General features: G+C 46.3%; 2 protein-coding genes across 2 annotated transcripts; one reads left to right on the plus strand and one right to left on the minus strand.

Moving 5' to 3' along the window:
* The first annotated feature begins 38221 nt into the window (after positions 1–38221).
* On the plus strand, positions 38222–41860 carry LOC123445147 (BTB/POZ and TAZ domain-containing protein 2-like). Its single transcript, XM_045122092.1, has 5 exons — positions 38222–38448; positions 38626–38777; positions 39992–40319; positions 40919–41226; positions 41309–41860. Exons 1-5 carry the CDS (start codon positions 38359–38361, stop codon positions 41472–41474), a joined length of 1044 nt encoding a protein of 347 aa, XP_044978027.1. The 5' UTR covers positions 38222–38358; the 3' UTR covers positions 41475–41860.
* A 12910-nt stretch (positions 41861–54770) lies between these two features.
* On the minus strand, positions 54771–58391 carry LOC123445148 (BTB/POZ and TAZ domain-containing protein 2-like). The gene is made up of 5 exons (XM_045122093.1): positions 58140–58391; positions 57792–57943; positions 56286–56613; positions 55379–55686; positions 54771–55276 (listed from the first exon to the last, which is right to left on the minus strand). Exons 1-5 carry the CDS (start codon positions 58248–58250, stop codon positions 55123–55125), a joined length of 1053 nt encoding a protein of 350 aa, XP_044978028.1. The 5' UTR covers positions 58251–58391; the 3' UTR covers positions 54771–55122.
* Positions 58392–72089: the final 13698 nt, after the last annotated feature.

The raw sequence follows: 72089 nt of genomic DNA on the forward strand, positions 1-72089 counted from the left end.
CCCCCAGGGTCTACTTCACACCATATTTTCAGCCTTACACTTTTTACTTCATTGCACTTTCCACCTTCAGATCTCACTTTGCAAACAATCTTGAAGGGATTGACAACCCCTTTGAAGCGTTGGGTGCAAGCTTGTTTGTGTTTGCGCAGGTACTCTGGACTTGACGAGACCCTCCTTCTGGATCGATACCTTGGTTCTCAAACTGAGGGAAATACTTACTGCTCCTGTGCTGCATCACCCTTTCTGTTGGAAATATGCCCTAGAGGCAATAATAAAATGGTTATTATCATATTTCCTTGTTCATGATAATCGTGTATTGTTCATGCTATAATTGTATTAACAGGAAACAGTAATACATGTGTGAATAAATAGATCACAATGTGTCCCTAGCAAGCCTCTAGTTGGCTAGCTCGTTAGTCAATAGATTATCATGGTTTCCTGATCATGGGCATTAGATGTCATTGATAACGGGATCACATCATTGGGATAATGATGTGATGGACAAGACCCAATCCTAAGCATAGCACTAGATCGTATTGTTCGTATGCTAAAGCTTTTCTAATGTCAAGTATCTTTTCCTTCAACCGTGAGATTGTGCAACTACCAGATACCGTAGGAGTGCTTTGGGTGTATCAAACGTCACAACGTAACTGGCTGACTATAAAGGTGCACTACGGGTACCTCCGAAAGTGTCTGTTGGGTTGGTATGAATCGAGATCGGGATTTGTCACTCCGTGTGACGGAGAGGTATCTCTGGGCCCACTCGGTAGAACATCATCATGAGCTCAATGTGACTAAGGAGTTAGTCACACGATGATGGGCTACGGAACGAGTAAAGAGACTTACCGGTAACGAGATTGAACAAGGTATAGGTATACCGACGATCGAATCTTGGGCAAGTTCTGTACCGACAAACAAAGGGAATCGTATACGGGATTAATTGAATCCTTGACATCGTGGTTCATACGATGAGATCATCGTGGAGCAAGTGGGGGCCACCATGGGTATCCAGACCCCGCTGATGGTTATTGGCCGGAGAGGCGTCTCGGTCATGTCTGTCTGTCTCCCGAACCCGTAGGGTCTACACACTTAAGGTTCGATGACGCTAGGGTTATAGGGAATTGTTATACGAGGTTACCGAAAGTTGTTCGGAGTCCCGGATGAGATCCCGGACGTCACGAGCAGCTCCGGAATGATCCGGAGGTAAAGATTGATATATAGGACGGATGGTTTCGGATACCGGAAGTGTTTCGGGCATCACCGGTAACGTACCGGGACCACCGGGACCACCGGAGGTGGCCTCGGGGGTCCACCGAAGGGTTGAAACGACCCCGGGAGGTAAGGTGGACCAAGTGGGGAAGGGAACCAGCCTCTAGGTGGGCTGGTGCGCCTCCCCACTCAGCCCAATGCGTGGGGGAGAGAAAAGGGGGGACAAACCCTAAGCCAGGTGGGCCTAAGGCCCACCAGGTGGTGCGCCACCCCCTCCCCACCCTAGCCGCCGCTCCCCTTTCCCATCTGGTGGCCGTCGGACCCTAGGGAGGGAATCCTAGGGGTGGCGCAGCCCCTCCCCCTCCTCCTACAAATAGAGAGGGGTGTTGGCCCTTGGGAGACAGACTTTTGCCTCCCCCTCGGCGCAGCCCTGCCCTACTTCCTCCTCCTCTCTGCCGGTGCTTGGCGAAGCCCTGCCGGGAGACCTCGTCTCTCAATCGACACCACGCCGTCGTGCTGCTGGAGTTCTTCCCCAACCTCTCCCTCCTCCTTGCTAGATCAAGGTGCAGGAGACGTCACTGGGCTGCACGTGTGTTGAACGCGGAGGTGCCGTAGTTCGGCACTAGATCGGAATCACACCGCGATCCGAATCGCTGCGAGTACGACTCCATCAACCGCATTCTAGTAACGCTTCCGCTTAGCGATCTTCAAAGATATGAAGATGCTCTTACCCCTCTCTCGTTGCTGGTCTCTCCATAGGAAGATCTGAATATACGTAGGAAAATTTTGAATTTATGCTACGTTACCCAACAGTGGCATCCGAGCCAGGTTCTCTATGCGTAGATTCTATGCACGAGTAGAACACAAAAGTTGTGGGCGATGATTTTTCAATTTGCTTGCCGCTACTAGTCTTATTCTTTTCCGGCGGTATTGTGGGATGAAGCGGCCCGGATCGACTTTACACGTACGCTTACGTGAGACTCGTTCCACCGACAGACATGCACACCGTGCATAAAGGTGGCTAGCGAGTGTTTGTCTCTCCTACTCTAGTCGTATTGGATTTGATGAAAAGGGTCCTTATGAAGGGTAAATAGCTTTGGCATATCATCGTTGTGGCTGTCACGTAGGTAAGAAGGCGTTCTTGCTAGAAACCCAAATCAGCCACGTAAAACTTGCAACAACAATTAGAGGATGTCTAACTTATTTTTGCAGGGTTTGACATGTGATGTGATATGGCCAAAGTTGTGATGTTGCATGTATGATGTATGAGATGATCATGTTATTGTAATAGGTTTCACGACTTGCATGTCGATGAGTATGACAACCGGCAGGAGCCATAGGAGTTGTCTTAATTTATTGTATGAGATGCAACGCCATGTGCTTACTACTTTTATTTCATTGCTAACGGTTAGCTATAGTAGTGGTGATAGTAGTAGTTGGCGTGACAACTTCACGGAGACACGATGATGGAGATCATGGTGTCACGCCGGTGACGATGATGATCATGCGATGCCCGAAGATGGAGATCGAAAGGGCGAAGATGATAATGGCCATATCATGTCACTATATGATTGCATTGTGATGTTTATCATGTTTTACATCTTATTGCTTAGAACGACGGTAGCATAATAAGATGATCCCTCTTAAAATTTCGAGAACGTATTCCCCTAAGTGTGCACCGTTGCGAAGGTTCGCTGTCTCGAAGCACCACGTGATGATCGGGTGTGATAGATTCTAACGTACGCATACAACGGGTGTAAGCCAGATTTACACACGCGAAACACCTAGGTTGACTCGACGAGCATAGCATGTACAGACATGACCTCAAATACAAGAGACCGAAAGGTCGAACATGAGTCGTATGGTTGAATACGATCAGCATGAAGTTGCTCACCATGGTGACTAGTCCGTCTCACGTGATGATCGGACACGGGTTGGTCAACATGGATCATCTATCACTTAGATGACTAGAGGGATGTCGATTTAAGTGGGAGTTCATACTTAATTTGATTAAATGAACTTAATTGTCATGAACTTAGTCTAAAAGTTGTCTTTATAAATATTGTAGATGGCCAACGTCAACCTCAATTTCAACGCATTCCTAGAGAAAAACAAGCTGAAAGATTATGGTAGCAACTATGCGGACTGGGTTCGCAACTTGAAGCTCATCCTTGAAGCAGCTAAAAAGGCTTATGTCCTTGATGCGCCGCTAGGTGACCCTCCCGCTCCCGCAGTAGCCCAGGACATTCTGAACGTCTGGCAAACACGGAGTGATGACTACTCTCTGGTTAGGTGTGGCATGTTATACAGTTTAGAAACGGGGCTCCAAAGGCGTTTTGAGCAACACGGAGCATATGAGATGTTCCAGGAGCTGAAGCTAGTTTTTCAAGCTCATGCCCGTGTCGAGAGATATGAAGTCTCCGACAAGTTCTTTAGCTGTAAGATGGAGGAGAACAGTTCTGTCGGTGAGCACATACTCAAAATGTCTAGGTTACACGGTCGTCTGACTTCACTTGGAGTCGAACTTCCGGATGATGCTATAATTGACAGAATCCTCCAGTCTCTCCCACCAAGCTACAAAGGCTTTGTGCTTAACTACAACATGCAAGGGATGGAAAAGACCATTCCCGAGTTGTACTCGATGCTCAAGTCTGCAGAAGTAGAAATCAAGAAAGAGCGTCAAGTGTTGATGGTCAACAAGACCACTAGTTTCAAGAAAGGAAAGGGTAAGAAGAACGTCAAGGAAGACGGCAAAGCTGTTGCCGCGCCCGGTAAGCCAGATGCCTGGAAGAAGAAAAAGAATGGACCCAAGCCTGAGACTGAGTGCTTCTATTGCAAGGGAAAGAGTCAATGGAAGAGGAACTGCCCCAAATACTTAGCGGACAAGAAGGCCGGCAACGTTAAAGGTATATGTGATATACATGTTATAGATGTGTACCTTACCAGCGCTCGTAGTAGCTCCTGGGTATTTGATACCGGTGTTGTTGCTCACATTTGCAACTCAAAGCAGGAACTGCGGAATAAGCGGAGACTAGCCAAGGACGAGGTGACGATGCGCGTCGGGAATGGTTCAAAGGTCGATGTGATCGCCGTCGGCACGCTACCTCTACATCTACCGTCGGGATTAGTTTTAAACCTTAATAATTGTTATTTAGTACCAGCTTTAAGCATGAACATTGTATCAGGGTCTTGCTTAATGCGAGACGGCTACTCATTTAAGTCAGAAAATAATGGTTGTTCTATTTATATGAGTGATATGTTTTATGGTCATGCTCCGCTGGTGAATGGTTTATTCTTGATGAATCTCGATCGTGATGTTACACATATTCATATTGTGAGTACCAAAAGATGTAAAGTTGATAATGATAGTCCCACATACTTGTGGCACTGCCGCCTTGGTCATATCGGCGTTAAGCGCATGAAGAAGCTCCATACCGATGGACTATTAGAGTCTCTTGATTTTGAATCATTTGACACATGCGAACCGTGCCTCATGGGCAAGATGACTAAGACTCCATTCTCGGGAATAATGGAGAGAGCGACCAACTTATTGGAAATAATACATACTGATGTGTGTGGTCCAATGAACGTTAAAGCTCGCGGTGGCTATCGTTATGTTCTCACTCTCACCGATGATTTGAGTAGGTATGGGTATATCTACTTGATGAAACACAAATCTGAGACATTTGAAAAGTTCAAGGAATTTCAGAGTGAGGTCGAGAATCAACGTGACAGAAAAATCAAGTGTCTACGATCTGATCGTGGAGGAGAATATTTGAGTCAGAGTTTGGCACACACCTAAGGAAATGTGGAATCGTTGCACAACTGACGCCGCCTGGCACACCGCAACGCAACGGAGTGTCTGAACGTCGTAATCGCACTTTATCCAGACCCCATGGGTATCCAGACCCCGCTGATGGTTATTGGCCGGAGAGGCGTCTCGGTCATGTCTGTCTGTCTCCCGAACCCGTAGGGTCTACACACTTAAGGTTCGATGACGCTAGGGTTATAGGGAATTGTTATACGAGGTTGCCGAAAGTTGTTCGGAGTCCCGGATGAGATCCCGGACGTCACGAGGAGCTCCGAAATGGTCCGGAGGTAAAGATTGATATATAGGACAGATGGTTTCGGATACCGGAAGTGTTTCGGGCATCACCGGTAACGTATCGGGACCACCGGGACCACCGGAGGTGGCCCCGGGGGTCCACCGAAGGGGGGCAACGACCCCGGGAGGTAAGGTGGGCCAAGTGGGGAAGGGAACCAGCCCCTAGGTGGGCTGGTGCGCCTCCCCACTCAGCCCAATGTGTGGGGGAGAGAAAAGGGGGGCAAACCCTAAGCGAGGTGGGCCTAAGGCCCACCAGGTGGTGCGCCACCCCCTCCCCACCCTAGCCGCCGCCCCCCTTTCCCATGTGGTGGCCGCCGGCACCTAGGGAGGGAACCCTAGGGGTGGCGCAGCCCCTCCCCCTCCTTCTACAAATAGAGAGGGGTGTTGGCCCTTGGGAGACAGACTTTTGCCTCTCCCTTGGCGCAGCCCTGCCCTACTTCCTGCTCCTCTGTGTCGGTGCTTGGCGAAGCCCTGCCGGGAGACCTCGTCTCTCCATTGACACCACGCCGTCGTGTTGCTGGAGTTCTTCCCCAACCTCTCCCTCCTCCTTGCTGGATCAAGGTGCGGGAGACGTCACCGGGCTGCACGTGTGTTGAACGCGGAGGTGCCGTAGTTCGACACTAGATCGGAATCACACCGCGATCCGAATCGCTGCGACTACGACTCCATCAACCGCGTTCTAGTAACGCTTCCGCTTAGCGATCTTCAAAGGTATGAAGATGCTCTTACCCCTCTCTCGTTGCTGGTCTCTCCATAGGAAGATCTGAATATGCGTAGGAAAATTTTGAATTTATGTTACGTTACCCAACACTTTCCTCTTCAAGGGAAGAACCAACGCAAGCCCTGCCTCTTTCAACGTGTCAACTTCTGGCGCTGTTGTTTGTGGGATAGCAGAGCACATCTCGCGGATCCATCTCGCGCACTCCCTCAGCGCCGCCCCCGCGTCTCCTCGAGCTCCTCCAGAGATACGAGCGAGATTGGCTTCAGCGGATCTAGGAATGTCTGGTAAACAAAGGGAAGATAGATTCCAAACCCCTCCACCCCCTATGGCCTCACTCTGATGGATCTAGCAGCCCCAGCCATGTGGAGCGGACTGGCACACAGAAACGGGTGGAGAGAGGGCGGTGACGGTGGCGGTGTTGCCGGCGGCCGCGATGGTGATGTTGAAGGAAAGCGGTGGGTGGAGTAGGTTAGTCGTGGCAGTGAACATGTCGCCTCTCATCACGTGTGATGTTCAACCTGTTGGGGAACGTCGCACGGGAAACAAAAAATTTCCTACGCGCACGAAGACCTATCATGGTGATGTCCATCTACGAGAGGGGATGAGTGATCTACGTACCCTCGTAGACCGTATAGCAGAAGCGTTAGAGAACGCGGTTGATGTAGTGGAACGTCCTCACGTCCCTCGATCCGCCCCGCGAACAATCCCGCGATCAGTCCCACGATCTAGTACCGAACGGACGGCACCTCCGCGTTCAGCACACGTACAGCTCGACGATGATCTCGGCCTTCTTGATCCAGCAAGAGAGACGGAGAGGTAGAAGAGTTCTCCGGCAGCGTGACGGCGCTCCGGAGGTTGGTGGTGACCTTGTCTCAGCAGGGCTCCGCCCGAGCTCCGCAGAAACGCGATCTAGAGGAAAAACCGTGGAGGTATGTGGTCGGGCTGCCGTGGAAAAGTCGTCTCAAATCAGCCCTAAAACCTCCGTATATATAGGTGGGAGGGAGGGGAGGAGGCAGCCTCAAAACCTAAAGGTTTGGCCGAAATTGGAGGTGGAGGAGTCCTACTCCAATCCTACTTGGAGTAGGATTCCACCTTCCCACTTGGAAACTCTTTCCACCTTGTGTTTTTTCCTTCTCAAACCTTATGGGCCTTAGTGGGAACTTATTCCAGCCCACTAGGGGCTGGTTTATCTCTTCCCATAGCCCATGAGACCCCTTGGGGCGTGATACCCCTCCCGATGGTCCCCGGCACCCCTCCCGGCACTCCCGGTACACTACCGATGAGCCCGAAACTTTTCCGGTGACCAAAACAGGACTTCCTATATATCAATCTTTACCTCCGGACCACTCCGGAGCTCCTCGTGACGTCCTGGATCTCATCCGGGACTCCGAACAACATTCGGTAACCAACCATATAACTCAAATACGCATAAAACAACGTCGAACCTTAAGTGTGCAGACCCTGCGGGTTCGAGAACTATGTAGACATGACCCGAGAGACTCCTCGGTCAATATCCAATAGCGGGACCTGGATGCCCATATTGGATCCTACATATTCTACGAAGATCTTATCGTTTGAACCTCAGTGCCAAGGATTCATATAATCCCGTATGTCATTCCCTTTGTCCTTGGGTATGTTACTTGCCCGAGATTCGATCGTCAGTATCCGCATACCTATTTCAATCTCGTTTACCGGCAAGTCTCTTTACTCGTTCCGTAATACAAGATCCCGCAACTTACACTAAGTTACATTGCTTGCAAGGCTTGTGTGTGATGTTGTATTACCGAGTGGGCCCCGAGATACCTCTCCGTCACACGGAGTGACAAATCCCAGTCTCGATCCATACTAACTCAACGAACACCTTCGGAGATACCTGTAGAGCATCTTTATAGTCACCCAGTTACGTTGCGACGTTTGATACACACAAAGCATTCCTCCGGTGTCCGTGAGTTATATGATCTCATGGTCATAGGAACAAATACTTGACACGCAGAAAACAGTAGCAACAAAATGACACGATCAACATGCTACGTCTATTAGTTTGGGTCTAGTCCATCACATGATTCTCCTAATGATGTGATCCCGTTATCAAGTGACAACAATTGCCTATGGCCAGGAAACCTTGACCATCTTTGATCAATGAGCTAGTCAACTAGAGGCTTACTAGGGACAGTGTTTTGTCTATGTATCCACACAAGTATTGTGTTTCCAATCAATACAATTATAGCATGGATAATAAACGATTATCGTGAACTAAGAAATATAATAATAACTAATTTATTATTGCCTCTAGGGCATATTTCCAACAGTCTCCCACTTGCACTAGAGTCAATAATCTAGTTCACATCACCATGTGATTCCAACGAATACAACACCCATATGGGGTCTGATCACGTCTTGCTCGTGAGAGAGGTTTTAGTCAACGGTTCTGAAACTATCTGATCCGTGCGTTCTTTACAAATCTTTATGTCATCTTATAGATGCTGCTACTACGTGCTATTCGAAAATGCTCCAAATATCTACTCTACTATATGAATCCGTTTCACTACTCATAGTTATTCGGATTAGTGTCAAAGCTTGCATCGACGTAACCCTTTACGACGAACTCTTTAACCACCTCCATAATCGAGAAAAATTCCTTAGTCCATTTGTTACTAAGGATAAATTTTGACCGCTGCTAGTGATTCAATCATGGATCACTCTCTGTACCTCTCAACATACTTTGAGTCAAGGCACACTTCAGGTGCGGTACACAGCATGGCATACTTTAGATTCTACGGCTAAGGCATAGAAGACGACCTTCGTCTATTCTCTTTACTCTGCCGTGGTCGGGTTTTGAGTCTTACTCAAATTCACACCTCACAACGCAACCAAGAACTCCTTCTTTGCTGGTCTATTTTGAACTCTTCCGAAAACTTGTCAAGGCATGCATCTTGTTGAAACTTCTATTAAGCGCTTTCGATCTATCTCCATAGATCTTTGATGCTCAACGTTCTAGTAGCTCAATCCAGGTATTCCTTTGAAAACTCCTTTCAAACAACCTTGTATATTTTACAGAAATTCTACATTACTTCTGATCCACAATATGTCAACCACATATACTTATCAGAAATTCTATAGTGCTCCCACTCACTTCTTTGGAAATACAAGTTTCTCATAAACCTTGTACAAACCCAAAATCTTTGATCATCTCATCAAAGTGTATATTCCAACTCCGAGATGCTTGCACCAGTCCATTTAAGGATCGCTGGAGCTTGCATACTTGCTAGTATCTTTAGGATCGACAAAACCTCATGGTTGTATCTCATACAATGTTTGCTCAAGGAAACCGTTGAGGAAACAATGTTTTGACATCCTACATGCAATATTTCATAAATAATGCAGCAACTACTAACATAACTCTAACAGATTTTCAGCATCGCTACGAGTGAGAAAGTCTCATCATAGTCAATTGTTTGATCTTTGTCGAAAACATCTTTGCGACAAGTCGAGATTTTCTTAATAGTGACTTATCACCATCATCGACTGTCTTATTTTATAGATCCATTTACTCAATAGTCCTATGACCATCAAGTAGTTCTACCAAAGTCTACACTTTGTTTTCACACATGGATCCTCTCTCGGATTTCATGGCTTCCAGCCATTCGTCGGAATCTGGGCCCACCATCGCTTTCTTCATAACTCGTAGGTTCACTGTTGCTCAACAACATGACCTCCAGGACAGGGTTACCGTACTAATCTATAGTAGTATGCGACCTTGTCAACCTACAAGGCTTGTAGCAACTTGATCCGATGCTTGATGATCACCATCATCAGCTTCCACTTCAATTGGTGTAGGCGCCACAGGAACAACTTCCTGCGCCCTGCTACACACTGGTTGAAGTGATGGTTCAATAACCTCATCAAGTTCTACCACCCTCCCACTCAATTCTTTCGAGAGAAACCTTTCCTCGAGAAAGGATCCATTTCTAGAAACAAACACTTTGCTTTCGGATCTGAGATAGGAGATGTACCCAACTGTTTTGGATATCCTATGAAGATGCATTTATCCGCTTTGGGTTCGAGCTTATCAGACTGAAACTTTTTCACATAAGTGTCGAAGCCCCAAACTTTCAAGAAACGACAGTTTAGATTTCTCTAAACCTCAGTCTATACTGTGTCATCTCAACGGAAATACGCGGTGCCCTATTTAAAGTGAGTGCGGTTGTCTCTAATGCATAACCCATAAACGATAGTGGTAATTCGATAAGAGACATCATAGCATGCACCATATGAAATAGTGCGTGGCTATGACGTTCAGACACATCATCTCACTATGATGTTCCAGGTGGCATGAACTGCGAAACAATTTCCACATTGTCTTAACTACGTACCAAAACTCGTAACTCAGATATTCATTTCTATGATCATATCGTAGATAGTTTATCCTCTTGTTACGACGAACTTCACTCCTGAAACAGAATTGAACTTTTCAATATTTCAGACTTGTGATTCATTAAGTAAATACTCTTGTATCTACTCAAATCGTCATTGAAGTAAGAACATAATGATATCCACTACGTGCCTCAGCACCCATTGGACTGCATACATCAAAATGTATCACTTCCAACAAGTTACTCTCTTGTTTCATCTCAATGAAAACAAGGCCTTGCTCATGTGGTATGATTTGCATGTCACTAGTGATTCAAACTCAGGTGAGTATAAAGATCCATCATCATGGAGCCTCTTCATGCAATTTATACCAACATGACTCAAGCGGCAGTGCCACAAGTAAGTGGTACTATCATCATTACCTTGTATCTTTTGGCACCAATATCATGAACATGTGTAACACTACGATCGAGATTCAATAAACCATTGAAGGTGATTATTCAAGCAAATAGAGTAACCATTATTCTCTTTAAATGAATAATCGTATTGCAATAAACACGATCCAATCATGTTCATGCTTAACGCAAGCACCAAATAACAATTATTTAGGTTTAACACCAATCCCGATGGTAGAGGGAGCGTGCGACATTTGATCATATCAACCTTGGAAACACTTCCAACACGTATCGTCACCTCACCTTTAGCTAGCCTCCGTTTATGCCGTAGCTTACATTTCGTGTTACTAATCACTTAGCAACCGAACCGGTATCCAATACCCTTATGCTACTAGGAGTACTAGTAAAGTACACATCAACATCATGTATATCAATACACTTCTTTCGACTTTTGCCAGCCTTCTTATCTACCAAGTATCTAGAGTTGCTCCGCCTCAGTGACTGTTCCCCTCATTACAGAAGCACTTAGTCTCGGGTTTGGGTTTAATCTTGGGTCTCTTCATTAGTGCAGCAACTGTTTTGCCGTTTCACGAAGTATCCCTTCTAGCCCTTGCCCTTCTTGAAACTTAGTGGTTTTACAAACCATCAACCATTGATGCTCCTTCTTGATTTCTACTTTCGCAGTGTCAAACATCGCGAATCGCTCAAGGATCATTGTATGTATCCTTGATATGTTATAGTTCATCACGAAGCTCTCACAACTTGGTGGCAGTGACTTTGAAGAACTATCACTATCTCATCTGGAAGATTAACTCCCACTTGATTCAAGCGATTGTCGTACTCAGACAATCTGAGCACATGCTCAACGATTGAGCCTTTTCTCCTGTGCTTTGTGGACAAAGAATTGTCGGAGGTCTCGTACCTCTTAACAAGGGCACAAGCATGAAATCACAATTTCATCTCTTTAGAACATCACTTATGTTCTGTGACGTTTTACAACGTTTTCGGCCCCTTGCTTCTAAGCCATTAAGTATTTTTGTACTGAACTATCGTGTAGTCATCAGAAACGTGTATGTCGGATGTTCACAGCATCCATAGACGACGCTCGAGGTGCAGCACACCGAGTGGTGCATTAAGGACATAAGCCTTCTGTGCAACAACGAGGACAATCCTCGGTTTTACAGACTCAGTCTGCAAAGTTTGCTACTATCAACTTTCAACTAAATTTTCTCTAGGAACAAATAAAACAGTAGAGCTATAGCGCAAGCTACATCGTAATTCGCAAAGACCATTAGACTATGTTCATGACAATTAGTTCAATTAATCATATTAGTTAAGAACTCCCACTCAAAAAGTACATCTCTCTAGTCATTTGAGTGGTACATGATCCAAATCCACTATCTCAAGTCCGATCATCACGTGAGTCGAGAATAGTTTCAGTGGTAAGCATCTCTATGCTAATCATATCAACTATACGATTCATGCTCGACCTTTCGGTCTCATGTGTTCCGAGGCCATGTCTGCACATGCTAGGCTCGTCAAGCTTAACCCGAGTGTTCCGCGTGCGCAACTGTTTTGCACCCGTTGTATGTGAACGTTGAGTCTATCACACCCGATCATCACGTGGTGTCTCGAAACGACGAACTGTAGCAACGGTGCACAGTCGGGGAGAACACAATTTCGTCTTGAAATTTTAGTGAGAGATCACCTCATAATGCTACCGTCGTTCTAAGCAAAATAAGGTGCATAAAAGGATTAACATCACATGCAATTTATAAGTGACATGATATGGCCATCATCACGTGCTTCTTGATCTCCATCACCAAAGCACCGGCACGATCTTCTTGTCACCGGCGTCACACCATGATCTCCATCATCATGATCTCCATCAATGTGTCGCCATCGGAGTTGTCGTGCTACTCATGCTATTACTACTAAAGCTACGTCCTAGCAAAGTAGTAAACGCATCTGCAAGCACAAACGTTAGTTATAAAGACAACCCTATGGCTCTTGCCGGTTGCCGTACGATCGACGTGCAAGTCGATATTATCTATTACAACATGATCATCTCATACATCCAATATATCACATCACATCGTTGGCCATATCACATCACAAGCATACCCTGCAAAAACAAGTTAGACGTCCTCTAATTTTGTTGTTGCATGTTTTACGTGGCGACCATGGGTATCTAGTAGGATCGCATCTTACTTACGCAAACACCACAACGGAGATATATGAGTTGCTATTTAACCTCATCCAAGGACCTCCTCGGTCAAATCCGATTCAACTAAAGTTGGAGAAACCGACACTTGCCAGTCATCTTTGAGCAACGGGGTTACTCGTAGCGATGAAACCAGTCTCTCGTAAGCGTACGAGTAATGTCGGTCCAAGCCGCTTCAATCCAACAATACCGCGGAATCAAGAAAAGACTAAGGAGGGCAGCAAAACGCACATCACCGCCCACAAAAACTTTTGTGTTCTACTCGAGAAGACATCTACGCATGAACCTAGCTCATGATGCCACTGTTGGGGAACGTCGCACGGGAAACAAAAAATTTCCTACGCGCACGAAGACCTATCATGGTGATGTCCATCTACGAGAGGGGATGAGTGATCTACGTACCCTCGTAGACCGTATAGCAGAAGCGTTAGAGAACGCGGTTGATGTAGTGGAACGTCCTCACGTCCCTCGATCCGCCCCGCGAACAATCCCGCGATCAGTCCCACGATCTAGTACCGAACGGACGGCACCTCCGCGTTCAGCACACGTACAGCTCGACGATGATCTCGGCCTTCTTGATCCAGCAAGAGAGACGGAGAGGTAGAAGAGTTCTCCGGCAGCGTGACGGCGCTCCGGAGGTTGGTGGTGACCTTGTCTCAGCAGGGCTCCGCCCGAGCTCCGCAGAAACGCGATCTAGAGGAAAAACCGTGGAGGTATGTGGTCGGGCTGCCGTGGAAAAGTCGTCTCAAATCAGCCCTAAAACCTCCGTATATATAGGTGGGAGGGAGGGGAGGAGGCAGCCTCAAAACCTAAAGGTTTGGCCGAAATTGGAGGTGGAGGAGTCCTACTCCAATCCTACTTGGAGTAGGATTCCACCTTCCCACTTGGAAACTCTTTCCACCTTGTGTTTTTTCCTTCTCAAACCTTATGGGCCTTAGTGGGAACTTATTCCAGCCCACTAGGGGCTGGTTTATCTCTTCCCATAGCCCATGAGACCCCTTGGGGCGTGATACCCCTCCCGATGGTCCCCGGCACCCCTCCCGGCACTCCCGGTACACTACCGATGAGCCCGAAACTTTTCCGGTGACCAAAACAGGACTTCCTATATATCAATCTTTACCTCCGGACCACTCCGGAGCTCCTCGTGACGTCCTGGATCTCATCCGGGACTCCGAACAACATTCGGTAACCAACCATATAACTCAAATACGCATAAAACAACGTCGAACCTTAAGTGTGCAGACCCTGCGGGTTCGAGAACTATGTAGACATGACCCGAGAGACTCCTCGGTCAATATCCAATAGCGGGACCTGGATGCCCATATTGGATCCTACATATTCTACGAAGATCTTATCGTTTGAACCTCAGTGCCAAGGATTCATATAATCGCGTATGTCATTCCCTTTGTCCTTCGGTATGTTACTTGCCCGAGATTCGATCGTCAGTATCCGCATACCTATTTCAATCTCGTTTACCGGCAAGTCTCTTTACTCGTTCCGTAATACAAGATCCCGCAACTTACACTAAGTTACATTGCTTGCAAGGCTTGTGTGTGATGTTGTATTACCGAGTGGGCCCCGAGATACCTCTCCGTCACACGGAGTGACAAATCCCAGTCTCGATCCATACTAACTCAACGAACACCTTCGGAGATACCTGTAGAGCATCTTTATAGTCACCCAGTTACGTTGCGACGTTTGATACACACAAAGCATTCCTCCGGTGTCCGTGAGTTATATGATCTCATGGTCATAGGAACAAGTACTTGACACGCAGAAAACAGTAGCAACAAAATGACACGATCAACATGCTACGTCTATTAGTTTGGGTCTAGTCCATCACATGATTCTCCTAATGATGTGATCCCGTTATCAAGTGACAACAATTGCCTATGGCCAGGAAACCTTGACCATCTTTGATCAATGAGCTAGTCAACTAGAGGCTTACTAGGGACAGTGTTTTGTCTATGTATCCACACAAGTATTGTGTTTCCAATCAATACAATTATAGCATGGATAATAAACGATTATCATGAACTAAGAAATATAATAATAACTAATTTATTATTGCCTCTAGGGCATATTTCCAACACAACCCTCAAAAGATTCCTTCTTAAATTTCTCCTCAAATCGTCACTTCTCAAAGACAAGGAGTTAAAAATATGTGGAGTTAATTGAAGCCTTAAATTTAACTCTTAAATTTTAAATTATGCATAAACATAGGAAGATGATTTGTGGCTTGCAGGGTGGGGGCACGCATGCATGCAACCATATGACTCGCCAAATTTTGAGAAGTGGTTTTGTGATTGGAGTTTAGTTACTTCACGCATGCGGCTTTTGATACTCCCACATCACAGTTTAGAAGTCAAAGTTAAATTTACGTGCATTTCCACAACAGATAAGATTTAAGGTGTTGGGAAACGTCGCATGGGAAACAAAAAATTTCCTACGCGCACGAAGACCTATCATGGTGATGTCCATCTACGAGAGGGGATGAGTGATCTACGTACCCTTGTAGACCGTACAGCAGAAGCGTTAGTGAACGCGGTTGATGTAGTGGAACATCCTCACGTCCCTCGATCCGCCCCGCGAACCGTCTCGCGATCAGTCCCACGATCTAGTGCCGAACGGACGGCACCTCCGCGTTCAGCACACGTACAGCTCGACGATGATCTCGGCCTTCTTGATCTAGCAAGAGAGACGGAGAGGTAGAAGAGTTCTCCGGCAGCGTGACAGCGCTCCGGAGGTTGGTGATGATCTTGTCTCAGCAGGGCTCCGCCCGAGCTCCGCAGAAACGCGATCTAGAGGAAAAACCGTGGAGGTATGTGGTCGGGCTGCCGTGGAAAAGTCGTCTCAAATCAGCCCTAAAACCTCCGTATATATAGGTGGGAGAGGGGGGGCTTGCCTTGGGGCTCAAGGAGCCCCAAGGGGGTCGATCGAGCCAAGGGGGGAAGGTCTCCCCCCCAAACCGAGTTGGACTTGGTTTGGTGGGTGGGAGTCCTTCCTTCCCTTCCCACCTCCTTCCTTTTTTTTCTCTTTGATTTTTCTTCCAATGTGCATAGGGCCCTTTTGGGCTGTCCCACCAGCCCACTAAGGGCTGGTGCGCCACCCTCAAGGCCTATGGGCTTCCCCGGGGTGGGTTGCCCCCCCCCCCCCGGTGAACTCCCGGAACCCATTCGTCATTCCCGGTACATTCCCGGTAACTCCGAAAACCTTCCGGTAATCAAATGAGGTCATCCTATACATCAATCTTCGTTTCCGGACCATTCCGGAAACCCTCGTGACGTCTGTGACCTCATCCGGGACTCCGAACAACATTCGGTAACCAACCATATAACTCAAATACGCATAAAACAACGTCGAACCTTAAGTGTGCAGACCCTGCGGTTTCGAGAACTATGTAGACATGACCCGAGAGACTCCTCGGTCAATATCCAATAGCGGGACCTAGATGCCCATATTGGATCCTACATATTCTACGAAGATCTTATCGTTTGAACCTCAGTGCCAAGGATTCATATAATCTCGTATGTCATTCCCTTTGTCCTTCGGTATGTTACTTGCCCGAGATTCGATCGTCAGTATCCGCATACCTATTTCAATCTCGTTTACCGGCAAGTCTCTTTACTCGTTCCGTAATACAAGATCCCGCAACTTACACTAAGTCACATTGCTTGCAAGGCTTGTGTGTGATGTTGTATTACCGAGTGGGCCCCGAGATACCTCTCCGTCACACGGAGTGACAAATCCCAGTCTCTATCCATACTAACTCAACTAACACCTTCGGAGATACCTGTAGAGCATCTTTATAGTCACCCAGTTACGTTTCGACGTTTGATACACACAAAGCATTCCTCCGGTGTCAGTGAGTTATATGATCTCATGGTCATAGGAACAAATACTTGACACGCAGAAAACAGTAGCAACAAAATGACACGATCAACATGCTACGTCTATTAGTTTGGGTCTAGTCCATCACATGATTCTCCTAATGATGTGATCCCGTTATCAAGTAACAACACTTGCCTATGGCCAGGAAACCTTGGCCATCTTTGATCAACGAGCTAGTCAACTAGAGGCTTACAAGGGACAGTGTTTTGTCTATGTATCCACACAAGTATTGTGTTTCCAATCAATGCAATTATAGCATGGATAATAAACGATTATCATGAACAAAGAAATATAATAATAACTAATTTATTATTGCCTCTAGGGCATATTTCCAACAGTCTCCCACTTGCACTAGAGTCAATAATCTAGTTCACATCACCATGTGATTCCAACGAATACAACACCCATATAGTTATGGGGTCTGATCACGTCTTGCTCGTGAGAGAGGTTTCAGTCAACGGTTCTGAAACTTTCAGATCCGTGTGTTCTTTACAAATCTTTATGTCATCTTATAGATGCTGCTACTATGTGCTATTCGGAAATACTCCAAACATCTACTCTACTATACGAATCCGTTTCACTACTCATAGTTATTCGGATTAGTGTCAAAGCTTGCATCGACGTAACCCTTTACGACGAACTCTTTTAACCACCTCCATAATCGAGAAAAATTCCTTAGTCCATCAGTTACTAAGGATAAATTTTGACCGCTGCTAGTGATTCAATCATGGATCACTCTCTGTACCTCTCAACAGACTTTGAGTTAAGGCACACATCACGTGCGGTACTCAGCATGGCATACTTTAGAGTCTACGGCTAAGGCATAGAAGACGACCTTCGTCTATTCTCTTTATTCTTCCGTGGTCGGGTTTTGAGTCTTACTCAAATTCACACCTCACAACGCAACCAAGAACTCCTGCTTCGGTGATCTATTTTGAACTCCTTCAAAACTTGTCAAGTCATGCATTTTGTTGAAACTTCTATTAAGCGTCTTCGATCTATCTCCATACATCTTTCATGCTCAATGTTCAAGTAGCTCAATCCAGGTATTCCTTTGAAAACTCCTTTCAAACAACCTTGTATGCTTTACAGAAATTCTACATTACTTGTGATCCACAATATGTCAACCACATATACTTATCAGAAATTCTATAGTGCTCCCACTCACTTCTTTGGAAATACAAGTTTCTCATAAACCTTGTACAAAACCAAAATCTTTGATCATCTCATCAAAGTGTATATTCCAACTCCGAGATGCTTGCACCAGTCCATTGAAGGATCGCTGGAGCTTGCATACTTGCTAGTATCTTTAGGATCGACAAAACCTCATGGTTGTATCTCATACAATGTTTGCTCAAGGAAACCGTCGAGGAAACAATGTTTTGACATCCTACATGCAATATTTCATAAATAATGCAGCAACTACTAACATAATTCTAACAGACTTTTAGCATCGCTACGAGTGAGAAAGTCTCATCATAGTCAACTGTTTGATCTTGTCGAAAACATCTTTGCGACAAGTCGAGCTTTTCTTAATAGTGACTTATCACTATCATCGTCTGTCTTCCTTTTAAAGATCCATCTTTACTCAATAGTCCTATGACCATCAAGTAGTTCCACCAAAGTCTACACTTTGTTTTCATACATGGATCCTCTCTCGGATTTCATGGCTTCCAGCCATTTGTCGAAATCTGGGCCCACCATTGCTTTCTCCATAACTCGTAGGTTCACTGTTGCTCAACAACATGACCTCCAAGACAGGGTTACCGTACCACTCTGTAGTAGTACGCGACCTTGTCAACCTACGAGGCTTGTAGTAACTTGATCTGATGCTCGATGATCACCATCATCAGCTTTTACTTCAATTGGTGTAGGCGCCACAGGAACAACTTCATGCGCCCTGCTACACACTGGTCGAAGTGATGGTTCAATAACCTCATCAAGTTCTACCACCCTCCCACTCAATTCTTTCAAGAGAAACCTTTCCTCGAGAAAGGATCCGTTTCTAGAAACAAACACTTTGCTTTCGGATCTGAGATAGGAGATGTACCCAACTGTTTTGGATATCCTATGAAGATGCATTTATCCGCTTTGGGTTCGAGCTTATCAGACTGAAACTTTTTCACATAAGTGTCAAAACGCCAAACTTTCAAGAAACGATAGTTTAGATTTCTCTAAACCTCAGTCTATACTATGTCATCTCAACGGAAATACGTGGTGCCCTATTTAAAGTGAATGCAGTTGTCTCTAATGCATAACCCATAAACAATAGTGGTAATTCGATAAGAGACATCATAGCATGCACCATACCAAATAGTGTGTGGCTATGACGCTCAGACACATCATCACACTATGATGTTCTAGGTGGCATGAACCGCGAAACAATTTCCCCAGTGTCTTAACTGCGTACCAAAACTCGTAACTCAGATATTCATTTCTATGATCATATCATAGACAGTTTATCCTCTTGTTACGACGAACTTCACTCCGAAACAGAATTGAACTTTTCAATATTTCAGACTTGTGATTCATTAAGAAAATATTCTAGTATCTACTCAAATCGTCATTGAAGTAAGAACATAATGATATCCACTGCGTGCCTCAGCACCCATTGGACTGCATACATCTAAATGTATCACTTCCAACAAGTTACTATCTTATTTCATCTCAATGAAAACAAGGCCTTGCTCATTTGGTATGATTTGCATGTCACTTGTGATTCAAAATCAAGTGAGTATAAAGATCCATCAGCATGGAGCCTCTTCATGCAATTTATACCAACATGACTCAAGCGGCAGTGCCACAAGTAAGTGGTACTATCATCATTACCTCGTATCTTTTGGCACCAATATCATGAACATGTGTAACACTACGATCGAGATTCAATAAACCATTGAAGGTGATTATTCAAGAAAATAGAGAAACCATTATTCTCTTTAAATGAATAATCGCATTGCAATAAACACGATCCAATCATGTTCATGCTTAACGCAAGCACCAAATAACAATTATTTAGGTTTAACACCAATCCCGATGGTAGAGGGAGCGTGCGACGTTTGATCATATCAACCTTGGAAACACTTCCAACACGTATCGTCACCTCGCCTTTTGCTAGTCTCCGTTTATGCCGTAGTTTTCTTTTCGTGTTACTAATCACTTAGCAACCGAACCGGTATCCAATACCCTCATGCTACTAGGAGTACTAGTAAAGTACACATCAACATCATGTATATCAAATATACTTCTTTCGACTTTTGCCAGCCTTCTTATCTACCAAGTATCTAGAGTTGCTTCGCCTCAGTGACTGTTCCCCTCATTACAGATGCACTTAGTCTCGGGTTTGGGTTTAATCTTGGGTCTCTTCATTAGTGCAGCAACTGTTTTGCCGTTTCACGAAGTATCCCTTCTAGCCCTTGCCTTTCTTGAAACTTACTGGTTTTACAAACCATCAACTATTGATGCTCCTTCTTGATTTCTACTTTCGCAGTGTCAAACATCGCGAATCGCTCAAGGATCATTGTATCTATCCTTGATATGTTATAGTTCATCACGAAGCTCTCACATCTTGGTGGCAGTGACTTTCGAGAACCATCACTATCTCATCTGGAAGATTAACTCCCACTTGATTCAAGTGATTGTCGTACTCAGACAGTCTGAGCACACGCTTCAACGATTGAGCTTTTCTCCTTTACTTTGTGGACAAAGAATCTTGTCGGAGGTCTCGTACCTCTCAACAAGGGCACGAGCATGAAATCACAATTTCATCTCTTTAGGACATCACTTATGTTCCGTGACATTTCAAAACGTCTTCGGTGCCTTGCTTCTAAGCCATTAAGTGTTTTGCACTGAACTATCGTGTAGTCATCAGAAACGTGTATGTCGGATGTTCACAGCATCCACAGACGACGCTCGAGGTGCAGCACACCGAGTGGTGCATTAAGGACATAAGCCTTCTGCGCAGCAACGAGGACAATCCTCTTCAAAGTTTGCTACTATCAACTTTCAACTAAATTTTCTCTAGGAACATATAAAAACAGTAGAGCCATAGCGCAAGCTACATCGTAATTCGCAAAGACCATTAGACTATGTTCATGACAATTAGTTCAATTAATCATATTACTTAAGAACTCCCACTCAAAAATTACATCTCTCTAGTCATTAGAGTGGTACATGATCCAAATCCACTATCTCAAGTCCGATCATCACGTGAGTCGAGAATAGTTTCAGTGGTAAGCATCTCTATGCTAATCATATCAACTATATGATTCATGCTCGACCTTTCGGTCTCATGTGTTCCGAGACCATGTCTGCACATGCTAGGCTCGTCAAGCTTAACCCGAGTGTTCTGCGTGTGCAACTGTTTTGCACCCGTTGTATGTGAACGTTGAGTCTATCACACCCGATCATCACGTGGTGTCTCGACACGAAGAACTGTCGCAACGGTGCACAGTCGGGGAGAACACAATTTCGTCTTGAAATTTTAGTGAGAAATCACCTCATAATGCTACCGTCGTTCTAAGCAAGATAAGGTGCAAAAAGGATTAACATCACATGCAATTCATAAGTGACATGATATGGCCATCATCATGCGCTTCTTGATCTCCATCACCAAAGAACCGACACGATCTTCTTGTCACCGGCGTCACACCATGATCTCCATCATCATGATCTCCATCAACGTGTCGCCATCGGGGTTGTCGTGCTACTCATGCTTTTACTACTAAAGCTACATCCTAGCAAAATAGTAAACGCATCTGCAATCACAAACGTTAGTATAAAGACAACCCTATGGCTCCTGCCGGTTGCCGTACCATTGACGTGCAAGTCGATATTATCTATTACAACATGATCATCTCATACATCCAATATATCACATCACATCGTTGGCCATATCACATCACAAGAATACCCTGCAAAAACAAGTTATACGTCCTCTAATTTTGTTGTTGCATGTTTTACGTGGTGACCATGGGTATCTAGTAGGATCGCATCTTACTTACGTAAACACCACAACGGAGATATATGAGTTGCTATTTAACCTCAACCAAGGACCTCCTCGGTCAAATCCGATTCAACTAAAGTTGGAGAAACCGACACTTGCCAGTCATCTTTGAGCAACGGGGTTACTCGTAGCAATGAAACCAGTCTCTCGTAAGCGTACGAGTAATGTCGGTCCAAGCCGCTTCAATCCAACAATACTGCGGAATCAAGAAAAAACTAAGGAGGGCAGCAAAACGCACATCACCGCCCACAAAAACTTTTGTGTTCTACTCGAGAAGACATCTACGCATGAACCTAGCTCATGATGCCACTGTGGGAAACGTCGCATGGGAAACAAAAAATTTCCTACGCGCACGAAGACCTATCATGGTGATGTCCATCTACGAGAGGGGATGAGTGATCTACGTACCCTTGTAGACCGTACAGCAGAAGCGTTAGTGAACGCGGTTGATGTAGTGGAACGTCCTCACGTCCCTCGATCCGCCCCGCGAACCGTCTCGTGATCAGTCCCATGATCTAGTGCCGAACGGACGGCACCTCCGCGTTCAGCACACGTACAGCTCGACGATGATCTCGGCCTTCTTGATCTAGCAAGAGAGACGGAGAGGTAGAAGAGTTCTCCGGCAGCGTGACAGCGCTCCGGAGGTTGGTGATGATCTTGTCTCAGCAGGGCTCCGCCCGAGCTCCGCAGAAACGCGATCTAGAGGAAAAACCGTGGAGGTATGTGGTCGGGCTGCCGTGGAAAAGTCGTCTCAAATCAGCCCTAAAACCTCCGTATATATAGGTGGGAGAGGGGGGGCCTTGCCTTGGGGCTCAAGGAGCCCCAAGGGGGTCGGTCGAGCCAAGGGGGGAAGGTCTCCCCCCCAAACCGAGTTGGACTTGGTTTGGTGGGTGGGAGTCCTTCCTTCCCTTCCCACCTCCTTCCTTTTTTTTCTCTTTGATTTTTCTTCCAATGCGCATAGGGCCCTTTTGGGTTGTCCCACCAGCCCACTAAGGGCTGGTGCGCCACCCTCAAGGCCTATGGGCTTCCCCGGGGTGGGTTGCCCCCCCCCCCCCCCCCGGTGAACTCCCGGAACCCATTCGTCATTCCCGGTACATTTCCGGTAACTCCGAAAACCTTCCGGTAATCAAATGAGGTCATCCTATATATCAATCTTCGTTTCCGGACCATTCCGGAAACCCTCGTGACGTCCGTGATCTCATCCGGGACTCCGAACAACATTTGGTAACCAACCATATAACTCAAATACGCATAAAACAACGTTGAACCTTAAGTGTGCAGACCCTGCGGTTTCGAGAACTATGTAGACATGACCCGAGAGACTCCTCGGTCAATATCCAATAGCGGGACCTAGATGCCCATATTGGATCCTACATATTCTACGAAGATCTTATCGTTTGAACCTCAGTGCCAAGGATTCATATAATCCCGTATGTCATTCCCTTTGTCCTTCGGTATGTTACTTGCCCGAGATTCGATCGTCAATATCCGCATACCTATTTCAATCTCGTTTACCGGCAAGTCTCTTTACTCGTTCCGTAATACAAGATCCCGCAACTTACACTAAGTCACATTGCTTGCAAGGCTTGTGTGTGATGCTGTATTACCGAGTGGGCCCCGAGATACCTCTCCGTCACACGGAGTGACAAATCCAGGTCTTGATCCATACTAACTCAACTAACACCTTCGGAGATACCTGTAGAGCATCTTTATAGTCACCCAGTTACGTTGCGACGTTTGATACACATAAAGCATTCCTCCGGTGTCAGTGAGTTATATGATCTCATGGTCATAGGAACAAATACTTGACACGCAGAAAACAGTAGCAACAAAATGACACGATCAACATGCTACGTCTATTAGTTTGGGTCTAGTCCATCACATGATTCTCCTAATGATGTGATTCCGTTATCAAGTAACAACACTTGCCTATGGCCAGGAAACCTTGGCCATCTTTGATCAACGAGCTAGTCAACTAGAGGCTTACTAGGGACAGTGTTTTGTCTATGTATCCACACAAGTATTGTGTTTCCAATCAATGCAATTATAGCATGGATAATAAACGATTATCATGAACAAAGAAATATAATAATAACTAATTTATTATTGCCTCTAGGGCATATTTCCAACATAAGGTGTGTGTCATTTACTCCTAGCTAATTGGTACTACTACTCCTAGCTGCAAGCATACTATGAATCGGTCACTGCGCATTAAATTCTCAGCTAATTAGGCGCCTTGGTATTAATACATTGCTAGTTTTTCGTCATCGTCAAAAGGAAACCGAGCCAATTGCAAATCACCTTGGTCCCAACGATTTTGAATGTATGCCTTCTAAACTCTCACGGAGGAAGTACATTTTTCGACAGAGTGCGTGCCCCCACCCATCCCACCTCTAATGTTTTACCTTTTGATTAGTAGACTTAAATCTATTATATTGTTTGAATCAAAAGACCAATTTATAGTTCATTTGTATATTTGTATTCCTTGTAACGAGAGCTTTGAATAAGATCATTTTTGAATGTGTTTTGTCATGGCTTGTGAAAAAGTAATGCTCCTTTTCGAAAGAAAATGTTCATGAAAAAATTTCTTAAGTTTCAACAGCCGAGACTTAATATAAAATTAACAATAAAATCAATAGGTTTTAGAACTGAAACTTAAAACCTGAGGGGACTCCAATGTTTTGGCCAGTTCTTAAAACTTCAGCAAGTTTCAACTACTAAAACATGATAGAACGAATGATAAGTTTGTAAAAAATGGTAAAAAAATATTATTAGGACCATCCAATTTTAATATTTGAAAATTGATAAAAAGATAAAGAGATGTATAAATGTATTTAAAATTGGTCTTATTTGAAACTATTCGTTGAAGTGAACACGAATATGCAAACGGAACTTATTTTGGACTTTCGGTTGAAAAGACGCAATAAATTTAAATTTTAAGATAAATGAGAAGTCATGTAAGGTGGGGTGGGTGACACTTGCAACTCTACCGAAAGCTAGCATGTACTGCAATGCAACAATTAAGGGTTAACGACATAAACTAGTGCATCAATCTTAAAGCAAATGGGTGGCCGCATGCATGCATGATTGCCCGTGATGTGCGTGCCCTTGTGAGTTTTCCCACAAACATCTGTTTTGAACTAAAATTTGAAATAAGATTAGTCTTCATAGTGCATAATTATGCATAGTAGTTCACTACATCATACTTCATAACTAAAATAGTTAGAACTTGCTTTGAACTAAACTATAAGGCTTAAAACCCACTAATCCGAGTGAGTGTCGTGGTTCACCGCTAGCTTGCCACTCCCGATCCGCCCTGGCCAAGTATCGGTGTTAGCCTCTGCCACTCACTTGTTGGTGATGGACTGCTCAAAAGCTCGTTGGGCGTCCATCATCTAAGTGTCAGTGGCGGGCTGGGCATCCACCTGTTGTGTTGGAGCGCTCTGTTGTGATCTGCGCCTTCGACACTTGGTATTCCTTCTCCTTCGGGACACACGCTTGTACTCCCACTCCGCCTCCTCCGATAAAAGGAGGAGGGTGTGGTCATCGGCTCCGCACTCATCATCGGCTTTCTCCACATTCGTCCATTCACCTCTTCCTCCACCTCGCACTATCCTCCCCTTGCTTGTCTTCTTCCTCCTCTTCCTTAAATTCATCAACCATGTATGCCATGAGTTGTGCCGTCTCCCATTTAACCTGAGAGTCGTCGCCCAAGGACGACTAGACGATGGGGAAGACGTCCACCTTGTTGACCCCCATCGCATAGCCCACAACATGCAACAACCCATCTCGATTCTAGTGACTACATCACCAAAATCGAGTGACAACAATGTCTTGGGGACAAAAATGGGGGTAGCAGGGAAGGATTTAGGGTTTGGTTGGGGTGCTGGCGTGAACTGGCGGGGGAGGGGTCAATATGGTAGCTCATGCCAATTTAGCCTTTTTCCACTAAGAGGAGCAGGAAAAAGCTTTGAAGAAAATGAATGTAAGCTAGTCAAATTTAAGCCAGAGGGTACACTTTGAGGATTAATTGCTCAAATTTTACAGAAGTTATATGTATAGGGCTTCAGTTATGGACTTTAACTCCTCAAAAGATGTCAATATGAGGAGTTAAGGAATTTGAGGGTTTTGTTAGAGATGCATTTATATGATATGGTGAGAGAGGTAACATGGAAAATGTAAAAAAGATTGTCTTTTGACGTGCTGCAATATTTGCTCCAGACGTTAAATCTAAAGAAAAATATAAAATGATAAAATATGTAATATTGAACAAAAAATACTACAAATTATGAATATCCATCATATATTTTTCTATATGTTGAGTACAATTAACATTCAAAGTTGATCTATGGGCCAATTTTGGGGAGGCCCACCAACCACAATGAACTCTTTCATTTGGTAAAATTGGAAACTGTCCAAGTGTATGTTGTTTGCTTGGCTCATCATTCTAGATCAAATTTGGACAACAAACCATTTCAACAACCACCTCCGCCAAGATTAAACAGGAGGCGGCAATTCAGAGGCGAAACATTTGATTTGTATATCAACTTTAAGACTCCTTAATCCTCTATTATAGCACTATGCTCCCTAGTATTGAAGAGTCCGTATTCAAATGAGGTCGTCAATTGGATTGGGTCACCGGATTGTGAACAAGTCAACAATTTCTTAAAGCTCTCTCATTCAATTCTTTTATACTATACACTATATTTCCTATTTTTTAAGGGCACAAAATTAACTAAGGTCTTCAATTTGGAGTTGGATCACTCAATTTTGATCGGGTCAACAATTTCTCAAGGGGCTCTCCCATTTAATTTTTTAATTCATTATGTTCCCTAATTTTAAAGCTCTTTCACTCAATTAAGATATTCAATTTTGAATTCAGTCTACGAATTTGACACTGCCACCAATTTTCTGAGTTAATTAATAGCAATCGGCGTATAAAAATATATCAATGCCGCGCACCATCCCTTCGCCGGGAAAAAAGAAGTCCCACTATTTAATAGAGTAGCGCACCAATATACTACATGCAGCGGGACACACTCCATCATCTCTCCCACCAAGCAAACTAAATATTCCATCAATTCCAAAATATAAGGGTTATTATTTTCTCGAAAGTTGAATTTCTGAAAGTTTTTACTAAGTTCAAAGAAAAAATATTGACATCAACAGTATTAAACAAAAAAAATAATGGAAATTCATTTCACGGTAAATCTAATCATACGGATTTGATATTAAGGATTTTGATAATTTTCGTTGTAAATTTGATTTAAAATTTCATAAAAAATAATAAAACTTATATATTGAAACATGGTGACTTTTTTTAGAAAGTAAAAAAACTAACAACAACAAAGTTTTTTGAAGATGCTTTTTTAGCAAAGCGCGTCCAGCCCTTGTAGTAAATATGATAGAGCGAAGCTTTTTCGACCATGAAAAATACATCAAAAAATACTATATTCAGCATTGAATTCTTTGAAGATGCTTTTTCTATGCCTTATACTTCCTTTTCTCCTCCATTTCCCTGGGCTCTGATTTTTTCATCCGTTTGTGCATTCATACATCCATGTGAAAACAATCCGTACATCCATTTCAAGACCAAATAGGGAGAAAGCAACTCTCACCTCATCTGGCAGACCACTCTCACGTAATGACATATGGAATTCTTCGTTCCCGCGAAACAGAAAAGAAAGTGCAGCTCTTATATTAGGCACTCGGTCGAGTAAAGTAGGCAGAAGACAACAAGGTTACCAAGAGCTCCATGCAGCTTTTCAGAGACTCCCAAGGGCGCCGTGCAAAAAGCGCCCAAATCCAGTCAGCAGAAAAGCGCACAAAAGTGCACGTTGAGAATGGTAATGTCACTCTCCCTCAATAAGATTACAATAGATCTTCACACTTGATGCCATACCAGTGCCAGGCCTGTTAACAAATATCACTAGCACCGGCATATAGTTCCTCTGAGACCGTGAAAGGACATCATCCAGCAGAAAGGGGCTCAAAAGTGCAATGTCAAGAATAGTAAACGACCCTTCAATAAGCTAGTGGTACAAGTGGCAAACACGGCAATTGGTCGTAGGAGTGGCAGATAACCCTGACCCTACTCGCCACGTCCTCCTCCTCCTCATATGCATTGTATATGAGTGTATGTGGCTCAACTTTGTCCTCAGGCTCCAACAACAGGACCCCTCGCTGACCATGTACTGCCACGCCAGCTCGATCGGTCAGTGGCAGTACTCCTAATTAACCCGACATGCGGACATGGCAGTGGCCTTCCCCGGATAGCAACGCGGCGTGAAGCGAAGACTCGGCCACGATCGATGAGGGTAGATCATTACAATATTTGCACCCGGACACCTCAAACAATCCCGCATACGTCCTTGTATGTGTCCGGTCAATAACAGGACAAAAGGAAAAGAATGACCTAATCCAATCCGATCTTTTATATTATTTATATACGTCTGGATTGTCCATAAACCCTTATATTCATTTTAAATATAGTAAGAATAGAAGAGCTCGCGGACACGTTCGGATGTGTCCGATCAATCCACCACGTAAAACGTGACCCATTTTAAACTATCTTTTCTTTTTTTTCCCTCTTCTTTATTAGTTATGTGTAATTGATAGGATATATGAGAAAAAAATGAAGAATGTATCTATGCGAACAAACTGAGTAAATTGCCAAAAACTACCACAAATCACGCAACCGTGTCCAGTAGCCACCACTATACGATTTTGTGCGAAAAACTATGAAAAGTTTTAACTGCCCGATTTAGCTCTTTTAATCATTTTTCTGGCAAGGCTGACCCACATGTCAGGTGCCACCATGGCCCGATGCATTTCATCGAACGAACTAATAACAAACACATATGATTACTGATCAGACCCGTCTATAAATGTTTAAAGATCATATTTACTATATCCAGATGTAGATGCTCTTAAGACGGGGCCTCAGCCTGAGCTGTGACATGGCTATCTGTCGAAATTTGCTCCGGGCGGCACCGGCGGGCAGGCAGGCCACGCGTGCGGATGTGCGCAAGTAAGCCGAGCCCGGCGGCCACGTCGAGGCCCATGTGGCGCTTGCTCCTTCCAAGGGCCGTTTTATCCTCCCGTCGCACCTCGTCGGCGCGCGGCCCCTTGACTGGACGTCACGGAGTGCTACCTTCGAGCATGCCCCCCCCCCCCCCCCCCCGAGTACCGAAAAATCCGCAGCAACTAGCAAGGTTCCGTCTGATATATTTCTTCCCTTCTGTTGGTGGCGTTCTGTCATTTCTGCGTCTCCGTCTGACTGTCTCTAGCGGCCAACAACCTGGTTTTGGCCCTGCTCGTGTCGGCCACTTGGCTTGACTGCAGCCGTATCATCACTGGATCCGTGGCTGGTGATATCGCTTCTTGCACATGCGCGTGATCATTGAGTTCATGGATTCCGGGAGACGGGCGATGGGTATTATAATTAGCGAGCCGCTAATCGGAGAACATGCGTCTAAGTAGCTGCACATGCCCTCGTACCTGAATGAAAGAAAGGAAGAAAGAACGATAGTGATAAAAGAAAGAAGGATTTAACTATACAGCGGCGCCGCATGCTGATACTCCCATGAAGCGGCTTGCATGCACATGCATTACGTAAAGATTCTCTCTAATGTTTAAAATTCAAAAAGTTTTATGTTTAAAACCGTTAATTCAATCGATGATCTCTTTTCATCATTGACTTTATCGCGACGAGATCTTCGAAACTAGATCCCATGTCAACATGTTTCGACAAACTTTTTTTCCTTCCGTAATTGCAACATTGTTCCATTCACTTGCTATATTATTAACCACTTACTTGCTCGATAAAAATAACTTAATTACCATATTTTTTGATGCCGTTTCGTGCAAAGATTGTCGATGCTTATAAATGCAGTCCCCAAAATGTTTTGATGTGCTTGTTATTTTTATTCTATTAAGTTGTCATGTGGTCTCATAAAGCTTGTAGGTGCTTATAAAATCAGAGTTGTCACATATATTTTTGTTCTTGTCATTTTAATCCTACCTCGTTATCATATTGTCCCATACAACTTGTCAGTCATTGTAAAAACAATAATTGTCACGGTGTTTGCTGTATTTATCTTTTGAATTTTATCCTCAATTGTTATGTTGTGTGGTAATAAAAGGACATTTGATTGTTCTGAAACGTAGTTGTGGTAGTGTTTTGTTGTGTCGGTCAGTTAAATTCTACTCAAATGACATGCTTTTATATCATGTATAATGAAATCTGTTACAAGGCTTTTGTATGAAACATTAAAAAGTGGCAATCAAGTTATTTTTTTAGGTAAGTAAGTGGTTAATAATATGGCAAGTGGGTCAAAAAATTGGCAAGTATAAACAGAAAAAAAGTTGACGAAACATATCGATATGGGATCTAGTTTCGAAGAACTCGTCGCAAGAAAGCCAATGGTGAAAACGGATCATCGATTGAATTAACGGTTTTGGAGATAAATTTTTTTGAATTTCAAACATCAAAAAGAATCGTACTTGTCCTCCCGCAGCACGGCAAAGCAGCCTTGCGCACGCTATCAATTAGATTTTCCCAAGAAAGAAAGAAGGTCATAGGGCATCTTCAATAATGATCTGCAAATTCCTTTCGGTAGCTGTGCATCCCACAAAAAGACCACTTCACACACACTGATGTTAAAGGCGTTATTCAATGCCGTTGCATACATTTCAAACATTTTTTAAACAAACCGGATTAATTTTATGCAAACACAACGGATTTTATATAAGCCGGATGAAATTCATTACATATTGGACATGTTTTAAATAAAATAGTAAAACTATGTGCACGCCCGGCCGCACGGAGCTTCATTCCCACGACACAGATACAGTACACTAGTCTACGGTCGACCGCGGCGGATCCCTTTTGTGTTCTCATGTCCTAGCAGCCCGCTCATCACACTGTTGGAAGGCCGAGAGATATATTCCTTCATCTTTCCCTATCTCCGGCTACGCCGCTCGCCAGAGTGGCAAAGGGGGTGCTTCAAACGAAGGGGAAGGGTTGTGTCCGCTTTTGTGAAGCGTGGCTCTGTGCTTATTATTGGGGTGAGGGGCCGATAGTGGCTGGTGTGAACGGACGAGACACAGGTTGTGCACGCCAACGACTAACGTGCGGTGGCCTTCCTCGGACCAAAGTGGCGGCAGCCTCAAATGTTCTATGTTTTCTCGGTGTTGTCGGCGGGCGCGGACGCTCTCGACACCGATTTGTCGAGCTTCGCAAAGCCAAGCTTCTTCTTTCTCCATCGCCCGTGCACGGTTTCGCCAACGTTGAAGGCGGATGGCACGACATCTGGCCTCGTCCACACAAGCCACGATGACCGCTCTGTCGTCTTCCCACACGTGCCTGCGTGGAGCAACTCGCTGCACCTCCCAGAGCTAGCTTGAAGCGGTGAGTTGTTGAACTCGACTCTGGCACGGAGTTGCAACTTGCTCTATCCGCCTAGGTGAGGGAGGTTGAACCGTGAGTTGCCTGGCTCCTATTCGGCAAGCTCGGTCGGCCACCCAACGGACTTTTATGCCCGAGAACTGCTCTTCTGGCTCGACGGATGCCATCGAAAGGGTGAAGAAAGTGGTGAAAGTAGAAGATGGGAGCGAAGGAGTGGTGTGATTCTTTCCCTCCGTTTGGGTCCTTCCAATAGCGAGCGGGCGCGAGGAGCTTGCCCGATGTTGTGTTTAATGTTGATCGGCTCAAAAACGGGCATGTGAGTGAGTAAATTTATCGGCACATGCGTTAGTATAATGGAGATGCTTGAATGCGGCGAGGAGGGGTGTTCAACCAGGCATGAAGCACACGACGCCCTCGACCGACCCGCTGCTTCAATGTCGGAGCTAGTGAGAGGTCGCTTACCCTTAGGTCCGTCTTCAATGTGGAGTGACCGCTCTATAATGGCATGAACGCGGGCAACAGGAGCCGGGCAGTAACACGCGTGGACGAGAGACGGGCGAGAGAGAAGGGTTTTGGGTCGGCTAACACAGTCATAATCGGGAATGGGTGCTTTCCACGCGTTCGCAAAGCTCCCATATTTGCGACAAAAAACACGTTTGGACCGTTCTGCGGACTGATGCCGGCATGGGTTGGATAATTTTGACGAACATGACCGCATAGCTCAAACATATGCAAACAATTTGAGAGTCGGCATTGAAGATGTGATACCCTTAGAGAATCTACGGCCAGATCCCTCATACCCGTCTCAAAAGCTCGGGAAGGCTGCCGAGTCACTGACTATTCACGAAATATCGATCAAATTGGGCGCCTCAAACGCTCGGGCTGACCGGCACCCCTCATATCCAGACGAAATATGAGGCAGATATGGGAGCACTCGGGCACGCCCTCCACATCGGCCTGGCCCACGCTAGCCCGCATCATCCTTAGATATATTCGCTTCCATCCGCTCGCCGGAGCAAACCCTAACCATTTCATTCCACTCCCATCCGCCACCCAGACTCACCTCCGGCGATCTCCAGCATTGCGGGCAGCGGATCCGAGTCCTTCATCTCGAGATCCATTGACCAGGAGCTCATTCCACGCGGTCCCTTGAAGGGGAGATGGTCGTCTAGCTTGTGCTCCGTCGTTCTCGGGAGGCGGCCGCCCGCCGGCAGCGCTCAGACTTGCAACGTCGGGAATACATTTCGTCGGCAAAATCGGTGCTTGTGTCTCGATGAAGCGGTTCATGACGGATCTTGGAGTTGTGCCTAGTGCACTAAATCCAACGGCCCTATTTTATGACAACACTGGTGCCATTGTTCTAGCTAAGGAACCCATGTTTCACAACAGGACTAGACACATAAAGTGTCATTTCAATTCCATCCACGATTACATCAAGGAGGAGGACCTAAACATTTGCAAAGTACATACGGATCTGAATGTTGCAGATCCATTGGTTAAACCTCCTCCACGAGCAAAACATGATCAGCACGACAACACCATGGGTGTTAGATTCATTACCTTGTAATACTAGATTACTTACTCTAGTGCAAGTGGCACGCTGTTGGAAATATGCCCTATAGGCAATAATAAAGTGGTTATTATTACATTTCCTCATTCATGATAATTGTTTATTATCCATGTTATAATTGTATTGATTGGAAACTCAAATACATGTATGGATACATAGACAACAAAGTGTCCCTAGTGAGCCTCTACCGGACTAGCTCGTTGATCAAAGATGGCTAAAGTTTCCTAGCCATAGACATGAGTTGTCATTTGATAACGGGATCACATCATTAGGAGAATGATGTGATCAACAAGATCCAAACCTTAAGCATAGCATTTGATCGTATCTAGTTTACTGCTATCGCTTTCCGCATATCAATGTATGTGTTTATATGACCATGAGATCATGCAACTCACTATAACCGGAGGAATTCCTTGTGTGTATAAAACGTCACATCATAACTGTGTGATTATAAAGATGCTCTACAGGTATCTCCGACGATGTCTGTTGAGTTGGCATGGATCAAGACTATGATTTGTCACTCTATGTGACGTAGAGGTATCTCGGGGCCCACTCGATAATACATCATCACAGTAAGCTTGCAAGCAATGTGACTAAGGAGTTGGTCACGGGATCTGGTATTACGGAACGAGTAAAGAGACTTGTCGGCAACGAGATTGAACTAGGTATGGAGATACTAGCGATCGAATCTCGGGCAAGTAAGATATCGATGGACAAAGGAAATTGCATCCGGGATTAGCTGAATCCTTGACATTGTGGTTCGACCGATAAAGTTCTTTTTAGAATATGTAGGAACCAATATGGGCATTCAGGTCCCGCTATTGGTTATTGATCATAGAGGTGTCTCAGTCATGTATGCATAGTTCTCGAATCCACGGGGTCACCACACTTAATGTTCGATGATGATCTAGTATAGTTAAGTTACTGTGTTGGTGATTGAAGGTTGTTCGGAGTCTCGGGTGAGATCCCAGACATGATGAGGAGCTTCGAAATGGTCCGGAGGTAAAGAGTGATATATGGAAAGTTGATATTCAAGTTTTGGAAGAGTCCCGAAAGGTTACCGGTTTTGTGACGGAGGTTCTGGAAGAGTTCCAGGGGTCCGATGGGAGGGTCTACCTGTCCGAGAGGGCCACATGGGCTGTGAGAGGTGGTGCACCAGCCCGTGGTGGGTTATCCACCTCTCCCACCTAAGGCCCATGCGGCCACGATGGAGGGATGGCCTAGAGGTGGCCGTCGCCCCTCCTTCCTTGGGGGCCAAGCCACTAGGTGCCCACCGCCCCACCCTAGGGGAAACTTTAGGGAGTTGTCCTCCTCCTCCCTCCCTCCTATATATACTATAGGAGAGGGAGGACAATCGCACCAGGGAACAACCACGATGCTACCCTCCCCTCTCCTGTAGTTCCTTTCTCATTCTATCGCGGCACCGCTTGGCGAAGCCCTACCGAGACAACTCCACCACCACTGCCACCACAGCATCATACTGCGAAGAAATCAAAGCTACTTCTTCACCATCGCTCGTTGGATCGAGGAGGTGAAGGCGTCATCGAGTTGTCTGTGTGTTGAACACGGAGGTGCCGTTCGTTCGGCACTTGATCGAGATGTTCGTGATTGGATCGCGGGACGGATCATGATTGGATCGCGAAGATGTTCAACTACATCAATCACGTTTCTTAAAGCTTCCGCCTAGTGACAAGGGTATGTAGATGCACTCCTCCTCTCGTAGTTGTTGATCTCTATAGATTGATCTTGGTGTGCGTAAGAAATTTTTTATTTCCCGCGCAACATTCCCCTACACGAACATCCAACGACCAACCCGGGGATCAACAATTTTTGTACATTGTAATTGCTAGTTCATATTATGTTAGTTAATTTGGTGTCCTACTTATTTGCAAAATATTTGCAGATTAGCGGAAATGAAGAGAAAAAATATGAGCATAAACAGTTTTTTTTGCAAGTAGTTCAAGCACTCCTCGTGTCGAACCTCATCCTATCCCAACCAGTCCACTAATCCGAGCAAATGTGAACCCATATCCCCTTCCCTTGACTATAGTAACCATAATTCCACCTTCAACTAATGACATGACCGATCCCTCAACCACAAGCGATGAGAGAAATGATACCACATTTGATGAGAGTACAAACCAACCAAGGATGCCTATACTGGAATTTCATCCAAGTTAAATTTTTGCTGATCGAGGACTTAGAATACCTATAGAAGATTATGCCCCTGAAATTAGAAGTGATCTGAGAAGAGCTTATTTGTTGAACAAGTGAAACGAATCTACTGGGCATACATTCAAGAAGATAAATGTTGGTAAAAGTTATATATCCTTTCAACGTCCATGGTTTGACAAGTTTGATTGGTTGAAATACAATGTGGATAAGTAGGTTGTGTTTTGCTTTCATTGCTTTCTTTTCAAGAAACCATCCCAGGCTATTAGATTTGGGAATGATGTTTTCACAAAAGATGGGTACACTCGTTGGAAAACAGGTCTAGCTAGATTGGAAAAGCATGTTGGTGGTAAATCTAGTTACCACAACATTGCTAGGGGACATTTTGATGATTTCTACAATTAACGAGCAAGTGTGGCTACCAAATTATATGTGTACAGCAAGGGGCTGAGCTATATTATAAAATCCGCCTAACTGCATCATTGGATTATGCAAGGTACCTCATAGCACAAGGTGAAGTTGTACGTGGGCATGATGAATTATCCACTTCCATCAACAAGGGTAATTTTAGAGAGTTACTGGACTGCTATAATAACAATAAGGAAGATGTGAAGGAGGCATTTGATAAGGGGGTCAGAAATGCACAAATGATTTGTTCTGACATCCAAAAAGACCTTGCTATAGCTTGTACAATGGAGGTAACCAAAGTTATTAAGAGTGACATTGGAGATAAGAATTTCTCAATATTTATTCATGATGCTAGAGATTGCTCAATAAAGGAGCAAATGGCGTTGATTGTGAGGTAAACATACTGATTCCATCTTTTAGTGTTTTTATATTGTATTACTAAGGTTTACTAATCTGATTCCTTGATACACGCACATTTCTAGATGATTATGGGGTGCTCCAAGAGAGATTCCTTGCCATTAAGCACATCACATATTGTACATCTGTTGGAATTAAAGAAGCTTTTGTTGATGTGTTAGAATATCATGGTTTGTCAATTTCTAGGCTACGTGGTGAGGGTTATGATGGTGCTTCAAATATGATAGGGGAATTCAGTGGTTTGAAAAAACTGGCTAGAGATGAAGCTCAATTGCATTCTATGTTCATTGCTTTGCTCATCAGTTACAGTTGGTGGTTGTCAATGTTGCTCAATGTAGTCCTCCTATTTATGATTTCTTCAATTATATTCCTTTGATAGTGACTCAAGTGTGTTCATCTTGCAAAAGGAAAGATGCATTACTTGCCAAACATCAAGACGAATTGTTAGATTTGATGGAGAATGGAAAGATTTCAGCCGGTACCCGGGTTGCATCAAGAATCTAACATAACAAGACAAGGAGATACTCGTTGTGGATCACATATCAAAACCTTGCTTCGTATATTCACAATGTGGAGCTGTGGTGGATGTGCTAGGAACTGTTGTGGTTGATGCTCGGGAACACACATGCCAAGGTGGAGCTAGAGGTTGGCTTAAAAACATGGAATGATTTGAATTTGTGTTCTTCAGGTTGTTCTTAATAAACTTCTTGAGCAAAACAAATCATCTATCCCAAACTTTAACAAGAAAGAATCAAAATATCGTTGAAGCCATGCGTTTGATCTTGGATGTGAAACAAAGCTCGCAGAACATGAGGGACAATGGGTCGAAGTCTTTACTTCTCCATGCCAAGAACTTTTGTGAAACACATGCTATTGATGTGCCAAACATGGATGATCTTGTTGGAACTATGTGTCAATCTGTTCGCACTAAGAATAATGTGACTCGACTTCACTATTACAAGGTTAGCATATTCAACGTTGCGATTGATTCAACTGTCACTGAGATGAATCACCGATTCAATGAAGTTTCCACCGAGTTATTGGATTGTATGTCTTGTCTTAATCCATCAAACAAATTCTCAAAATTTAACGATGACAAACTTATTTGGCTTGCTGAAATTTATGACGAAGACTTTACAGAAACCGACCGGTTGTTGCTAAGAGTAGACCTTCCAAGATTCCTTATGAACTTTAGGAGAAGTGAGGAATTTAATGGATGTCGGGATGTGTCCACACTTGCTCGGTTGATGGTTGAAACAACAAAACACACAACTTTCGATTGGTATATCGCCTCGTTGAGTAGACACTCATTCTTCCTCTCGCTACTTCATCAGTTGAGCGGATATTTTTGGCAATGAAGAGCATTAAGACAGATTTGCGCAACAAACTATCAGGTGATTGGCTAAATAATTTGATGGCATGCAATTGTGAGAAAGAGATATTTAGAAGCATTCATGATGATCAAATCATGATACAATTTGAGAAAATGAGGGATTGAAAAAGATATTCGCCTCACTAGTTTAATGTGATTCCTTAGAGGTATAGATGTTAGTCTTGCTGGTTTTAATACTTAATTGTACATGACTTATTGTTGTATCATTAACAAATGTGCTAATTTGGACACACGGCTAGCGGTTGGTGACTTAGGCACACAAAGCTATATTTTGGTGTGGACATGTTCTGTAACCACAATATGCCATAGTATGAAGCGAACATATTTTTGTCTTTTGTTACTAAAGGATATGTTTGCTAAATGATATGTTTGCTTCTTAATTTTTTTACTATTTATACAACGGGCGTTTAGTGGTTCACCGCAAAATAATCAACGTTCCCTATATGTTTAAACTACTTCCTCAATTCCTAAATATAAGTCACATTTTATATGCGCGTCGGAAGCGGCGCGGCAAAAATGGCACGCGAGCTGCCGCCTTTTCGCGCGCGCGACTTTTCCGTTACCGCTGGAGCGCGTCAAAACGTCCCGCGCGCGCTAAAAGCTAGGTTTATCGTGCTCGAGCGTCTTTTGACGTGGTCATTGGAGATGCTTTTAAGAACGGAGGGAGTAATCAACATGGTATGAATGTTACTTGTCCTCACACCTCAGTACTTCACCTGACGTTTACTTGTTCGTCCACAAACTGATCGACATGGTACAAGCAAACGGAGGAATCTTCCGATCTTCCAAAAGATCAGCAACCTTGCCCATGACATCCGTGGAAATACAATTTCTCTCGGGGGCAGTACTACAAAACGGAACGTTTCGGAGGGGTTCCGTTCCCCGCCGGCTTTCTATATAAGCGTTCGAACGGCCGCAGAGATGAGCCTCCCTCCCTCCTCCTCCTCCTTCCAAACCAACACCACACGCACGCCGCGACATTTCTCAGATATTTCGCCGCCCCTGCGCTTTTCTTCCTTCTTCCTTCCTTCCTTCTCCGCCGCAATTTCTCCTGGTTATCCCTAACACGACATGCCGGAGGCACCTGCACGGGCAGCCGCCGACGTCGACGTCGTCACCTCCAGCGGCCGCCGTAAGGTCGCCGCCCATTCCTCCGTCCTTGTAAGTAGTTCTTTCTCCGGATTCTTTGATTTCTTGCCGCATTACCCTGCCTAGGAGGGCCCGGTCCGATGCTAGCGATCAGGAGACGGCACGTGTGTTCTATTCAGTCGTATGAAAATTTCGTCAGTTCTGAATGGGGATATTGATTCTTGTCCCTTTGTTCGCGTCATCGACCAGGCGTCGGCGTCACCGGTGCTGGAGACCATCCTGGAGCGCCGCCTGCAGAGGCTCAGGGAGAGCGGCAAGGGCGGCAGGGCCGTCGTCCGGATCCGCGGCGTCACCGACGACGTCGCCGCCGCGTTCGTCCGCCTCCTCTACGCCGGCGGCAGGTACCTTGCGCGCCCCTCTCCTCTCCTCTGCTGTCTCCTGACCTGGAATTCCTGCTATTATTTTCCGCACATGCGTTTCTTGCAAGACTGGGTAAGCCAGAGTCTGATACTCTGGCGAGACCCAGTAATAGTAGGCATTAGCACGAGGAGAAAAAACAATCTTTGGGAATAAGTGCTAACATTAACACACGAGGAGCGGGAGAAACACGCCACATGCGTGTGTGCCCCCACGCTGTCAACACAGCCTTCTAGTTCTAGCCTTCTAGAGTAGCTCTCAGATGGTTTAGCCCACCAAAAAAAAGAACTTTCTTTTCATGTCTTGGTTCATAATCATCACGGTCGTGGTAATTCCCAGCTAAATTATGTTACCATAATTGAATGAAGAACACCAAACAGTAATCGTTCTAGTACTTCTGTACGATCATCATCCAACCAACAACCGAATCCAAGGCGAATCCCGAGCAGAAACATTGCATCTCGGGTGTTCGACAGCCCTTGCTAAGACGGGCTGCCAAGATCGGGCAGAGCATTTCCACTCTAGTCGACGGACCACGTCCATCTAATCGGCCAATTTGCAAAGCGAAACTGCGTCCTCACAAGATGGCCGACCCGTCAATTTGCTCGTGGTCGACCAGTCCGCCCGCTAGCCTCTGGGATCTCGTAGATTCAGTGAACCTCCACACGAATAGCTGAATCTCTGTCCCTGTCGCGGCGCCAAGGCGTAGCTAGCTCCATCCAACTTGGCCAAGACCTCGCCGCGCGCGCTCAAGCCACGGCAACTTGGGAGAAAACTTTGCCTCCCGCCCTATCTCGTGGAACGTATCTCCCGCCGAACCAGAACCGCAAGTACGACGGAGAAAGAGAAGAAAGAAAATCAAGTTCAGTTTTCTTACTCTTTTTTGTTTGGTCTGGCTGGTGGGTCAAGTAGCGCCTGCCTAGTTGGAACCTCCCTGCCTCGCCATGGCCACCCACATGTCTCATCTCTGTCGCAGACACGACGAAGTACTACCAATGATACCATCTTCCTGCGTGCTGGCTGCTATGTACGTACTTGCCTTGGGCGAATTGACAAGGAGAAACAAATTCTCGTGGCTGTGGAGATACCCGCACCGTCCAATCTTACGAGAACTGTTCTACTCCACCCAGTTGCCGCTTTGCACGCGAAACAAATTCAATTATGGGTGTCTAACTCGGTGACGTGAACTGAATGCCAGGCGTGGCGAGGGCGAGGGCGATTGCGAGGTGGAGGAGGACGTGGAGAAGTACGCGGAGCAGCTGCTGGTGCTGGCGCACGCGTACCGTGTGCCGTGGCTGAAGCTGTGGTGCCAGGAGGCCATCGGGTCGCGGCTCACCCCGGGCACCGTCGTCGACGCGCTGCAGCTGGCCGACCTCTGCGACGCGCCGCAGCTGCACCTCCGCTGCATGCGCCTCCTCGCCAAGGAGTTCCGCGCCGTCGAGCGCACCGAGGCATGGCGCTTCCTCCGCGACAACGACCCCTGGCAGGAGCTCGACGTCCTCAGCCGCCTCCACGACGCCGACATGGTACGTACCTTGCCTTGCCTCTGAAAATTCCTCCTTCGGTCCGGTCACGTGGCGCGATCGTTGTGATGCGGGGGCGGGTCTGCTGGCACTTGAGGTGAGGTGCCTCCGTGGCCGGTCTGCTGGTGGCATGATGATGATGCCCAAGTGCAACAAAAAGATGGGCGGCCTTGATTAGTCTCAGTGCGCCGTGCTCTGGGGACATGGTGACCATGCCGACCCGGCCTTCCGTGCTTTGGGTTCTGGAGGTGCCCGGCATGTCGCGTCCGTGCGCATTAAGAAATGACGCGAGGGCCTGGTCTGGCCGGTGCGCGAGGTCCCATCATGCTGCACGGGTCGTTGGGATCGGTTCTGTCCACGTCCACGTCCACCCCAGAGCACGCCGAGAGGAATTGCCGGTGAATGTTCACATCTCCGAAACGGTCGTGCCAAACGATTTCGTTCCAGCGCGCGGTCACGGTTATTGCTTATGGCCGCACATCCCCATCAAACTTTTGATTTGACAAAAGTTAAAAATGCGGAACACGTTTATTGGTTCATCATGTCAAGATCAATCCTCTCGGTATTTCTTATGATCTGACCAAGACATTCTATGACTGCAGCGTCGGCGAAAGTGGCGTCGGAAGAGCGCGGAGCAGAAGGTGTACATGGAGCTGAGCGACGCCATGGACATCCTGCGGCACATCTGCACGGAGGGCTGCACGGAGGTCGGCCCCGTGGGGCAGGCGCCGGCCAAGTCGCCGTGCCCGTCGTACGCGACGTGCCGGGGCCTGCAGCTGCTCATCCGCCACTTCTCCCGGTGCAAGAGCCGCGCCACCTGCCCCCGCTGCCAGCGCATGTGGCAGCTGCTACGCCTACACTCCGCGCTCTGCCGCCTCCCCGACGGCCATTGCAACACCCCTCTCTGCGCGTAAGTTCATTCACCCGAACACACAGCTCCGCTCTCTCTCACATCTATACAAACTGAACTCATGTCTTGGGTGATCATGCAGGCAGTTCAAGCTCAAAGAGCAGCAGAAGGATTCCGTGTCAACTTCGGTGTCGGCGAAGGCCGGCGACGGCGGTTACGGCAGATGGGGGCTCCTTGTGAAGAAGGTGAAGGCTGTGAGCGTCATGTCTTCTCTCGGCAAGAGAAGCCCGCCTCCGTGCCAGTGCTGAGCAAAGGATCCCCTCTCGGGGTTGTGCATCCGTCAAGTGCGGCGAGCGGTGGGAGCTCTTCGGCATGGACGCGGTTTTCGACGACCAGCCAGCCGCCAACCGCTGTCCGCGACACGACGATGGCCATCATCTCCCTTGAAGCTCCCACCGGCGGCGTCTCGTCACCGTGCATTTGAGCTGCACGCATGGTTGCGACAGGCAAGGCCACCGAATCGTCGTGCCAGCTCAACTTCTATCGTGAATCGACAACTTGCTGCCAAGCTTGTGGGTATCATCCCTCTGCTTCAACCTGTAAGAGGATTAGAGAGGAATAGAATTAGTGTAATATGGTGTGTGTTGTATTGAGCCTCGAGAGCGATTATATATTTAGAAACATTAAAACTGCATACATAAACAGGTTTTTGCTCCGTTTATAAATAAAGCAACAAACATCGATCATCTTATACACACTCACGCTACAACAACACACGCACACATCCAAAACAGGATACATAGGCGTTGAGCGCAGCAACACTATCTCTAGTACTACAAGAGCAACCGGAGTTCTCAACCGTAAACACGTCACCGCGAAGAGATGAAGCCGCATATAACGAACCGTGTGCTTCAAGGCGACGCCTTCAGGAAAGGTTACGACACCAGAATACCGTCACCGTTTGACCCGAGGATCAGAGTTTCCCATGGAGCAACACGACGCGCAATGAGAGCCGCGGCGACGCCTTCAAGAAGGGAGCTAGCTACGCCGCTGCCGATCCGTCCGAAGATGGATCAGGTTTCACCCCGGGCAACACTCACCACCACCGAACTCCACACCCCTCCGACCAGGCCGCCCACACGGCCATGGCCGCTGGGCAGCACCAAGCAACGACTCCACCCAAGAGCACCGCACTACCACCACCAGAGTCGTCGCCCCGGCATCCAAAACCTTGCCACCACCTCACACGAGACCTGACACACCCAACCAAAGAGACGGGTGCTACCTCTTGAGCTTGCGTTGGTTTTTCCCTTGAAGAGGAAAGGGTGATGCAACACAGTAGCAGTAAGTATTTCCCTCAGTTTGAGAACCAAGGTATCAATCCAGTAGGAGTATCAAGCCAAGTCTCCAAAGTACCTGCGCAAAAACAGCAAACTTGCACCCAACGCTACAAAGGGGTTGTCAATCCCTTCACGATTGATTGCAAGGTGAGATCTGAAGACGGAAAGTGCAACAAAGTAAAAGTGTAGGGCTGAAAATATGATGTGAAGTAGACCCGGGGGCCATAGTGTTCACTAGAGGCTTCTCTCATGATAGCAAATATTACGTGGGTGAACGAATTACTGTCGATCAATTGATAGAACCGCACAAAGTCATGACGATATCTAAGGCAATATCATACATATAGGCATCACGTCCGAGACAAGTAGGCCGATACTTTGTGCATCTACTACTATTACTCCACACATCGACCGCTATCGAGCATGCATCTAGTGTATTGAGTTCATAACAAATAGAGTAACGCCTTAAGCAAGATGACATGATGTAGAGGGATAAATTCATGCAATAGATATAAACCCCATCTTTTTACCCTTGATGGCAACAACACGATGCGTGCCTCGCTACCCCTTCTGTCACTGGGTGAGGTCACCGCACGGTATGAACCCAAAACCAAACACTGCTCCCATTGCAAAAATTATAGATCAAGTTGGCCAAACGAAACCCATAACTCGAAGAGAATTACAAGTATATGAAATCATGCATATAAGAGATCAGAAGAAACTCAAATAAGATTCATAGATAATCTGATCATAAATCCACAATTCATCGGATCTCGACAAACACACCGCAAAAGAGGATTACATCGACAAGATCTCCATAAAGATCATGGAGAACTTTGTATTGAAGATCCAAGAGAGAGAAGAAACCATCTAGCTACTAGCTATGGACCCAAAGGTCTATGGTGAACTACTCACGCATCATCGGAGAGGCAATGGTGTTGGTTAAGAAGCTCTCCGTGTCCGAATCCCGCCTCTGGCAGGGCACCAGAACGTGCCCCAGATGGGATCTTGCGGAGACAGAAGCTTGCGGCGGCGGAAAAGTATTTTCGTGGCTCTCTCCCGTGGTTTCAGATTTTTCGGAGATTTATAGGCGGAAGAAGTAGGGAAAAGGAGCCACGGGGGGGGGGGGGGCACAAGCCTGCTAGGCGCCCCCCCAGGCCGCGACTAGGGGGCTTGTGGCCTCCACCGAGACCCTTTGCCTTGGTTCTCAAGCTTCCTACGTATCTTCTGTTTCGGAAAAAATCTTTTCGGAGGTTTTGTTCCGTTTGGACTCCGTTTGATATTCTCCTCTGAAAAAGGTCAAAAACACGGCAAAAAACAGGAACTGGCACTTGGCACTGAGTTAATAAGTTAGCCCCAAAAAAGATATAAACTGCATACAAAACATCCAAAGTTTGACAAGATAATAACATGGAACCATCAAAAATTATAGATACATTGGAGACGTATCAAGCATCCCCAAGCTTAACTCCTGCTCGTCCTCGAGTAGGGAAGTGAAAAAGACTGAATTTTTGATGTGGAATGCTACCTACCATTTTTTGCCCTTTGTAACTTCTTTCATGTGACATGAATGTTTAAATCCATAAGATTCAAAACAATAGTTTGCTATTGACATAAAAACAATAATATGGAAGTTTTATTCCTCTTTGAATGCCTATCATCTTTAGGACTACTTTCATAGCACAAGCCAACTACCAAGTTACTCAGAGAGAGCACTCTCAAAAATATATAAGTGAAGACCGAGAGTTCTTATTTCTCAAAAATATGACACCGTCGTGCTCTAAAAGATCTAAGTGAAGCACTTAGATCAAAGTTATCTAGCTCAAAAGATATAAGTGAAGCACATGTGAGCTAAATTGCCTAACTCAAAAGATATAAGCGAAGCTCAATGAGTATTCTAGCAAATTCACGATGAGTGCATGTCTCTCTCAAAAGGTGTGCAGCAAGGATGATTGTGACAAAAAAAAAGGAAAGGACTCCTATAATACACGACGCTCCAAGCAAAACACATATCATGTGGCGAATAAGAATATAGCTCCAAGTAATGTTACTGATGGATTGAAGACGAAAGAGGGGATGCCTTTCCGGGGCATTCCCAAGCTTAGGCTTTTTGGAGTCCTTGAATTTGGCTTGGGATGCCTTGGGCATCCCCAAGCTTGATTTCTTTCCACTCTTTATCCCACTGTCCATGAGAACATCACCCAAAACTTGAAAACTTCACAACACAAAACTTAAACAGAAACTCGTGATATCATTTGCACAAGAAAACAAACTACCACCTCTTTAGGCACTGTACAAACTTGATTTCTATTTATATTGGTGTTAGATTACTGTATTCTCACTTTTCCATGGCTAGTACCCCCGATACTATCCATAGTTTCATCAAAATAAGCAATCAACACAACAAAAACAGAATCTGTCAAAAACAGGCCAGTCTTTGGCAATCTGTATACTTCGTATACTTCTGGTATCTCAAAACTTCTAAAAAATTACGACAATTTGAGCAATTGGCATATAAACCAGAAGAAAAAAGAATCAACTCAAAATCTCTCTCAGGATAAAAATGAAAAATAATTTCGTGAGTGAAAAGTTTCTGTCTTTTTCAGCAAGATCAAACAACCATCACCAAAACTAGTCATAAAGGTTTTACTTGGCTTAAACACAAAAATCACAATCATAACAGAATTATGATGTTGTGGACACAACAAAACAAAAAGCAAAGATAAATTCAATGGGTTGCCTCCCAACAAGCGCTATTGTTTAACGCCCTTAGCTAGGCATAAGGCGATAGAATCACGTATCGTCGTCTTTGGTGCTCAAATCATAAGTAGCCCTCATCATGGATTCATAAGGCAATCTTATTTTCTTTCTAGGAAAATATTCCATGCCCTTCTTTAATGAAAAATGAAATCTAATATTCCCTTCCTTCATATCGATGACAGCACCAATAGTCCTTAGGAAAGGTCTACCAAGAATGATAGGACATGTTGGATTGCAATCAATATCAAGCACAATGAAATCTACGGGTACATAGTTCCTATTTGCAATAATAAGAACATCATTCATCCTTCCCATAGGTTTCTTAACAGTAGAATCCGCGAGATGCAAATTAAGAGAGCACTCATCAATGTCATTGAAGCCTAGAACATCACAAAAAGACTTTGGAATCACGGAAACACTAGCACCCAAATCACACAAAGCATTGCATTCATAGTTTTTGATCTTGATTTTAATAGTAGGTTCCCACTCATCATGAAGTTTTCTAGGAATAGAAACTTCCAATTCAACTTTATCTTCAAGAGATTTCATCATAGCATCGACGATATGATCGGTAAAGGCCTTGTTTTGGCTATAAGCAAGTGGAGAGTTTAGCATGGATTGCATCAAGAAAATACATTCAATCAAAGAGCAACTATCATAATTGAATTTCTTGAAATCCAAAGTAGTAATTTCATTACTACTCAAAGTTTTGATATCCTCTACTCCACTTTCAATGCTTTTAGCATCAAGATAGGTAGACTCCGAATCATTGGGGCGTTTTTCAACCAAAGTGGATTCATATCCAGCCCCATCATCATTAGGTTTGACACTAGAAAACAAGGATTCAATGGGAGTAACACCAAACACTTTAAGATCTTCGTAATTCTCCTCACATATTTCAGGTTTAGCAGCCATTTTATTGACTAAGGTAGCCTGTTTATTAGAAATCTGGCCTAAAATTTTTTCAAGACGAGCAAACTGAGAATTTAGCGCAAGGAATTCTTTGGCCATATCATCAACTTCTTTATTCATAAAAGCCATAAAATAATTTTGCTCCTTTAGTTCTCTACGGAACTAACTATTATAATCAAACTGTGTAGACATGCAGCCTTTAACACTAGTTTCAATCTCTTCCAACCTTGTGTAGTAAGCATCATAATCCTTTGGTTGGGCCATACAGGTCTTAGTAGGCAGACAAGTGCACAGGCGAGCAGAAAGCAAGCCAAAGAAAAGGGCAAACGAAAAGGGCAAATATTTTTGTCAATTTTTGTTTTTCAGAAGTGGGGGAGAGGAAAATGAGAGGCAAAAAAGTAAATGCAAGAGATGAGTTTGCGACGGTTACTTGGATAAGCTTCACTTAGAATAATCCCAGATGCCAGAGATTGACACGTTGGAGGAAGACTATTCTTGACTTGATGCTCCCCGACAACGGCGCCAGAAATTCTTCTTGCTGCCTCTTGAGCTTGCGTTGGTTTTTCCCTTGAAGAGGAAAGGGTGATGCAGCACAGTAGCAGTAAGTATTTCCCTCAGTTTGAGAACCAAGGTATCAATCTAGTAGGAGTATCAAGCCAAGTCTCCAAAGTACCTGCGCAAAAATAGCAAACTTGCACCCAACGCTACAAAGGGGTTGTCAATCCATTCACGATTGATTGCAAGGTGAGATTTGAAGGCGGAAAGTGCAACAAAGTAAAAGTGTACGGCTGAAAATATGATGTGAAGTAGACCCGGGGGCCATAGTGTTCACTAGAGGCTTCTCTCATGATAGCAAATATTACGGTGGGTGAACGAATTACTGTCGAGCAATTGATAGAACCGCGTAAAGTCATGACGATATCTAAGGCAATGATCATACATATAGGCATCACGTCCGAGACAAGTAGAACGATACTTTCTGCATCTACTACTATTACTCCACACATCGACCGCTATCCAGCATGCATCTAGTGTATTGAGTTCATAACAAACAGAGTAACGCCTTAAGCAAGATGACATGATGTAGAGGGATAAATTCATGCAATAGATATAAATTCCATTTTTTACCCTTGATGGCAACAACACGATGCGTGCCTCGCTACCCCTTCTGTCACTGGGTGAGGTCACCTTACGGTATGAACCCAAAAGCAAGCACTTTTCCCATTGCAAGAATTATAGATCAAGTTGGCCAAACGAAACCCACAACTCGAAGAGAATTACAAGGATATGAAATCATGCATATAAGAGATCAGAAGAACCTCAAATAAGATTCATAGATAATCTGATCATAAATCCACAATTCATCATATCTCGACAAACACACCGCAAAAGAGGATTACATCGGATAGATCTCCATGAAGATCATGGAGAACTTTGTATTGAAGATCCAAGAGAGAGAAGAAGCCATCTAGCTACTAGCTATGGACCCGAAGGTCTATGGTGAACTACTCACGCATCATCGGAGAGGCAATGGTGTTGATGAAGAAGCCCTCCGTGTCCAAATCCCCCCTCCGGCAGGGCACGAGAACGTGCCCCAGATGGGATCTTGCGGAGACTAAAGCTTGCGGCGACGGAAAAGTATATTTGTGGCTCTCTCCCGTGGTTTCAGATTTTTTGGGGATTTATAGGCGGAAGAAGTAGGGCAAAGGAGCCACGGGGGGCCTAGAAGCCTGTTAGGCTCCCCCCCAGGCCGCGGTAGGGGGCTTGTGGCCTCCCCCGGGGACCCTTTGCCTTGGTTCTCAAGCTTCCTGAGTATCTTCTATTCCGAAAAAAAAAATCTTTTCGGAGGTTTTATTCCGTTTGGACTCCGTTTGATATTCTCCTCTGAAAAAGGTCAAAAACACGAAAAAAAACAGGAATTGGCACTTGGCACTAAGTTAATAAGTTAGTCCCAAAAAAGATATAAAATGCATACAAAACATCCAAAGTTTGACAAGATAATAGCATGGAACCATCAAAAATTATAGATACGTTGGAGACGTATCAACGGGAGAAAAGGTCTGACCTTTCGCACCCCTAGGAGACCCCCAGCGCTGAGACCCGATAGGCTAGCCAGCACTAGCCTTCATCGACCCATGTGGAGCCCCGAGCGCGAGACGAGCTTGGTCCTGCTGCACCTTGCGCGAGACAAGGTCAGTCCTGTTGCATCGTGCGCGAGACGAGCCGGTCCTGCTCCACGTGCGCGAAACGAGGTCGGTCTTACTGCACGGGGCGCGAGACGAGCGATGAACTGCAGCACGGGGTGCGAGACGAGCGATGAACCGCAGCGGGTCAAAAAGGTCTGCACGTAGACGAGCCGACGCCGGAGAAGCCGGTCGCCGCCGCACGCATATCTGTCGAGCCATCGCGATGCGCCCACGACATCGGGAGGCACCATGGTGGACCTCCCCGCGCCGCCACCCATGACCGTAGCGACGGCCATGCCCGGCCACTGCTCTTCCCGCGTCCCCGACGAGCTCCAAGCACCAGAGCCGTCGGGCATGCACCACCTTTGCGGAGGCGCCGCCGACCGACCCGCAGCACCAGATCCAGCCGGATCCAGCACATGCCACCTCCCGAGATGGGAGCACCACAGTCTCCCCGTCGCGGGCGAGGCCCAGGACGCCAGCCACCCGGCAGCCCCGCCAGCCCGCCGCTGCGCCCCGTGGCCGCCCAACGCCGCCACCCGAGGTGTCCGCCCCGCACCGGAGCCCCACGAGCAGAGGGGGAAGATGGGCCCGCCACCGCCGTGCCCACCGGGCTTTGCATGAGAGCGTGCACCATCGGCGGCAGGGAGAAGGGGAGGGAGTCGGGTCAAAGTGGAGGGCGGCTAGGGTTCGCCCTCGGCGCGCACGGGCGCGTCGCGGGAGGGGGAGGGAGGGAAGGGGGAGAGCCTCACCGTCAAGGGAGGGGAGGAATACTTGGCGAACATAAGATCCTTCGTTGTTACTAGATCCATTCTTTTCCCACTTGTCCATCGATCTCGATGCGATGAGGCGGTTGTAGCAGCCAGGATGTGCTGCCATCGCAAGACCTCAACGGGCCACTTGCAAGAGTCCCTCCCCCTCGTCCTCACTCCAACCTATACCTGGGCCAAACTCGGGTCGGGCCGGGCCTCGGGTCGGGCCTAAAAGAGCCCGTGGTACAAAATGCAGGCCTGAGTCTGACCCGACTCGACCGTCGGGCCTAGTTTTGGGCCCAAGCTCAGCCCGAACCCGACCCGGCCCGACCGCCGGGCCTAGTTTTTGGGCCCAAGCCTGAAGAAGCCTAGCCAGGCCTGACGTAGGCGTGAAGTCTGGTTTTTTCAGGCCCGAGCCCTGCCCAGTAAGCCCGGCGGGCTTAAAATCTAGGACCGAGCCCGACCCATGGGCAAGGTCGGGTCAGGCCGGGTCGGGATTTTTCGGGCAGGGTCGGGTCGGACCGACTGGGCCGGGTTTCCCATGGTCAGGTATACTCCAACCCATCGACTCGCTCGTCTGCTCACTGCTAACCTGGTTATTTCCAATTTTGGTAGCGATTGTGTCGATGCCCCGTGTTCCAGTCGGTAACCAGAAGTATTCCACTTCCAGCACACCTTCCCCACGCCTCCTTCCACTCATGCTATCACCGGATGATTTGAAATTGGGATCTAGTATTGATACAAGACTTGGAGGGCAACGAGCCTTCTAGAGATAGATGGAAACAATTCATGTCTAATCTTGTGTATTCTCTAACTACCAAATGTATTTGTTAACATCCTTTGTACTCACCTCCCCATAGTCGCAGCGGTAGCATCACATACGGTAAGACTAAAGAGAAACCAAAGTTAGAAGTTGATGGCCTGACATCCCTCCGTAGTCGTAGCGGGAGTGCCATGAACGGTGTTGTATCGTCGACGCGTTGTCTGCAGACAAAGATGGCGAGTTGCTCAAGTGAGGTGATAGACTTTTGTGCTGATGTCAAGGTAGCCGAGTGCATATGACGGTGTAGCCGTGATCAAGACGTTGTGGTCGAGGTAGCCGTGCAAGGTATGTCGTGGTCGATTTTGATTCATGGTTGCCAGTGTCGAGGGAGCTGCACATGGAGCCGTGGGTGCAAGGAAGTGTCGTGTAGTTAAGGATAGTGTGGTGCGTTTGGAAGAAAATGGTGACGTAATCGAATTAGTCGTTAAGAAGAGTGTCGATGCCAAAAACGATGTTGTCGAAGCCGTTGTAGACGAGGCGCCGCACCGGATTTTCCAAGCCCGAGGATACGCCGAGTCGAAGGCATGTGTTGTGTTACCAACATCGGGCATGCATAGACGAGGACCATCACGAAGTGTGCACCATGTTGGAGGGACCAATAGAGAGTGCCTCCATGACACTTGCGGCGCTAAACGACATTGGGGGAAAAGGTGTTGATTGTCGGTGCTAATTAAAAGGTGGATCTCGGGTAGAGAGTCCCCACTGGTGATCAAGGCACAATAGTAACAGAAAGTAAAGAGGACACAATATTTACCCAGGATTAGGCTCTCTCAAAGAGATAAACCCTACATACTACTTGTATTGTAGTGATTGTGGATAAGGTACAAAGTAAATGATGATCTACCTCGAGATCATATGAATGTGTTCTAGTCTCTAGAAACCTTGCCTCTATGGACTAAACCGCACAGATTATATAGGCACCAGGGGTATCTAGGGTTACAAGTATGTCGGTTGCAACTAGGGATAACTTACCGATCATTTGAATATGCCTTGAATGCTAACCCAAGTGTTTGGAGGATTTCATCTTGAGTACGCCGAGGTCTAGTTTATGCGACCTATTCTTGAGTTGTTGGAGTGTCCTTGAACTGCCTGATACGTCCATTTTGCATCACGTTTTTCTACTATTATTTATAATGTTTTGGATCACTATTTCACTTTGTAATGCAATCCTAATGTATTTTCTCTCTTACTATGCAAGATCTATATGAAAAGGGAATTTGTAGATAGCTGGAATTCAAGGTATAAAAAAGCTAAAACAAAGGTCGCTATTCGCGGGAGCTCCAATCGACCTGAAAAGTTATGGAGAACTTTTTCAGGATGAAGCTCCGCCGCCTCGAGGCGGAACCTGGGCAGAAGCGCTTTTGCTCTCTGGTGGAGTGATTCCGCAAGGGATACTTCATTCTGGGAGGGGGAAATCGAAGCCTTCATCGTCACCAGCACTTCATCGTGAGAGGACTCATCTCCATCAACATCTTCATCATCACCATTTCATATCAAACCCTAGTTCATCTCTTGTATCCAATCTTTGTAGCAAAACCTCAGATCGGTACATGTGGTTCACCAGTAGTGTTGATTACATCTTGTAGTTAATGCTAGTTGGTTTACTTGGTGGAAGATTGTATGTTTAGATTGTCAATTACATCTTTATTATCTTTGAACATTAACATCCTTTGTGAGTAGTTCTTTGAGTTCCTTAGGACATGGGATAAGTCTTGTTATAAACTATTGTAAACTGATTGTTCCTTTGTGGCATGTGTTCCTCGAAGAGATATTATGGACATGTCACCCCTTGTTGATCTAAAGAAGGGGGGGGGTAAATATCTCAAAGTTGCTCGAAAATTACAGATTTCCAAGATCAACATAAAGGCAAATATGTTGGCACACGAGATTGCAAAGTTTAGTTCTCATAACAGGTTTGATGTTTTTCTTCTTAATTCTGTTCCGCCCTGCGTGGAAAATTTGGTAATGAATGATTGCACGGATGTATTAAGTTAATTAATACATGGTGGGGGTTTTCAAAAACATATCCCACGCGCCGCTGTCGGAGTATCGTAGGAATCCTTAGCTTGAGAGGCTCTTGACCGAGGACCTCTATGTGGTCCCACCCAAGAAAAAGGAGCGGGGCCCGAAGACCAGGGCAAACAACCTGGCCACCCGAGGAGGAGCCTTAGATCCCCCAAAGGAGAGTACTCAAAGCTCCCACTCCAAGTTCAACACCGATGAGGAGGGGGAAGAAGAGGAGGATCTCTTCTTCACATTAATAGTGAAGAACCATAATGCACATTCAGTCGCGGCAGCTCTGTCGCGCTTCACATTGCTAGTGCTAGACACTAAGGTTTTGCTTGGGGTAGCCACTGGATCATGGCGATGCTTGGATCGTGACTCCGGGCACGAAGGAGACTGTTTTTCTTCCTCACTCTCACCCGAATCGTCTTCACTCCCCTCGTTGTCTTCAGCATAGTCGTTGTCAACGCTGTCACCTTCGCTTTCCCCATCGATGTCAAGCTGAGCCCCATTGGGTACAGGTGAATGCATGTTTGTCCACTCTTGCAAGTTACAAAAGTAGCAAAGTCAGTCGGCTGAAGATTCAGTCACTCGACAAAGATATGAAAGTAATCAGAATAGAAATAACGCACCAGATTCCGTGGCATGTTTTCGGTAGAGTAAGGCAAGATTCGCTTGGCTCCTAATGGATTGTCGCAGGCTCCAGTGATGATTTTGAGCCACCGAGCTACAGTTTTCTGAAAAACCTCCTCTGGGTGCGACCGAGTGGAATACTCTGGGCCCGAGTAGTGCCACATGGCATGATCCCTCGCCTCAAGAGGCTGAATACGCCGACCAAGGAACGTTTCGAGCAAGTCCATCCCCGTCACTCCGCCACGAACCAAGTTAACCACCTCATTTACCAACATCCCCACCTGAGTCTTCCCATTATCGAACATGTTTATCGTCCTAGGAGCACTCGGTCGCTCCAAGGTGAATGGGGGAAGGCCAGTCGACAGGTTTGGAGATGCAATATCATTACAGTAAAACCAAGTCGATTGCCAGTTCCGGACTGACTCAGGAAGGGTCATCTGAGGGTACGTACTCCTACTCCTATTTTGAATCCCTAGACCACCGCACAGCTGAATGACATGAGTCCTACTATCGCTTGGGTTTGCTTTCTTCACTGCTTGGGAGCGCAGTGAAGATGTGTTTAAATAGTCTCCAGTGAGGAGGACAACCCAAAAAGCATTCACACAGCGTAATGAATGCAGCAAGATACGCGATGAAGTTGGGAGGAAGATGATGAAGTTGCACACCAAAATAATGCACGAAACCGCGGATAAAAGGATGAGGGGGCACAGAGAAACCTCGCTCAATGTGAGTAAGGAGGAAGAATCATTCCCCTTTGCGGGGCTCTGGCTCAAGCTCTCCTTAAGGCAACCTCCACGACTTTTCAGCCACCATCCCGCGCTCAACAAGCTCCAGAACGTCCTCCCTCCGGACAGTTGACGGGAGAAAATTTCCCTGGATCCACCTTGGCGGGAGTGTAGATCGACCGCCTCCCTTCTCCGACCTTCCGCCCTTCTTGGCGTGCTTGAGCTGGCTCGTTTTGCCCTTCGTCATTGCCGCGGCGGTAGAGACGAATCAAAGCAGCAGCTGCGAGGCACATGTGAAGAGGAAGCAGAGGAAAATCAGGGGAAAGCGTTGCTTCAACCCTAGCGCTGACCAGATTTATAACCGCCCGAGTGAGTCACTCACTAGTGGACCCGTCAGATCTCTGTCTATCCCGATAACAGAGGAGACGCGATACGTGGCGATAAGGGTGGTGCGATAATCGAGGCGTTGGTGCCCCCACTTGCCCTGATTGTTGCGTCATCATCACGCAGCGCGTGCTAACTGAAATTTGGAATCCCGTGAAACCGGACCTCACATAGTGATCTGTCAAATCTCAAGATCTCGTTACCCACTCAGATCAACCTCAATGCTTAAATTCATTCGGGCGTGCTTCACTATAGAATCGATCAGGGTGAATGACGAAGACTTCAGCCGACACACAGTTCTATCAAGCTCGAAAGTACGTTCAAGATCGGTATGCCTCGACAGAATCTGCATCGACCCCTTCCTCACTCGAACCCCGATCCATTCAGAGACTAATGATGGGGATATGTACCTAGGGTAAGGTCACAAGTCTGACCTAGGTGTCCTACCTAAGGATAGCTCATTATTAACTTGAAGGTCACAAGGAAGATTCTGAATGGATATCCATGGCGTCTAAGTCACTTGGTAAGAATCACTCGGAGTATGTTCCCCTTCACTCGACAACCAACTTCCATTCGGAAGAAACCATTCGACACAGAAGACCAGAAGCCACTCCAGAGAGGCCAACAGGCGAGCGTTCGGCTGGTCGTAATGAATAGCATTAATTACGCACGTTATCAGTAACGTACCCCTTTAAACCATATTGATCGAACCCTTAAATGACGGGCCTTGATCAGGGGTAGCGCACTCTATATAAGCCACCCTCCCCTCTCGCATAAGGGTTCGCATCTGTAATACGTATTCCACACCGCAAAAGCTCTAGAGCACTGAGACGTTGGGCTGTTACCTCCACAAGAGGGGTCTGAACTCATACATCTTGCGTACAAGCTTGTCGTAGCTAGAACTCTGTCCTCTTCTTTCGTACTCTATACCTCTACTATCAGGTTCATTCCCACGACACCACCACCACCACCCCGAGAGGCTGCCGGCTGAGGTCTGGGTCAGTAGTTAATGTGACAACCCTGAAACAAATCATTCAACCCCTTGTAAAGTGGAGGCAAATCATCAAATCCCACAGAAAAATAGATACCTTGCAACTTCGTTCCATATTTTAGGATTGCAAACTTTGTTCCCTATTCTAATATCGCAGTGCAGGCAGTATTTTACAACAAATTTCCACCCGTTTCCTCACTCGCCCAACAAAAGAATAACACTACATTTCAAAAAAATAAATTAACACTACGATTGATATAACTATAATGTACATTGCTCAATAGAGAGATTACACATCGGAAAGACGGGCCAAAAATAGCCCGCTTTCACTACACTCGTACGCTACATCTAGCTACCTGTCCCAGGCTGATGCTAGCTGCGATTGCACAACATTCGACCAGTTCTGAGAGAGGATCCTCGCTAACATACATGCCATTCGCTCAGGCTTAGCAGCACTGAGAGGGAGCGCTTCTCTTGCCGAGAGAAGACATGATGCTGACAGCCTTCACCTTCTTCACAAGAAGCCCCCACCTGCCGTCGCCGCCGTCCCCGGCCTTCGCCGACACCGCCTCCTTCTGCTGCTCCTTGAACTTGAACTGCCTGTATGGTCACACGAGATCCATTGCAACGTCAGAAATGGGTTCAATTTGTTGTTTAGATGTGAGAGAGAGCAGAGCTCCGTGTTGGGGTAAATGAACTTACGTGCAGAGAGGGGTGTTGCAATGGCCGTCGGGGAGGCGGCAGAGCGCGGAGTGTAGGCGTAGCAGCTGCCACATGCGCTGGCAGCGGGGGCAGGTGGCGCGGCTCTTGCACCGGGAGAAGTGGCGGATGAGCAGCTGCAGGCCCCGGCACGTCGCGTACGACGGGCACGGCGACTTGGCCGGCGCCTGCCCCACGGGGCCGACCTCCGTGCAGCCCTCCGTGCAGATGTGCCGCAGGATGTCCATGGCGTCGCTCAGCTCCATGTACACCTTCTGCTCCGCGCTCTTCCGACGCCACTTTCGCCGACGCTGCAGTCATAGAATGTCTTGGTCAGATCATAAGAAATACCGAGAGGATTGATCTTGACATGATGAACCAATAAACGTGTTCCGCATTTTTAACTTTTGTCAAATTAAAAGTTTGATGGGGATGTGCGGCCATAAGCAATAACCGTTACCGCGCGCTGGAACGAAATCGTTTGGCACGACCGTTTCGGAGATGTGAACATTCACCGGCCATTCCACTCGGCGTGCTCTGGGGTGGACGTGGACAGAACCGATCCCAACGACCCGTGCAGCATGATGGGACGTCGCGCACCGGCCAGACCAGGCCCTCGCGTCATTTCTTAATGCGCACGGACGCGACATGCCGGGCACCTCCAGAACCCAAAGCACGGAAGGCCGGGTCGGCATGGTCACCATGTCCCCAGACCCAGAGCACGGCGCACTGAGACTAATCAAGGCCGCCCATCTTTTTGTTGCACTTGGGCATCATCATCATGCCACCGGCAGACCGGGCACGGAGGCACCTCACCTCAAGTGCCGGCAGACCCGCCCCCGCATCACAACGATCGCGCCACGTGACCGGACCGAAGGAGGAATTTTCAAAGGCAAGGCAAGGTACGTACCATGTCGGCGTCGTGGAGGCGACTGAGGACGTCGAGCTCCTGCCAGGGGTCGTTGTCGCGGAGGAAGCGCCATGCCTCGGTGCGCTCGACGGCGCGGAACTCCTTGGCGAGGAGGCGCATGCAGCGGAGGTGCAGCTGCGGCGCGTCGCAGAGGTCGGCGAGCTGCAGCGCGTCGACGACGGTGCCCGGGGTGAGCCGCGACCCGATGGCCTCCTGGCACCACAGCTTCAGCCACGGCACACGGTACGCGTGCGCCAGCACCAGCAGCTGCTCCGCGTACTTCTCCACGTCCTCCTCCACCTCGCCTTCGCCCTCGCCCTCGCCACGCCTGGCATTCAGTTCACGTCACCGAGTTAGACACTTAAAAATAATTGTGGTTTTTTGCGCATGTCCACTCACAATCACCGAAAATACATCCAAAACAAGAGCACGGAGGAGCAAGTTGGCCATGGAGGAGCAAGGGAGGTTCCAACTAGGCAGGCTCTACCCCTAGCTCACCCCACCCACCAACCAAGACCAAACAAAACAGACAGCGAGAAAAGAAAGAAAGAAAGAAAGAGGACGACCAAACTTGGCTTTTTTCTCTGGGCCGTCGTACTTGCGGCTCTGGTCGCACGCAAGTTGCCGGGGTTTTGTATGGCGCAACGAGTTTAAGTGCTATGCGTGTGTCGATTCTGGATGAGGTGGCTGTGTCGTCTCGTCTATCTTGTTCTTGTGGCGAGGCGAAATGAACAGGTTGGCCTTGACGCCGCGACAGGGACAGAGATTCAGCTATTCGTGCGGAGGCCGGTGCACTGAACCTACGAGATTCCACGGGGCTATCGGACGGAAGGGTCGTCGATCGCAAGCGAGCAAGTTGCCGGGGGCGTGTGTGGCTCGGCGTTGGCCGGCGACCGGCGAGGCTCCGGTGTTCTCGGCCTCTGTGTGTGGCTGTGTCGAGTCGAGTCGACTATCTTGGGAGGAAGCCATTTTGCTCGCAAATTGGCCAAGGATCCGTCGACTAAACGGGAAATGCTCTGCTTGCTGCTGGGGAACTACTCCTACCGACGAACTTTGTCTTTCAAGATGCAAGCTATACATATAAAACGATAACAATTCGAAAACAAGCACAGTATTTTGCGTAATTGATTCAATTATGGGGACATAATTTAGCTGGCAATTACTACGACCGTGATGCTTATGAACCAAGATGCTTCCATTTTTGGCACCTAATTAAACCATATGAGAGCTGGAAGGGCCGTGTTGACAGCGTGGGGGTACACACGCATGTGTCGTGTTTTCCCCCCTCCTCGCGTGTTAATATTAATATTAGTATTCTTTCTCCTCGTGCTAATAATGCTTAATGCGTACTACAGTATATATCTATTAGTCTATTACTGGGTCTTGCCAGAGCATCAGACTCTGGCTTACCCAGGGTTGCAAGAAACGCATGTGCGAAAAATAATAGCAGGAATTCCAGGCGAGGAAACAGCAGAGGAGAGGAGAGGAGAGGGGCGCGCACGGTACCTGCTGCCGGCGTAGAGGAGGCGGACGAACGCCGCCGCGACGTCGTCGGTGACGCCGCGGATCCGGACGACGAACCTGCCGCCCTTGCCGCTCTCCCTGAGCCTCTGCAGCCGGCGCTCCAGGACGCTCTCCAGCACCGGCGACGCCGACGCCTGGTCGATGACGCGAACAAAGAGACAAGAATAAATATCAGAACTGAATTTTTCAGACGACTGAATAGAAGAACACATGTCGTCTCCAGATGGCTAGTGTCGGAATTCATGGACCGGGTCGGTCATCCCAGGCCGCGTGCCGGCGGGCAGGGTAATGCGGCAAGAAATCAAAGGGGCCGGAGTAAGGACGACTTACAAGAACGGAGGAATGGGCGGCGATCCTGCGGCCGCCGCTGGAGGTGACGACGTCCACGTCGGCGGGGTCTCCGCGGCCGGCGCCGGCTGCCCGTGCAGGTGCCTCCGGCATGTCGTGCTAAGGATAACTGGGGGAGATTGCGGCGGAGAAGGAAGGAAGGAGGAAGAAAAGCGCAGGGGAGGCGAAATATCTGGGAAATGTCGCGGCGTGCGTGTGTGGTGTTGGTTTGGAAGGAGGAGGAGGGAGGCTCATCTCGGCGGCCGCTCCAACGTTTATATAGAAAGACGGCGGGGAATGGGGACCCTGCAAAACGTGCGGTTTTGTAATATTGCCCTCGAGAGACATCGTATTTTCAGGGGTTGGCATGGGCATGGGCATGGGCACGGTCGCTGATCTTTTGGAAGATCGGAAAAGGATCGGGGAATTCTTCCGTTTGCTTGTGCCATGTCGATCACTTTCTGAACGAACACGTAGACGCCAGGTGTATCAGTGCTGACCAAAGAAAGAATGTGCCAAGAAATGACAAGAATTCATTACAAAGATTTTTTCAAGGGAAAATTATATCGACCTTTGCATAGTAGCCACTTATTATCTTTCAAGTGTAGTTTGTGGCCGTGTATTTAGAGCATCTACAGTTGCACTTTACAAATCGCTCCCTCAAACGTTCACAGACATTGACTGATCAAACTTTAAATTTATCTATTCATAACCAAGCATTTTAAATATCATATCTCAAATTCATATAAACTCATGCAACTACGTAGATGCATTACACACATCGTTCGATTACTTCATCATTATTAGCATGTCATCAGACCATCAAAATTAAACATGTTTTGGTATGGTGGATATTATACACAACTGCGTCAGGGAGTCCGGGACTAAAGGGTCCTCGGCCGCTCACCTATCTTCACGGGTCGGACACATGGATCGCCCTATGATTAGCATTGAAGGGCCGTACTCCAAGACGACGTCATGTCGAGAACGGAATCTTCCGAAGTCTTGGTGTATGCTCCAAGTTAAGATGATAACATCGACATGTTTTTTCCCGGATGTAACCGACATTGTGTAACCTAAGTTACCCTTGGTATCTATATAAATCAGAGGATTTTAGTTCGTAAGACACATTAAGATCAATACTCCTAGGGTTTAGACCACATCATACAATCTCAAGGTAGATCAACTATGTACTTCATACTTCATCATCAATACAACGTAGGTATTACCTCCATCAAGAGGGCCCGAATCTGGGTAAATATCGTCTCCCGTGTCTCATCTTTTTTCGAACCGGGCTTTCTCCCCTTTCCATTACTTTCATAACGGAAATACAATGTTTCGATACCAGAACCAGAAAGAGAGGGAAAGGGAAAAAAGCGAGTTCGGGACAATATCAGGAAACCCACCGTTCATGCCTGTCATCAGGAACACAAACTGCGGGACGAAAACCTGATATCATCCGAAACTACGCAACAAAGACCAGAAGTTTTACACTACCATGGATCAGCACCGCTACCAGGAGCCCCAAAACAACCATCACCGGACCAGGCTCACAAAAGAGTACGGAATAAAACGAAAGTTCCACAAATTGGACATACAACCTAATCACCACCATGGTAACCAAGCTATCAGCACTGCAACCAACAAGTTTTTATCACCGGACCAGGCTCACAAAAGAGTACGGAATAAAACGAAAATTCCACAAATTGGACATACAACCTAATCACCACCATGGTAACCAAGCTATCAGCACTGCAACCAACAAGTTTTATCGCCAAGGTGGGGATCGAACATCTCCTTCCTGCATTTACCACTCATCCCAGGCTTCTTCCTCTTCAGCCTGCTCGTTCACTTCTGGCCTTGGTGGTCCACACAGCCGCAACATTTGAGCTGCGCTCTCTTTCAGCAAATGAGCCCCCTTCTTGACAGTCTCTGCCATCGCCGGCTTTTGCATACCTGCCCAGTATTCAACAAACGCACACGTTGTGAAAGCAATTTCAAAAGGAGTTTTAATCCACTTCTTTTCAAAAGTAGCCCGATTCCGAGCCAACCAAATAGACCAGCAAACTGCAGCTAAGCCAACAGTATAGATCTCGCACAAGCCCAGCAAAAAAGCATACAACCAAGAGTAAACTTGCCAAATTGTTTTCGGGATAAAACTGGTACCAAAAACAGCACCAACCGTTCTCCAAACAATCTTGGCCACCGAGCACCCAAAGAACAGATGCTGCGCCGATTCAAGTTCATCACAGAAATAACATTTAGGGTCCTCCTGCCACTGGCGTTTTCTCATATTATCTCTAGTCAGAATGGAGTTTTGAAATAACTGCCATAGGAAGATTTGAATCTTCAAAGGAATCTTAGCCCCCCAAATCTACTTATAATGGGCCCTCGCAAGATTTCTTTCTAACCATTTATACATAGATTTAGTGGAATATTCTCTGGAATTATCTAACTTCCAGTAAACCTCATCATTTTTATGTGTACAAATTTTATCCAACACATATTGCTTCATTTCGTCCCATTTCTGAAGCATAGCTGGAGATAACCTTCTCCTAAAAGAAGTTAAATGATTCATACTCTCCAGTTTATCAACAGTACACTCCTTATCTAGGCAAATTTCAAAAAGATCAGGATATCTATCTTTAAGAAGGATATTCTCATCCAAATCATCTAGCCAAAGGCTTGCAATGTTACCTTTTTTAAGCACCACCCCTCTACCAGCCATGTAATGCTCCTTAACTTTCAAAATATTTTTCAAACAGGGAGAATCAGTAGCTTTTTGTTTAACCTTAGCCACAAATGTTCTTCTAAGGTACTTAGCTTTCACTATATCCTGCCATAATCCCTTCTTTTTCTCCAGCTTCCACCACCATTTAGCTAGCAAGCTGATATTCTGCTTCCTGAAATCTTTAACCCCCAGACCCCCCCCCCTTTGCTTTAGATCTACAAACACGGGTCCATTTCACCATATGATACCCCTTTCTTCCTTTGCGGTGCCAAAAGAATTTTCTTCTAGGTTTGTCCCATTTCTCGAGTGTAGATTTTTTTATCAGAGCCATGGACATATAGTATGAGGGAATATGAGATAACACCGCGTTAACTTTAATAAGTCTACCCCCACTCGACACAGATTCACTAATCCAGGATTCCCCATGACTAATAAATTTGTCATCTACAAAAAGCCAATCACTGCATTTAAGCCCACCATAACTAACAGGCATACCCAGGTACTTAATAGGAAAAGCCACAATCTCACAATTGAACATATCAACATAATTCCTCATAGTATCATCATCCGCACCAACTGAGAAAATCTCACTCTTCAAAAAATTGATTTTCAAACCAGACTTAATCTCAAAAAGATAAAGCAGCAGTTTGATATTCAAAGCATTACTAACATTGTCTTCAAAGCATAGAATAGTATCATCAGCGTATTGAAGTATTGCCACCCCGTTTTCCACTAAGTCCGCCGCTAACCCAGTAAACAGGCCATTCTCCTGTGCTTTGAGGACCATCTTAGTAAGACAATCAACAGCTAGGTTAAAGAGGAAAGGGGACAAGGGATCACCCTGTCTCACTCCTTTAGCACTCTGGAAATATTCCCCCACCTCATCATTTAACTTCACGCTAATGGTACCACCTACCAGAATTCTCCGAATCCAATCAATCCAGCGTGGGTCAAAGTTTCTTTTACTATGGCAATCCAACAGGAATTCCCAGTTAACCTTATCATATGCTTTTTCAAAGTCAAGTTTAAGAACAATCCCTTTTTTCTTCTGTGCATAAGTATGATGCAAAATTTCATGCAATGACATGATCCCATCCATAATATCTCTATTTTTTATAAAGGCATTCTGATGTCGAGTAAACAAGACATCTACATGGGGTTCTAATCTGATAGTCAGCACCTTGGTAATCAACTTGTAGATACACCTTAGCAAGCAAATAGGTGTGAACTGTTGCATTTTGTCAGCTCCAGCTACTTTAGGCAACAGTGTTATTATACCATAGTTGAGTCTTTCCACATCTAGATTATTCTCATGAAACCAGTCAAAAAGTAACATCACATCTTTCTTAACAATATCCCAACAGGATTGGAAAAATTCAATTGGAATATTATTAGGTCCACGGGCCTTGTTATGTTTCATCAAGAACAAAGCATTTTAAACTTCCGTGTCCGAAAAAGGCCTAAGTAAGAGAAAATTCTCAATATCTCCCAATTTCTCTTTATCATCCCACAGATTCCCATCTATCTTACACAGGTTTCCACGAGCAGGGCCAAATAGATCTTTATAAAAACCAGTGGCATGCTTAAGCATGTTCATATTCCCTTCTATTATCATATCTGTTGGAAATATGCCCTAGAGGCAATAATAAAATGGTTATTATCATATTTCCTTGTTCATGATAATCATCTATTGTTCGTGCTATAATTATATTAACAGGAAACAGTAATACATGTGTGAATAAATAGATCACAATGTGTCCCTAGCAAGCCACTAGTTGGCTCGCTCGTTAGTCAATAGATGATCATGGTTTCCTGATCATGGGCATTAGATGTCATTGATAACGGGATCACATCATTGGGAGAATGATGTGATGGACAAGACCCAATCCTAAGTATAGCACTAGATCGTATTGTTCGTATGCTAAAGCTTTTCTAATGTCAAGTATATTTTCCTTCGACCGTGAGATTGTGCAACTCCCGGATACCGTAGGAGTGCTTTTGGTGTATCAAACGTCACAACGTAACTGGGTGACTATAAAGGTGCACTACGGGTACCTCCGAAAGTGTTTGTTGGGTTGGTACGAATCGAGATCGGGATTTGTCACTCCGTGTGACGGAGAGGTATCTCTGGGCCCACTCGGTAGAACATCATCATGAGCTCAATGTGACTAAGGAGTTAGTCACACAATGACGTGCTACGGAACGAGTAAAGAGACTTACCGGTAACGAGATAGAACAAGGTATAGGTATACCGACGATCGAATCTCGGGCAAGTTCTATACCGATAGACAAAGGGAATCGTATACGGGATTGATTGAATCCTTGACATCGTGGTTCATCCAATGAGATCATCGTGGAGCAACTGGGAGCCACCATGGGTATCCAGACCCCGCTGATGGTTATTGGCCGCACAGGCGTCTCGGTCATGTCTGCCTGTCTCCCGAACCCGTAGGGTCTACACACTTAAGGTTCGATGACGCTAGGGTTATAGGGAATTGTTATACGAGGTTACCGAAAGTTGTTCGGAGTCCCGGATGAGATCCTGGACGTCACGAGGAGCTCCGGAATGGTCCGGAGGTAAAGATTGATATATAGGACGGATGGTTTCGGATACCGGAAGTGTTTATGGCATCACCGGTAACGTACCGGGACCACCGGGACCACCGAAGGTGGCCCCGGGGGTCCACCGAAGGGGGGCAACGACCCCGGGAGGTAAGGTGGGCAAAGTGAGGAAGGGAACCAGCCCCTAGGTGGGCTGGTGCGCCTCCCCACTCAGCCCAATGCGTGGGGGAGAGAAAAAGGGGGGCAAACCCTAAGCTAGGTGGGCCTAAGGCCCACTAGGGGTGCGCCACACCCCTCCTCCCCCCTTGGCCGCTGCACCAGCCCCCATCTACGGCTGCCGCCCCCCAGGAGAGGGAAACCCTCAAGGGGGCACAGCCCCTCCCTCCCCCTATATATGGTGGGCACTTTTGGCCATTGGAGAACAGACTTTGGTCTCTCTCTCGGCGCAGCCCTGCCCTTCTTCCTCCTCCTCTCTGCCGGTGCTTGGCGAAGCCCTGCCGGGAGACCTCGTCTCTCCATCGACACCACGCCGTCGTGCTGCTGGAGTTCTTCCCCAACCTCTCCCTCCTCCTTGCTGGATCAAGGTGCGGGAGATGTCACCGGGCTGCACGTGTGTTGAACGCGGAGGTTCCGTAGTTTGGCACTAGATCGGAATCGCTGCGAGTATGACTCCATCAACCGCGTTCTAGCAACGCTTCCGCTTAGAGATCTTCAAAGGTATGAAGATGCTCTTTCCCCTCTCTCCTTGCTGGTCTCTCGATAGGAAGATCTGAATATGCGTAGGAAAATTTTGAATTTATGCTACGTTACCCAACAGTGGCATCCGAGCCAGGTTTTCTATGCGTAGATTCTATGCACGAGTAGAACACAAAAGTTGTGGGCGATGATTTGTCAATTTGCTTGCCGCTACTAGTCTTATTCTTTTCCGGCGGTATTGTGGGATGAAGCGGCCCGGACCGACTTTACACGTACGCTTATGTGAGACTGGTTCCATCGACAAACATGCACACCGTGCATAAAGGTGGCTAGCGGGTGTCTGTCTCTCCTACTCTAGTCAGATTGGATTTGATGAAAAGGGTCCTTATGAAGGGTAAATAGCTTTGGCATATCACCGTTGTGGCTGTCACGTAGGTAAGAAGGCGTTCTTGCTAGAAACCCAAATCAGCCACGTAAAACTTGCAACAACAATTAGAGGACGTCTAACTTGTTTTTGCAGGGTTTGACATGTGATGTGATATGGCCAAAGTTGTGATGTTGCATGTATGATGTATGAGATGATCATGTTATTGTAATAGGTTTCACGACTTGCATGTCGATGAGTATGACAACCGGCAGGAGCCATAGGAGTTGTCTTAATTTATTGTATGAGATGCAACGCCATGTGCTTACTACTTTTACTTCATTGCTAACGGTTAGCTATAGTAGTAGTGATAGTAGTAGTTGGCGTGACGACTTCACGGAGACATGATGATGGAGATCATGGTGTCACGCCGGTGACGATGATGATCATGCGATACCTGAAGATGGAGATCGAAAGGGCAAAGATGATAATGGCCATATCATGTCACTATATGATTGCATTGTGATGTTTATCATGTTTTTCATCTTATTTCTTAGAACGACCGTAGCATAATAAGATGATCCCTCTTAAAATTTCGAGAACGTATTCCCCTAAGTGTGCACCGTTGCGAAAGTTCGTTGTCTCGAAGCACCACGTGATGATCGGGTGTGATAGATTCTAACGTTCGCATACAACGGGTGTAAGCCAGATTTACACACGCGAAACACCTAGGTTGACTCGACGAGCTTAGCATGTACAGACATGACCTCGAATACAAGAGACCGAAAGGTCGAACATGAGTCGTATGGTTGAATACGATCAGCATGAAGTTCCTCACCATGGTGACTAGTCCGTCTCACGTGATGATCGGACACGGATTAGTCAACATGGATCATGTATCACTTAGATGACTAGAGGGATGTCAATTTAAGTGGGAGTTCAAACTTAATTTGATTAAATGAACTTAATTGTCATGAACTTAGTCTAAAAGTTGTCTTTATAAATATTGTAGATGGCCAACATCAACCTCAATTTCAACGCATTCCTAGAGAAAAACAAGCTGAAAGATGATGGTAGCAACTATTCGGACTGGGTTCGCAACTTGAAGCTCATCCTTGAAGCAGCCAAAAAGGCTTATGTCCTTGATGCGCCGCTAGGTGACCCTCCCGCTCCCGCAGCAGCCCAGGACATTCTGAACGTTTGGCAAACGCGGAGTGATGACTACTCTTTGGTTAGGTGTGGCATGTTATACAGTTTAGAAACGGGGATCCAAAGGCGTTTTGAGCAACACGGGGCATATGAGATGTTCCAGGAGCTGAAGCTAGTTTTCCAAGCTCATGCCCGTGTCGAGAGATATGAAGTCTCTGACAAGTTCTTTAGCTGTAAGATGGAGGAGAACAGTTCTGTCAGTGAGCACATACTCAAAATGTCTGGGTTACACGGTCGTCTGACTTCACTTGGAGTCGAACTTCCGGATGATGCTATAATTGACAGAATCCTCCAGTCTCTCCCGCCAAGCTACAAAGGCTTTGTGCTTAACTATAACATGCAAGGGATGGAGAAGACCATTCCCGAGTTGTACTCGATGATCAAGTCTGCAGAAGTAGAAATCAAGAAAGAGCATCAAGTGTTGATGGTCAACAAGACCACTAGTTTCAAGAAAGGCAAGGGTAAGAAGAACTTCAAGAAAGACGGCAAAGCTGTTGCCGCGCCCGGTAAGCCAGATGCCGGGAAGAAGAAAAAGAATGGACCCAAGCCTGAGACTGAGTGCTTCTATTGCAAGGGAAAAGTTCACTGGAAGCGGAACTGCCCCAAATACTTAGCGGACAAGAAGGCCGGCAACGTTAAAGGTATATGTGATATACATGTTATTGATGTGTACCTTACCAGCGCTCGTAGTAGCTCCTGGGTATTTGATACCGGTGCTGTTGCTCACATTTGCAACTCAAAGCAGGAACTGCGGAATAAGCGGAGACTGACCAAGGACGAGGTGACGATGCGCGTGGGGAATGGTTCCAAAGTCGATGTGATCGCCGTCGGCACGCTACCTCTACATCTACCGTCGGGATTAGTTTTAAACCTTAATAATTGTTATTTAGTACCAGCTTTGAGCATGAATATTGTATCAGGGTCTTGCTTAATGCGAGACGGCTACTCATTTAAGTCAGAGAATAATGGTTTTTCTATTTATATGAGTGATATGTTTTATGGTCATGCTCCGCTGGTGAATGGTTTATTCTTGATGAATCTTGATCGTGATGTTACACATATTCATAGTGTGAGTACCAAAAGATGTAAAGTTGATAATGATAGTCCCACATACTTGTGACACTGCCGCCTTGGTCATATCGGCGTTAAGCGCATGAAGAAGCTCCATACTGATGGACTATTAGAGTCTCTTGACTTTGAATCATTTGACACATGCGAACCGTGCCTCATGGGCAAGATGACTAAGACTCCATTCTCAGGAATAATGGAGAGAGAAACCGACTTATTGGAAATAATACATACTGATGTATGTGGTCCAATGAATGTTGAAGCTCGCGGTGGCTATCGTTATGTTCTCACTCTCACCGATGATTTGAGTAGGTATGGGTATATCTACTTGATGAAGCACAAATTTGAGACATTTGAAAAGTTCAAGGAATTTCAGAGTGAGGTCGAGAATCAACGTGACATAAAAATTAAGTGTCTACGATCTGATCGTGCAGGAGAATATTTGAGTCACGAGTTTGGCACACACCTAAGGAAGTGTGGAATCGTTTCAGAAGTGACGCCGCCTGGCACACCACAACGCAACGGAGTGTTTGAACGTCGTAATCGCACTTTATTAGATATGGTACGATCTATGATGCCTCTTACTGACTTACCACTATCATTTTGGGGATACGCATTAGAAACTACAGCATTCACTTTAAATAGGGCACCGTCAAAATCCGTTGAGACGACACCGTATGAACTATGGTTTGGCAAGAAACCTAAGTTGTCGTTTCTTAAAGTTTGGGGTTGTGATGCTTATGTGAAGAAACTTCAACCAGAAAAGCTCGAACCCAAAGCGGAGAAATGCGTATTCATAGGATACCCTAAGGAAACTATTGGGTATACCTTCTATCTTAGATCCGAAGGTAAGACCTTTGTTGCCAAGAACGGATCCTTTCTAGAGAAAGAGTTTATCTCGAAATAAGTAAGTGGGAGGAAGGTAGAACTTGATGAGGTAATTACACCCCCTCTCGAACAGGATAGTAGCGTAGCACGGGAAGTTGTTCCTGTGGCGCCTACACCAACTGAAGAGGAAGTTAATGATGATGATCATGAAGCTTCGGATCAAGTTACTACTGAACCGCGAAGGTCCACAAGGGCACGCTCCGCACCAGAGTGGTACGGCAACCCTGTGATGGAAATCATGTTGTTAGACAACGGTGAACCTTCGAACTATGAAGAAGCGATGGCGGGCCCGGATTCCAACAAATGGCTTGAGGCTATGAAATCCGAGATAGGATCCATGTATGAGAACAAAGTATGGACTTTGGTGGACTTGCCCGATGACCGGCGAGCCATAGAAAATAAATGGATCTTCAAGAAGAAGACTGATGCAAACGGTAATGTAACCGTTTCCAAAGCTCGACTTGTCGCAAAGGGTTTTCGACAAATTCAAGGAGTTGACGACAAAGAGACTTTATCTCCCGTAGCGAAGTTGAAATCAGTCTGAATCATGTTAGCAATTGCCGCCTTTTATGATTATGAAATTTGGCAAATGGACGTCAAAACAGCGTTCCTTAACGGGAACCTTAAGGAAGAGTTGTATATGATGCAACCAGAAGGTTTTGTCGACCCTAAGGGTGCTAACAACGTGTGCCAGCTCCAGCGCTCCATCTATGGGCTGGTGCAAGCATCTCGGAGTTGGAACATTCGCTTTAATGAGGTGATTAAAGCGTTTGGGTTCATACAGGTTTACGGAGAAGCCTGTGTGTACAATAAAGTGTGTGGGAGCTCTGTAGCTTTCCTCATACTGTATGTGGATGACATATTATTGATGGGGAATAATATAGAGATGTTGGAGAGCATAAAGGCCTATTTGAACAAAAGTTTTTCAATGAAGGACCTTGGAGAAGCTGCATACATATTAGGCATCAAGATCTATAGAGGTAGATCAAGACGCCTCATAGGTCTTTCACAAAGTACATACCTTGACAAGATATTGAAGGAGTTCAATATGGAAAACTCAAAGAAAGGGTTCTTGCCAGTTTTGCAAGGTGTGAGATTGAGTAAGACTCAGTCGCCGACCACGGCAGCAGATAGAGAGAAGATGAGTTCTGTCCCCTACGCATCAGCCGTGGGCTCTCTAATGTATGCCATGCTGTGTACCAGACCTGATATAAACCTTGCCATAAGCTTGGTAGGGAGGTACCAAAGTGATCCCGGTATGGAACACTGGACAACGGTCAAGAATATCCTTAAGTACCTGAAAAGGACTAAGGAAATTTTCCTCGTTTATGGAGGTGACGAAGAGCTCGTCGTAAAGGGTTACGTTGACGCTAGCTTCGACATAGATCCGGATGACTCTAAGGCACACACCGGATATGTATATGTGTTAAATGGTGGGGCAGTGAGCTGGTGCAGCAGCAAGTAAGAAGTCGTGGTAGCATCTACATGTGAAGCGGAGTACATAGCTGCTTCAGAAGCAGCTCATGAAGGAACTTGGATGAAGGAGCTAATCACCGACCTTGGAGTGGTTCCAATGACACTCTTCTGTGATAACACTGGGGCCATTGCCATGGCCAAGGAGCCTAGGTTTCACCGGAAGACGAAGCACATCAAACGCCGCTACAACTCCATCCAGGACCATGTCCAGAGTGGAGTGATAGATATTTGTAAAGTACACACGGATCTGAATATTGCAGACCCGTTGACTAAACCTCTTCCACGAGCAAAACATGATCAACACCATAATGCTATGGGTGTTTGATACATCACAATGTAACTAGATTATTGACTCTAGTGCAAGTGGGAGACTGTTGGAAATATGCCCTAGAGGCAATAATAAAATGGTTATTATCATATTTCCTTGTTCATGATAATCGTCTATTTTTCATGCTATAATTGTATTAACAGGAAACAGTAATACATGTGTGAATAAATAGATCACAATGTGTCCCTAGCAAGCCTCTAGTTGGCTAGCTCGTTAGTCAATGTATGATCATGGTTTCCTGATCATGGGCATTAGATGTCATTGATAACGGGATCACATCATTGGGAGAATGATGTGATGGACAAGACCCAATCCTAAGCATAGCACTACATCGTATTGTTCGTATGCTAAAGCTTTTCTAATGTCAAATATCTTTTCCTTCGACCGTGAGATTGTGCAACTCCCGGATACCGTAGGAGTGCTTTGGGTGTATCAAATGTCACAACGTAACTGGGTGATTATAAAGGTGCACTACGGGTACCTCCGAAAGTGTCTGTTGGGTTGGTACGAATCGAGATCGGGATTTGTCACTCCGTGTGACGGAGATGTATCTCTGGGCCCACTCGGTAGAACATCATCATGAGCTCAATGTGACTAAGGAGTTAGTCACACGATGACGTGCTACGGAACGAGTAAAGAGACTTACTGGTAACGAGATTGAACAAGGTATAGGTATACCGACGATCGAATCTCGGGCAAGTTCTATACCGACAGACAAAGGGAATCGTATACGGGATTGATTGAATCCTTGACATCGTGGTTCATCCGATGAGATTATCGTGGAGCAAGTGGGAGGCACCATGGGTATCCAGACCCCGCTGATGGTTATTGACCGCAGAGGCGTCTCGGTCATGTCTGCCTGTCGCCCGAACCCGTAGGGTCTACACACTTAAGGTTCGATGACGCTAGGGTTATAGGGAATTGTTATACGAGGTTACCGAAAGTTGTTCGGAGTCCCGGATGAGATCCCGGACATCACGAGGAGCTCCGGAATGGTCCGGAGGGAAAGATTGATATATAGGACGGATGGTTTCGGATACCGGAAGTGTTTCGGGCATCACCGGTAACGTACCGGGACCACCGGGACCACCGGAGGTGGCCCCCGGGGGTCCACCGAAGGGGGGCAACGACCCGGGAGGTAAGGTGAGCCAAGTGGGGAAGGGAACCAGCCCCTAGGTGGGCTAGTGCGCCTCCCCACTCAGCCCAATGCGTGGGGGAGAGAAAAAGGGGGGCAAACCCTAAGCCAGGTGGGCCTAAGGTCCACGAGGGGTCCGCCACACCCCTCCTCCCCCCCTTGGCCGTAGCACCAGCCCCCATCTAGGGCTGCCCCCCCCAGGAGAGGGAAACCCTCAAGGGGGTGCAGCCCCTCCCTCCCTCTATATATAGTGGGCACTTTTGGCCATTGGAGAACAGACTTTGGCCTCTCTCTCGGCGCAGCCCTGCCCTTCCTCCTCCTCCTCTCTGCCGGTGCTTGGCGAAGCCCTGCCGGGAGACCTCGTCTCTCCATCGACACCACGCCGTTGTGCTGCTGGAGTTCTTCCCCAACGTCTCCCTCCTCCTTGCTGGATCAAGGTGCGGGAGACGTCACCGGGCTGCACGTGTGTTGAACGCGGAGGTGCCGTAGTTCGGCACTAGATCGGAATCGCTGCGAGTACGACTGCATCAACCGCGTTCTAGCAACGCTTCCGCTTAGCGGTCTTCAAAGGTATGAAGATGCTCTTACCCCTCTCTCGTTGCTGGTCTCTCCATAGGAAGATCTGAATATGCGTAGGAAAATTTTGAATTTATGCTACATTACCCAACAATATCCCCGTAGCTAAGTGAAATGATAGTATTCCTCCTTCTCCTCCCATTCACCATCCTATGGAAATATTCAGTGTTACTATCACCTTTTAGTAACCAATTATCATGTGACTTCTGTAGCCAAGCTACCTCCTCTTCCATCAGCAAGCTATTTAATTCTACTAGCATCTCCACTTTTTTGCAATAAAGCTCAGGGCTCAAAGTATCAGTTTCTTGCAACTCTTCGATATGCCCTAACTCCTCCCTCAACCACTTTCTTCTCTTCCTAGCTTGACCAAAATTATTTGAGCCCCACCCTTTGAAATACTTTTTAAATCTCTTCAGCTTGATATTCATGATATCAATGGGATTACCAGAATGTACAGGTTGCATCCAGATTTTAGCCACCAAAGTATTGAATTCTGGTTTGCTCAACCAGCTCAGATCAAATCTGAATTCTCTCTTGCCAAAATTAATAGGTATATTATCATCAGTATTTAGAATCAGGGGACAGTGGTCCGAAACCTCTCTTATAATCTTCCTAAAAAAGTAAAAGGAAACAGGTGTTCCGAGGATTTGGACATGAAAACTCTATCCAGTTTCTCCAAAGTAGGACCCTATTGGTTATTAGACCAGGTATAAATGCCACCACTCATATCCACCTCACGCAAGGAAAGAGCATTAATAATGGAATTAAAAAGGTCCGAGGAGTGTCCTAGCCCCACCCTCTTGTTTTTCTCCCCAACAAATCTAAGGATATTAAAGTCCCCCCCCACAATGTAGGGGCAGGTAATGTGACTGCATATAGCCGCAAGCTCCGTCAGGAAATCAGTTTTAAACTCTTCATGC

Source organism: Hordeum vulgare, chromosome 3H, assembly GCF_904849725.1.
Source record: "Hordeum vulgare subsp. vulgare chromosome 3H, MorexV3_pseudomolecules_assembly, whole genome shotgun sequence".
Lineage (NCBI taxonomy): Eukaryota > Viridiplantae > Streptophyta > Magnoliopsida > Poales > Poaceae > Hordeum > Hordeum vulgare.

What these genes read in the sequence shown, in the direction of transcription:
- LOC123445147 (XM_045122092.1), top strand. Translation starts at nt 38,359, where the DNA reads ATGCCGGAGGCACCTGCACGGGCAGCCGCCGACGTCGACGTCGTCACC. An exon ending in CTCCTCTACGCCGGCGGCAG is followed by an intron (nt 38,778 to 39,991) that starts GTACCTTGCGCG and finishes ACTGAATGCCAG; the next exon opens with GCGTGGCGAGGGCGAGGGCG. An exon ending in TGCAACACCCCTCTCTGCGC is followed by an intron (nt 41,227 to 41,308) that starts GTAAGTTCATTC and finishes GTGATCATGCAG; the next exon opens with GCAGTTCAAGCTCAAAGAGC.
- LOC123445148 (XM_045122093.1), bottom strand. Translation starts at nt 58,250, where the DNA reads ATGCCGGAGGCACCTGCACGGGCAGCCGGCGCCGGCCGCGGAGACCCC. An exon ending in GCCTCCACGACGCCGACATG is followed by an intron (nt 55,687 to 56,285) that starts GTACGTACCTTG and finishes CTATGACTGCAG; the next exon opens with CGTCGGCGAAAGTGGCGTCG. An exon ending in TGCAACACCCCTCTCTGCAC is followed by an intron (nt 55,277 to 55,378) that starts GTAAGTTCATTT and finishes GTGACCATACAG; the next exon opens with GCAGTTCAAGTTCAAGGAGC.